The 72,089-nt window shown below is 37.6% G+C and overlaps 1 protein-coding gene and 1 pseudogene across 1 annotated transcript; one reads left to right on the top strand and one right to left on the bottom strand.

The window, feature by feature from the left end:
• Window positions 1–34,530: 34,530 nt before the first annotated feature.
• On the bottom strand, window positions 34,531–36,285 carry LOC101711154 (zinc finger protein Pegasus pseudogene; annotated as a pseudogene).
• A 21,344-nt stretch (window positions 36,286–57,629) lies between these two features.
• Window positions 57,630–65,219, top strand: LOC147825077 (uncharacterized). Its single transcript, XM_087187406.1, has 2 exons — window positions 57,630–57,984; window positions 63,871–65,219. Exon 2 carries the CDS (start codon window positions 63,912–63,914, stop codon window positions 65,121–65,123), a length of 1,212 nt encoding a protein of 403 aa, XP_087043532.1. The 5' UTR covers window positions 57,630–57,984; window positions 63,871–63,911; the 3' UTR covers window positions 65,124–65,219.
• Window positions 65,220–72,089: the final 6,870 nt, after the last annotated feature.

Below are 72,089 nucleotides of genomic sequence, written 5' to 3'. Positions count from 1 at the left end.
CAATAGCATCATGTACCTCTTAGAAAATGACAATTTGTGGTAGTTATTGATCTATCACCTTTAACTGTGTGAATTAAATCAAAATCAAGGACCAATCCCACATATGTTTATAGTGAATAACCTCTTCAATATAGCAACTCTACCCTTCAGAATGGGGAGTTAGAAGGAGTTGGGGAGGGAGGGATAGGTAGGTAGAAGGATGGGGAATGTTAGCAGTGAGGCCAGAGGACACAGGTGAGGGAAGGAAAGAGAAGAAAAGGAAAATAAAGAAGAAATACAAATTAGGGCCAGAACAGGCACACAAAGGGAGACGAATAACAATGTGGGACAGCAAGGGAGCAAGGGAGAGAGACAGAGAAAGAAAAGAGAAAAGAAAGAAAAAAGAGAAACATAAAAATTTTAAAAGATTAGAAAAAGAAGGGAAAAAATTAAAAATAAGAAGGAAAAACATTAAAAATAAGAGCAAAAAATAGTGGTAATTTTGAAAATAACCAATTAAAGATAAAAATGAAGGGCCTCTTTCAGGGTATGTCTCTGCTGTCACAATAGACCACGTGGGCAGCAGTGTGCAGTTTTAAGTCAATGAGTCTCAGCCAGCCAGTCACAGACCCATGAGATTCCATTCAGATTTCTGGCTGCAAGTCCCAAGTTGAGCTCCCTGTCCTCCTGCAGGGTTGAATTGTGCAAGGTTCTATTGCAGGTTCCAGATGCCTTTCCCCTGAAGATAGTCCAGGTTCTGATGGGAGGTGATGATCCCTCTAACTTACCAAGTACGGTGGTCTGGTGTGCCTTTATTGCAGAGATTCTCCTCACTTTTCCAGTGGGCTTCACTTATCATCAGGGAGCCTGAGAGAGGCCCACTCTCTCTCTTGTTCACTTCTGCAGCTCAGAACAATGGCCTTTATGTCCCCCTGTGCCTCTGTAGTGTGGAACTAGGTAGCTGCACAGCCAAGAGGCCAGAGGTGGCGGTGTGGGGTGGGGGGGCTCTGTTGTTGCAGGTGCCTGCACGCCTCCACCGGTGGCTGGTGGGCATGCCCGGAGGGTCCTTACCAGCTCTTGGTCGCAAGTAGGCATGGACAGTGGGACAGAGCTGGGCTCAGTCAGTCCTGGGCGCTCTGCCCCACAAGGGCTTTTATAGTGTCATGAATACCTTAATTTTAAGATGCAAGTGAATTTGAAATTTGAGGTCTTCTACTTCTTTATGTTAATAAGCAGGAAAGCATTAAACAGTATGAAGGCATGTAATCAGGTGGTTTTCACTGCGATTTGGTAATATGGAGAAACAAAGTTAGATATGGTGTATGTGTAGGCTGGTGGACAAAATTCCAAACATCCACAGATTATGATTTATGGTGCTCCATTTTGTGAAAAATCCACTGATGAAAATGCAAGATGTTATATTGGAAAAATAAAAATTGAGAGTTCATTTGGAAGCAGTAAGAATAATCATTGTTATGTCACTGGATGTCTTGTTGGTGTCTCTGTTTTGAAAAGATGATGGTCAGGGTATTAATGTTGACAAATTAATGACATCACAGAGTAATGGGCAGTTTGGGAACTTAGACTGACGAGGAAGTGACACCTGGAAGTTCAAAAGTCCACACAAATGCCTCAGACAAAACCATGCGTGGTGTAGGCACTGACTATCCATTTATCTCCAATGAAAACATATTTATTGTTGATGGTTTAAAATGATAAATATAAAATGCTCTTATAAAAATCAATAAAATATTTTTCGGAAGCTCTCATATTTTCCTGGTATATACAGCATACATAGATACACATTTTTATTTTTATTTTAGCAGGATATATATTTTCATTTAATATACCTTTTTAGGAAATAATGTGCCATTGACAGTTTCTTGTCAAGAAATATAAACATATCATTTGTAATAACCATATACTATATATAAATTTTTTTTCTTACATTTATTGGTACATTTTAGGTATACAATATAATAACATTCATCATTGGAAATTTGCACCTTTACATAGTCTCTCTTGGTTCCCATCTTTCACCCTTGCCCAGCCCTCCCTTCAACCCCTCCATTCCTCCCTATTTACAAGGATTTTGTTCCTGTTTTTCCATTTTCTCATATTAATTCCATTCCCTTCTTTCCTTTCCCCTACCCCTCCCAACTCCTTCCCCTTTGGCCCTTTTCTTCCTAGTTCACATTACCTATCATACATTTTAGTCCCCATTTACACTTGCAGTTTCTCACACCAGAGAAACTATTCAGTATTTATACATGTGTGTTCTATTTATTTCACTTAAGAGTATCACCTCAATGTGCATCCATTTAGCTATAAATGTCTCCAATTTCTCATTTTTTTTTGGCTGAGTAGTACTCCATTTTATAAAAAAAACACATTTTCTTTATCCAGTCTCCAGTTGATGGGCATTTGGGCCGTTTCCAAGTTTTAGCTATCACAAACCAGTGGAACAGATTAGAAGATGCAGAAACAATGCCAGACACACTCAGCCATCTTATCTTCGATAAAGGAGCCAAACACCCTCACTGGAGGAAAGATAGCCTCTTTAACAAATGGTGCCGGAAAAATTGGGTTTCAACTTGCCAAAGATTAAAACTGGACCTATATCTCTCGCCATGCACTAAACTAAAATCTATCTAAATATTAAAATAGAAACTCTGAACCAGTTGGAACAGAGGTTAGGTAGAACTCTTGAAGACATTGGTGTAGAAAAAGATTTTATGAACAAAACCTCAGTTGCCCGTGAACTAGCACAGACAATCAACAAGTGAGATCTCTTCTTATTAAAAAAGCTTCTGCACAGCAAGAGAAACCACCAGCAGTGTGAAGAGACAACCCACAATGTGGGAAAAAATCTTCACCTGCTCTTCCTCAGACAAAGGTCTACTATCTCGAATCTATAAAGAACTTAAAAAGATCAGACCTCCCAAATTTAAAGACCCAATCCAAAAATGGGCATCTGAAATGAACAGACATTTCTCAGACAAGGAAGTAGAAATAGCAAATAAATTCATGAAAAAATGTTCAACACCACTGGTCATTGGAGAGATGCAAATGAAAACAACACTGAGATTCCACCTCACTCCAGAAAGAATGGCTGCTATCATGAAATCAACCAATAACAAATGTTGATGGGGCTGTGGGGAAAGAGGAACCCTGCTCCACTACTGGTGGGAGGGTAGACCGGTGCAACCACTGTGGAAATCAGTATGGAGATACCTCAAAGAACTAGGACTGGAAGTCCCACTTGACCCTGCTATTCCACTGCTGGGGCTCTTCCCCAAAGAATTAAAAGAATCATACCACAGTGATATATGTGCACCCATGTTCATAGCAGCACAGTTTGTGATAGCTAAAACTTGGATACTATAAATAAATTTTAAGTAGCATACTGTTATGAACATCTAAAAATTTCAGTTTCTCAATTTTTACCTTGAAAGTGATAAAGCATTTTTGTTCATGAACATATGTTTCTGAATTCACTCAAGTCGGATATATTTCTAAAGGCTGAACCCCTATGTATTACATACAAACTTAAAATTTGAAGTTTTCGAATAAATCAGACATACAAGCTTCAATATCGTACATTTTCCAAAATATATGTAAAGAGCAAAAAAAAAAAAAAGAGATAGGTAACAGGTAGAAGGGAGAGTTTTTTCAAATGGAAATAGGTTGAAGAGATGGTGCTGAGGGAAAGGGAATGAAAAAAGTGAGACATGTTAGGTACATGTAGCAACCCCTTATAAGGAATGCAATCATTATGGACTGCAAATATGTACTAATACAAAGCAAAAATTGAAAAAAAACCCAGCTTTAGATAGTGTGAGATTCCTATGCTCTTCCTTTTAGAACACAGCCTTCATGTGCCAGATGATCACCAGCTCCACCATTTGCAGGTCAAAACCAGCTTCACTACCTTCTTCCTGGACCTTTGCAACTGATGTCTTAGCCCACAGTTGCCTCCCATCCTCACTCCTGTAGTCAATTCTCAATATGGAAGCAAGAGTGGCTCTTTAAAATTCCAGTCAGATTATGTAATTCCTCCATGTAAATTCTTCCAAAAGGTGGTTCACGTCTCCACTTCTAATTTACACAGTCCTAAAAGATTCAGCTCCTGTCCAGATACTTGAATTCAGTTTACTTTATTTTTTCCCTTTTGGACTTCTTCCTTTCTTCTGGAAGCCAAAGGCTATTTCTCATTTTGGTATTTCACCTGTTTTTTAGCTTTAAACGCATACATCCTTTTTTGAAGATGGCTCAATCGACCTAGCAATTCAGTTCTCAACATCAAAACTTTTAAGAGGATTCTTCTTAGTTTATTCATAGAAATAGTCATTTGGTTATTCCCTATCATGTTATGTACTCTGTGCAGTTGAACATTTATCATTGCATGAAGTTCTTGTTCTTTTTATCAATTTAATGCTTTGCTCTTCCCCATGTAAGCCTCACTTTGGCAAGAATAAAGAGTACATCTATTTTTTCCTTATGGTGCCTGGAGGTAGTAGGAGCACAAACAGTTTTTTGACTGAATCCATGTTGTTTCTGGAATGCTTCTGTTCAGTGTCAAAAAATTGATGGAGGCAAAGGATGGAATGTAAGTGTTCATTAAAAACAAGTCAGGTTATTGAAATAAGATTGTTTTAGTGAAAACACTAACCAGGAAGAATCATATGAGAAGCAAAGGAAATATTAATTATTTTACTTTCTGATCATATATCTGTATAGTCACATCTAGCATTTTTAAGCTTTTCTTCAAAATACAGAGCATTTAAGGGACATGAAAAATAAGCTATGGACTGAACTTTGGCACACTAATGACATCGTGGCTTGTTTCATAGTGCCTACATGCAGACATTGCAGTGCTTTGAATTTAATTATGGGACATAAGAGCTACTTCATTTGGTTGAAGGGACTTAGCCTGCTTTATATGCTCCAGTGGTATTCTTGGATTGGAGAAAGACTTGGGAGGCACCCTCTGAAATATCATGGACTTGCTTGTTAAGGAGATTGAGAAGCTGTTTAAGAAGAGTTTTCTAAATTGTAATTTTTTCTTTTCTAAAAGATAGTACATGTGCTCTTTCAAGGCTACAGACATGTCCTATATTTCAGGTACCAGGAAAGAATTCATCCAATTAAGTACATCTTTTATTCCTTGTCATTCATATTTTAATGATCAACCAAGCATGCTGTTTCCATATTGTGTGTTATTATCAATCATCACTCTCTGATACCATCAATAAAATAGTCTGAGAACTTCCCCACATATGGATCTCAGGAGCTTGGTTACTAACGTGTGACTGGCCTGTTTCTGTGAGCCCCCAAGTGAATGATATCAACCCTTGATATAGGAATTTAAAAACATCACTTATTTCTCCATCCATTTCCTCTGTACCAGTCGTGGATTCGCTTCTGTTGCCAGATTGAGTTCAGGGTGACTTTAAAGTCTAATAAAGCAAGGAAAATCTCTTTTCCTGACTGGAATTTTTTACATATTTGTTAATATGCAGCAATCAGGGGGAGAGATGAATTCTATGACTCATTTTCAAGGGAGGAATCCAATTTGGATTTTATGGATGTTGCTCTCAGTGGTCAGACATTGCTTTATTCTTTCACCAAGGATGCAGCGTCAGGGTTTACTGCTGTTGCTGCTAATGTAGATCTCACTGGCTGTTTAGGCTGAGAACATTTCTGTTTTAATGTATTGGAGTAATTAGCCCTCCTGACCATATCTCAGGAAGTGTCTGGATTGGAGGATTAGGATAAACATCTTCAGTCAGGTTTCTGAGTATGAGCAATGTGGGGTGTTAGCATCTCATTTGATGTGTTTCTATCAAGGCTATGGGGTTTCCTAGCACTTTCTTTGAAGGGGCTCTCTTTCATTTCTAGAATCACTAGGGCTAGACTTAAAGGACTGGGACAAAGTTAAATATACTTTTACAGACAGTTTATATGCCGGAGGCCCAGCCTAATGTAAGTTTCTGCCTGAGTCTGCCTCTAAGCATCCACATATGAGTGCAAGATCTGTTTTCCCTTTGTTTCCATAGAACCACTACTTAAGACTCTAAAATCCATTGCTTATCAAACAGATTTTGTCTACTTAAAAAATAGACCTCCTTTTACAGAAGTTTTAAGATCACAGAAAAATTCAGCATAAGATACAAAGGTTTCCCATATATCTCCTATATCCATACATATGTTGTTTCCCATATTATGAAAATCTCCCACAAAAAATAAATCAAGAAATATGGTGAATATTTAAATTCTTAAAAATTTGTTAAGATAAAAGACATATTGCATTTAATCCACCCTCAGAGTACTCACCCTTCCTCCATACACATTTATCCCGTTATTCTTGCCACTTTTTGAAGTAATTCTGGAAGTCCTCTTCACGACTGTTTTTAGTTGTGCTGTTTTGGCTGCCTCTATGTCCTGTATTGATGAAAAACTTTTACATTTCTTTCATGGTCATTTTGACTTTGGGGAAGATCCAGAGGTTGCATGGTGCCAGACATGCTAAATAAGATGGATAAGAATATTTTTATAGATTGACTTTCCATTGGATGACACTAGGCAGCAGCGTTTGCTATATTTTTTTTATCACATCTGGTAAAGACACTCATGAAAAATGACTTCCAGAACTGCTTCCAAAAATGGCAAGCAAGGGGCAGTATGTGGAGGGAAATTCATAGAAATGTGTCTTGTATTGTAATAATTTTTCATAATTTAAACATTCATTGTATATTTTGATCATTGTGCCTATATGTGTCAGATTAAAGAACCTGTATCAGTGATGGCAAACTTTTTGGAGCTTCCAATGATAACAGTTGACTACTGCACATGTACCATAGGTGTGCAAAAAATGACCTAAATACTTAATTATCACATAAAATCTACAGTTTACTTAGCATTCATTTTTGGTGTGTATATTTTATAGGATTGGACAAATGTATAACAATATGTCTTTACCATCATAGTATCATACAGTTTTGATTTACAGCCTCATCCTTTATGTACCACCTATTAATCTCTCCCTCCTGTTAATCTGGTAACCACTAGTATTTTACTGTCTCCATAGTTTTGTCTTTTCCAGAATTACATATAGTTGGAATTATACGGTATGTAGCCTTTGCAGATTGGTTTCTTTCACTTAGTAATAAGCACTATGCCTTAAAATTTAAAAATTTAATTACATTCAGATCATCATTATTTCTTTCATGGATCATGCCTTTGATATTGTATTTAAAATGTCATTGCCAAATGCTAGGTCTCCTAGCTTTAACAATATGTTATCTTCTAGGAATTTTATAGTTGACATTTTAAAATGGATATAAGGTCTCCGTCTAGATTTATTTATGTATGCATTCATGCTTTGCTGTCACCTATTGAAAAGCCTATTTTTTTCCCCATAGCATTGCTCTTATGTTTTAGATCCAGAAAGTCCCCCAAAAGGTTCATGTGTTCAAGGATGGGGCTTTAGAAAAGTGACTGAATCATAGAGGTGATTTGTTCATTAGTGGAGTGATCCATACATGAGTTCAGAGCTAAATGTGCTGTTGGAAAGTAAATCTGGTCAGAAGAGGCAGGTCACAGGGCATGTGACCTGGAAGGGTGCATCTCCCTCCTTAGCTCCCTCGCTTTCTATTCCTTTTTCCTGACTTCCACAATGTGAGCAGTTTTCTTCCACCCAGGTTCTTCCACTGTGCTGTTACTGCCTTGGAGCCATCTGACCAGGGACAGTAAACATGACCCAAAATAAATCTCTCTTCCTTTAACCTATAGGTCTCAGATATTGTGCTTCAGTGACAAGAAAGTGACTAAAATATTTGCCTGTGTTCCTTTGCCATAGATCATTTGCCTATATTTATGTGCATCATTTCCGAGCTCTTCATTCTATTGCAATAATATATTTGTCTCCTCTTTTGCTAACACTATCTTAATTATTGTAGCTTTATATTAGTTCTTGATGTCAAATGATAGTGTTCCAACTCTGTTCTTCTCCTTCAGTATTGTGTTGGATATCCTAGATCTTTTGCCTTTTTATATAAAATATAGTATCATTTTGTCAATATCCATGAATTAATTTACAATGATTTTTATAGGGGTGTTATTGTCCTGTTGATCAAATTGGAAAGAACTGACATCTTGTCAATATTGAGTCTTCCAGTACATGAATATGGAATAGCTCTAAAGTTAGATTTTCTTTGATTTCTTTCTCCAAAGCTTGAGTTTATCTCATATGGATCTTATACATGCTTGTATACTATACCGAAGTATTCTAGTTTTTTGGATACAAATGTAAATGTTATGATTTTAATTTCAAATTCCACTTGTTCATTGCTGGCACAAATAAAAATGCTTTACTTTTGGATACTTATTTGCCATCCTTCAATCTTGGTATCTTTGCTTATCTGGTGTAGGAATTTGTTAATTATTTTGGATTTTCTTCATAGTTGATGATGGCATCAGGAAGCAAAGATCATCTTATTTCTTCCTTCTTGATCTGTGTGCATTTTATTTCCTTCTTTTGTCTTATTAAGTTAACAAGGACTACAATGTAGAAAAGCAATGGCGAGAAAGGACATACTTGCCTTGTTCTTTCTAGGATAACTCTTCTAGTTTCTTGCCATTAAGTGTGACATTAGCTGTAGCTTTTTTGTAGATATTATCTACCATATTAAATGTGTTCTCCTTTATTTCATGTTTCCTGAGAGTTTTCACTAGGAATGTGTATTGGACTTTATCAAGTCCTATGTCTGCTTCTATAGGCATGATTGTGAGCTTTTCTACTTCAGCACATGAATACCATGGAGTACATTAATTCTTAAATGTTGTACTGGTCTCACACACCTAGGATAAATTCTACCTGATCATGGCAGGTAATTCTTTTACACATTGTTGAATGCAATTTGCTAGTATTTTATTGACATTCTTATTTCCATGTTGAAAGGCAGTGGTTTAACCATTGCCATTGTTAAAAGGCAAAGAGATTTAGCTTGGTGGTGTCACTGCCTGCCTTGAAGCACAAGGTCCTGAGTTCAATCCCCGGTACCAAAACAAACAAACAAACAAACAAACAAAACCAGGTAACTTATTTGAGTCTGAGGTTTTCTGTTTTGAAATATTGTTTTTAATTAAATATATTTAATAGACATAGGGCTATTTGGGTTGTTTATCTTTTCTTGTGTGAGTTTTGGCAGATTGCATCTTTTAAAGAATTGGTCCATTTTACATATATTGTCAAATGTGTGCACATAGGGTTATTCCTAATATTTATTTTTGTATTAATGTCCATGGGATATAAGTCCATGCTTTCATTTCTAGTATTAGCAGTTTCAATCCACTCACTTTTCTTCTTACATATTCTAATTAGAGGCCTCTATCAATTTTATCTTTCCAAAGAACTAGAATTTTTCTCAGATTTTTCTGATTTCCCATTTTCTATTTCATTGATATCTGCTATAATTCTTATTATCTCTTTTCTTCTTTTTACTCTGTATTTAATTTTCTGTTCTTTTTTTTTTTTTTACTTTCCTAAACTGGAAGGTTACAATATTGATTTAAAATTTTTCTTCTTTTAAAAAGGTATAAATTTCATCTATGCACTATTTTCTCTGCATCCCACAATGTTTTAATTTTCAATTAAATTTTCAATTTAAAATACTTTTTAAACCTTATCTTGAGATTTCCTCATTGACTAATGTGGTATTTTGAAGTGGTTGCTTAATCTGTAGAATATGGGAATTTTCCAGTGAAGTGATCTACCTTTTATTAATGTCTAGTTTAATTCTATTTTGGTCTGAAAACAGACATTTTAGGATTTTTATTATTTTGATTTTTATGGTGTTTTTTAAGATCCGAAATGTGATTTATCTTTGTGAATGTTCCATATGAGCTTGAGAAGATAGTATATTCTGTTATTGTTGGATGAACTAGTCTATAGAAGTCCACTGTATCCATTTAATTGTTGGTAGTGTTGAGTTCAATTATATGCTTATTGAATTTCTACCTGACAAATTTGTCCATTTTTGAAAGATATGTGTTGAAATCTGTAACTATAATAATGGATTCATCTTTTCCTGTTTGAAGTGTATTAATTTTTACCTTATTTATTTTTGTACCCTGTTGTTAGATACATAAACTTTAAGAAGTTTTAAGTCTTCCTGGAGAGTTGGCCCCATTATCATTATGTCTTGATCATTAAGACATTAAGCTATATAATATATAATGTTATTATAATATATAATGTATATTATAGTACTCTTATAATATATTATATAATATTCCTTACCCTTTTAATTTTTTTTCAGCACCATCTATTCTGTGTGAAAATAATGTAATTACTATCACTTTCTTTTGTCTAATGTAAATATCGTATACTAACTTTACCATTTATTTTGAATCTAAATATATCTCTGTATATAAAGTGAATTTCTTATATACAATATATGGTTGAATCTTGATTTTTATTCCCTTTAACAATCTGCTATTTAATTGGTACATTTATACTACAGGTATTCACAAGAATTACTGATATTGGTGGCTAATATGTTGAATATTTGTACCATTTTCATTTTATCATAGTTCCTTGCTTCTGTTTTTCTTTCCATTTCTCCCTTTTGTGGTTTCACTGGAGCATGTACTATTCTTCAGTTTTCTTTCCTTTATTACATATTGATAGTTCTTCCTTTCTCATTTTTAAGTGATTTCCTTAGAATTTTCAAAATAAGTTTAAAACAAATCAAACACTTTCAAATAATACTACATCTCTTCCTGGGTAGTGTGAATACCTTACCATTTTCTTTCTATCAAAAAACTTCTTTTAATATTTCTTGCTGGGCAAGTCTATAGAAAACAAACTCCTCCAACTTTTGTTTTTCTGAGAAAAATTTTATCCTTCATTTTAAAGGATAATTATTTCACAGGATAAAGAATTCTAGGTTGATTTTTTCTCTCTCTCTGTGCTTTTTAAAATAACTCTTTTCCTTCTTTCCTGGTATTTATGAAGAAGTTGGATACAAAGATCTCATCTTCTATGGGTCAGGTGCTTCCCACCTTGAGTTTTTCCTTTATCTTTGATTTTTCAGTAGCTTGAAAATCAAATGTCTAGAGGCTGTTTTCTGGCTTTTATTCTGATTGGTATTTCTGGAGGTTTGTGAATATGTGGTTTGGGGTCTCACATAAATTTTTTGCCAATTCTCAGTCATTATTTGTGGGGGGCCTTGCCCCCCCGCTAGAACTCTTGAGTGCCTTTTACGGACATATCCGGGCCTGCTGCAAATCTACCCGGCAACAAGGAAGTAGCCCCAGTACCCTCCTCTTGCTCCTCCCCTCTAGCCCTACGGTATATATGTTGTAACAGCTTCTGCAATAAACGAGACTTGATCAGAAACCTGTCTTGTCTCCATCTCTCGTGTCCCCTGTCCCCTCTCATCCTCGCTCCCCCTCTAGGGTCTCCGTTGACTTACCCGCGGGCCGGGACAAGTGGCGCCCAACGTGGGGCCAGAGAACGGGGGATCCAGTGAAGGACGCTGCTCAGGGGCCCTAAGATTAAGATTGAGGAACAAAGAGCACACTCGACATGGGAGAGGCTTGCAATTGACGTGGACCTGCCGTCTTTTTGCACCTCGGTAAGTTGAGCAGCGATTATGGGACAGGGCATTAGTCAGCACGAATTGTTTGTGCAAGGTCTCAAGAAGACATTACAGGCACGAGGGGTAAAGGTTACAGTCAAACAGTTGTTAAGATTTTTTGATTATATTAAAGATCTCTGTCCCTGGTTCCCTGCTGAGGGAACCATTGACGAACAGAGATGGAAAAAGGTGGGGGAAGCTCTCCAGGATTATTATGCCACTTGCGGACCCGGGAAGGTCCCTATTGCGGCGTTCTCATATTGGAATTTGATTAATGATATTATTTCTCATAAAGCGAGGGATCCACTGGTGGCGCAGGCTATACAGGCTGGGGAGGTAGCTCTCCGAGATGGTAAGGGGCTGACACCCGCCAGTGATTCTGACGCAGTCTCCCGGGCCAATATGGCGCCGGGGCCCAGGCCCGTTGAGACCACGACTTCTTTGTCAAAGAAGAGGACTTGATGTCCTTTGACAGTGACGACGATCCCGCCCCCGACGGACATGACGTCCCTTCGGACCAACCCCAAACGGCCACGAACCCTGCCAAGCCCTGTAGGGCAGGGCCTCGCCGAACCCCTGCTTCCTTGCTTTCCGCCACCGCCTCTAGGACAGCCCCACCCTCGCGGAAGGTTCCGCCCCTATATCCCTCCCTTCAAGCCTATCGTGGCCCGCCTCCGCCCCCAGATCCGCCCCAAGAGGGCTCCGGGTCGGAGGAGCCCGCGGGGGGAGCATTGTGGGGCGACTCCGGATATCCCCCTCCTTATATCTCTTCAGGCCCCGACACTCCCACTCTGGCATGTCCTGTTGTTGATCCCCAAAAGGAACTCCGGGACAAAATAGAATTTCTAAAAGAACAGATAAGGTTAGAAAAGGAACACCAAGAACTTATTACCCAGCTTGAAGGCTTAAGAACAGGCAAAGCCCATAAAAATGTCCGTAGAGAAGACAAACTTAAGCCACGACCCCCCGTTAGAGGGGCGGCCCCTAGGGTGCCATCCGGGTCGGGAGTATCCCTGAAACTTAAAAATGCGGAAGCCTTTCCCGTAACTAAAACTACTGACGCACAGAGACAGGCGTGAAGACACCACAGTGGTTTTGATTTTAAGGTCATTAAAAAATTTAAAACGGCTGCAGCTCAATATGGGGCCACTGCACCTTACACCATGGCTATTTTAGAATCGGTGGCAGAAAATTGGCTCACCCCAATTGATTGGCAGACTCTGGCCCGCGCCACCCTTACAGGAGGTGATTATTTATTATGGAAATCTAAATATGTTAAAAATTGCCGAGAAACTGCTAGGCGCAATGCTCAGGCGGGGAATGGATGGGTGCTTGACATGCTCCTTGGGGAGGGGGCCTACGCCGCCAACGACCAACAAATACAATTTGATGCGGGGTTATATGCCCAGATTCAGACCGCCGCCACTAGGGCCTGGAAAAAGCTCCCCTCCAAAGGAGACGTGAGTGCCTCCCTCACTAACATTCGGCAGGGCCCAGACGAGCCATTTGCGGACTTTGTCCACCGCCTTCTCACGGCGGCAGGCCGGATTTTTGGGAGCGTGGAGACAGGGACAGATTTTGTTAAACAGCTTGCTTTTGAGAACGCCAATGCCGCCTGTCAGGCCGCTATCCGCCCCTATAAAAAGAAAACTGACCTTTCCGGCTACATTCGCCTTTGTTCTGAGATTGGGGCCGCCTACCAACAGGGCCTTGCCATGGCGGCCGCCATGCAAGGCTTCACAGTCAAACAATTTTTGCAATGCCACGTCGGCAATAAGTGTTTCCGGTGTGGGGCCACCGGCCATTTTGCTAGAGAATGCCCGACCACTAAAATGCAGGGCCCCAATGCTCCGCCCCCCGGGCCCTGCCCCCGATGTAATCGGGGGAGGCATTGGGCGAGTGAGTGCCGATCCAAAACTGATGCCCAGGGCCGACCCCTTCCCCCTCTTAAGGATTCGAATTCGGGAAACGGGAAAGGGGGCCAGCCCCAGGCCCCCAACTCCAAACAAATTTACGGGGCGCTCAATTTTGCTCCAATAAACAGCAATCCATTTCAGACCTCATCAGAGCCACAAAAGGAAGTGCCGGATTGGACCTCAGTGCCACCACCCACACAGTATTGACCCCAGAAATGGGAGTCCAGGCCCTCGCCACAGGAGTCTTTGGACCCTTACCTAGAGAGACTTTTGGCCTCGTAATAGGCCGAAGCAGTAGTACCATAAATGGGCTGTTGGTTTACCCAGGAGTGATAGATAATGACTACTCTGGGGAAATTAAAGTTATGGTTTCTTCTCCCAAAGTTATTAATACCATTCAATCAGGCCAAAGATTTGCTCAATTGCTACTCCTTCCCCTTCTCTCTACCTCTAATAAGGCTCTAAACAACGCCCGAGGCAGCCAGGGATTCGGCTCATCTGATGTTTACTGGTCAGAGATACTTTCAGCACAAAAGCCTCTCGTGACCTTGTGGTTAGATGGGAGACAATTTTCTGGGCTGGTTGACACTGGTGCCGATGTAACTATCATAAAGGGAGAGGATTGGCCTCAGGCATGGCCATTAAAAGACACCCTCACCCATCTCGGGGGTATAGGTCAGAGTGAAAATCCTAAACAAAGTGCCAAAGATCTGACCTGGAGAGACCAAGATGGTAATCAGGGCACCATTCAACCTTATATCATTTCAGGGTTACCTATTAATCTATGGGGAAGAGACTTACTATCACAAATGGGGATAATTATTTCCAGCCCCAATGAAATTGTCACTATGCAGATGTTTAAAAATGGGTACATTCCAGGAACGGGACTGGGGAAACACCCTACAAACCTTACTCACCCCATTGAGCCTGTCCCTCGGCCCCCTCGGGCAGGGCTAGGCCATTTTCCATAGGGGCCATTGACACTCCTGCGGCCCATGCTGAAAAGATTACCTGGCTCTCAGATGATCCAGTGTGGGTCGATCAGTGGCCCCTCTCTAAGGAGAAATTGTCAGCAGCTCAACAGTTGGTGCAGGAACAGCTTCATGCTGGCCATATTATTCCTAGCCACTCCCCTTGGAATACTCCCATTTTTGTCATTAAAAAACGGTCGGAAAAATGGAGACTCTTACAAGATCTTAGAGCAGTTAATAAAACCATGGTACTCATGGGAGCTTTACAACCTGGTCTCCCTTCGCCGGTAGCCATTCCCCTTGGGTATTACAAGATTATTATTGATTTAAAGGATTGCTTTTTCACCATTCCCTTACATCCTGCTGATCAAAAACGCTTCGCATTTAGCCTTCCAGCGACCAATTTCTGTACCCCAATGCAGCGCTTTCAGTGGCTGGTTCTGCCCCAAGGCATGGCCAATAGTCCCACCCTGTGCCAGTCATTTGTAGCCGCGGCACTCCAATCCACCCGAGACAATTGGCCTCAAATGTATATTATCCATTACATGGATGATATCCTTGTAGCGGGGCAATTAGGAAGTGAGGTTTTAGCTTGTTATGCTGACCTTCGACGGGCACTTGAATCTCATGGCCTCCAGATTGCCCCTGATAAGGTTCAACTAAAAGACCCTTATAACTACCTTGGATTTCAGATGAAGGGACGTCACATTTCCTCCCAAAAGCTTACCTTGCGGCTGGACAGTCTTAAGACTTTAAATGACTTCCAAAAATTGCTAGGAGACATTAATTGACTTATGCCCTATTTAAAGCTCACTAAACATGACCTGAAGCCTCTCTATGATACCCTACAAGGTGATAACCACCCTACTTCACCTCGACAGCTCACTGCCGAGGGGCGCAAAGCCATCAGTACAGTGGAACAAGCCATTCAAAATCAAACAATTAATTTTATGGATTATAACTCTCCTTTACAGTATATCATCTGCAAAACCTCCCTCTCTCCCACTGCTGTCTTTTGGCAAACCGCTCCCCTTTTGTGGGTTCATCTCCCAGTTTCCCCTAAGCGGGTCTTTTACCCCTATTATGTTGCAGTTGCAGACCTAGTTATCTTGGGCAGAGACCATGGAAAGATGTACTTTGGAAAAGAACCTGATGTCATTATCCAACCCTACCCTAAGGACCAGGTCGATTGGCTTATACAAACCACCGATTCCTGCCCAATTGCTCTTGCTTCTTATTCAGGGTTATTGGACAACCACTATCCTCCCAGCAAACTTATTGACTTTGCCAACAGACATGACTTCATTTTCCCGAAGATCACTTCTTGCTTTCCTCTGCCAGAGGCTCTACCCGTTTTTACAGACGGTTCTTCCACTGGAATGGCTGCCTATGTGTGGGATGATAACATTGTCCAGTTCCAAACCGCCCACTCTTCGGCCCAGTTAACCGAGCTCCAGGCAGTCATAGCGGTCTTTACCGCATTTCCTGCCCGAGCTTTTAATCTCTTTACTGACAGTGCTTACATTGCCCAATCTGTTCCCTTATTAGAAACATGTGGACTGATCAAACTTGCCTCTCAGACTGGTGGTCTTTTCCTCCAATTACAAGATCTAATCAGAAAACGATCCAAATCCTTTTTCATTGGGCACCTTCGCGCCCACTCTAACCTACCCGGCCCACTTGCAGAGGGCAACCGCTTAGCAGACCTAGCCACAAGACCTCAGGCTTTTGCCTATTCAATAAATACTGATGCCCCCAGTCCGATTGACCAAGCACAGAAGGCACACCAATTCCATCATCTTAATGCTCACACGCTTCGCCTTATGTATAAGCTTACTAGAGAACAAGCTAGACAAATTGTTAAGGCCTGCCCTACGTGCACTCTGCACCTTCCTACACCTCATCTGGGAGTTAATCCTCGTGGCTTGATTCCAAATGCCCTATGGCAAATGGACATCACACATTACCCTAAATTTGGAAATCTTAAATATATACATGTCAACATTAATACATATAGTGGATTCATATTTGCCACCCTGCAATCTGGGGAAGCTACTAAACACGTCATTGCTCATCTCCTCACTGCCTTCTCAGTGCTTGGCTGCCCACAACAAATTAAAACAGATAATGGTCCTGGCTATATCAGCTCTGGCTTCTCCAAATTTTACAAACAATTTACAATAACACATATAACGGGAATCCCATATAATCCACAGGGACAAGGCATTATAGAAAGGGCTAATCTCACACTTAAAATTACTTTAGACAAAATAAAAAAGGGGGAATGGTATCCTACTAAGGGGTCTCCTAGAAATCTGATATCACATGCACTATTTATTCTTAACTTCTTAAATTTGGATGCCAAAGGTTTATCTGCAGCCAATCGTTTCTGGCAACCAGAGACGCAACGACAATTTGCCTCGGTGATGTGGAAAGACCCCCTGGACCACTCATGGCACGGGCCGGATCCTGTACTTATCTGGGGCTGAGGATCGGTGTGTATTTACTCCAAGGAAATGAAGTCAGCCAGGTGGCTCCCAGAACGCCTAGTAAAACAAGTTGATAGGTGTGCTGATGATGCCGATGACCTGACGTTGTCCAATCTTAACCAGTTAACAATGGCACCTACAATTACAATCTAATAATCATCAAGAGTATAGTATAATTCAATTTGGCTAGTTATATTTGGGTGCACCCTAATTTTACACACTGTCTTATATGTTTGTCTATTGTCTGTTGTTTGTGTTTGTACAGTTGAGCTCAATATGTTCCTTCCTCTTCAAAGGATATTCGCCTATTGTTAAATTGACTTATAGATAATATTATTAAACTAAAGACATGCTTTTCTTCCCAGGTTGTTAATTGATCAAAGTACCACTGAAATTTATTTTATGAAAGTGACGTGCATTGTTACCCACACGCAACAATCAAATTACAATTAACAGTTATAAAATAAAAAGATATATATTCTTAATTGTTTGTCAAAACGATTATAGATGGGAACTCCCTTTGATGAATATAGAAGTGGCCACCCAGAAAATGATTATTCTGGTCTTAATTCATTAAAGGGACCCCCTAGTAAATTTTATATTATATAATCTTATGGGAGACATATCACAATGAATATTATCTAAATATGTTATAAATTGATTGTATTGGTTGTCCTTGATATTTAAGCACTAAATATGTTGTTACAAAACGTTCATATTGGTTAAGTTCTGAATATGTTATTGTAGCATGTCCACATTGGTTATCTTCAAAAGCTTAATCAGGGTAGCTTAACTCTCTTATTCACAGTCTAGCCTTAAATGAACATTGCTGTTTTTATGCCAACAAATCTGGGATCGTCAGGGGAAAAATTCGCGAACTTCAGGAAGATTTAAACAGATGACGACAAAAATTCACTCAAAATCCCCTCTGGACTGGCCTCAATGGTTTCCTCCCTTATCTCCTCCCTTTGCTGGGACCCTTATTGGGTCTACTCTTGCTCATTTCTTTAGGGCCCGTACTTTATAACAAAATCATGGCCTTTCTTAGAGCCCAGATAGAGGCAATAAAAACAGCGCCCATACAGGTCTACTATAATAGATTGGCAATGGCTGACCAGGACGAATGTCGGACCATCGATTAGGTCCTTGCCGTGGCGAAGTGTTCTCGCCCCACCTGGTGAGTGGGCTGGCAAGCCAATGACGGGCAACTGAGCAAGCGTGCCATGCAATGAGAGAGCCCTCGTGTGCCGCCTAAGACAGGTGCCAGAGCCTTGATTCTCTGGTTAACCGATGACGGGTAAGGTGCACGGTGCAGACACGTGTGTTGCTCTGACCCAAGACAGGCTCAGCCCCCGCAGGCTTGGCTCTCCTGACGCCTTTCTAAAATTATAATTTTAAAGGGAGGACCTGTGGGGGGCCTTGCCCCCCCGCTAGAACTCTTGAGTGCCTTTTACGGACATATCTGGGCCTGCTGCAAATCTACCCGGCAACAAGGAAGTAGCCCCAGTACCCTCCTCTTGCTCCTCCCCTCTAGCCCTACGGTATATATGTTGTAACAGCTTCTGCAATAAACGAGACTTGATCAGAAACCTGTCTTGTCTCCATCTCTCGTGTCCCCTGTCCCCTCTCATCCTCGCTCCCCCTCTAGGGTCTCCGTTGACTTACCCGCGGGCCGGGACAATTATTGTTTCCAATATTTGTGGTGTTTCTTTCTTCTTTCCTCTTCTCATGCTATTCTCATCATATACATGTTATGTCTGTTGTAATTGTACCACAATCCTTGTATATTTTATTCTGTTTCTTTTCCATCATTTTGTTTTTCATTTTTGGATATTTCTATTGATTTATCCTTTAGCTCAGAATGCTGTCCTCAGTTGTGTCCAATCTATAATAAGAGTATAAAAACATCCTTTATTTGTTAATTTTTGGTCTGCCAATAATTTTATCCTTTCTTAGAATTGCCATCGTTCTCTTTATACTATCTACCTATTCTTATATCTTGTCTATATTATCCATCAGAATTTTATCGTATTCATCATTGTTGTTTTAAATAATCATCCTGATAATTCCAACCTCACTGCCGTATCTGAATCTGGTTTTGATGGTTGCTATCTTTCTTACAACTAGATTTTTGGCTTATTAGCATAATTTGTAATATTTTCTTGATTATGGGCCATGCGTTACCAGGTTAAAAGCAACTCATGTAATTAGCCTTTAGCAATGAATTAGTAAGTTGTTTGTGTGTGGGGTTGTAAAGTAGTTATGATTAGGTCTTACATTAGGTCTCAGTGTTTGAGTAAACCTGTATTTCTGGACTATGATTTTCACATGTTTCTTAGATGTCCTATAGGTAGGACAGGGTTGATTAGTGTCACATGCAGAAGTTGGATATTTTTCTTCCCTACATCATTTTGACTCCGATGAACTGAAACAGTTTCATTTGAGAGCAAAATGTAGTACAAAGACCAGAAATTCTGGATTATTTCAAAATGGCTCTTTTCTTCCCCTCTCTGCTGGACCCATTAGGCAAGTCGTCTGTTAACAGTCATTGTGAAAACCTAGCAGAAGTGTAGGAGGTAAAACTAATAAAAGTGTGTGGCTCTTTCCTGATGACTAAGTCTTCCTAGAGATTTATTTTCCTCTGAGATTTATCTTCACTGAGCCTCTAACAATTGTTCAGTTTCACTTTAGGTTTTTCTACCTTGGCACTCATTCCTGGGAAGGTTGCTGCTTATAGGATGCTGCTATGGTAAATTGTAATTCTCTGCATTTGCCTTTAAATCTCTCCAATTTGGGGGGCAGTGGTTTGTCAAGTGACCTTACTTCTATTTTAGATCTAAGGAGAGTTGCTGATTTACAGCCCTTTCTATGTTGTTAGGTTGGAATAGCAACTCTCAAACTTCCTACAACCTGACCCAGAAGAGAATGCCTGTGTGCCTCTTAGAATTGACTAGTCTGTCAGTACTTTGAGGGCAGAAACAATGCCTCTTAGTCTTATATTCTTTTTTCAACGTGATCACCAGCTCGTTACTACATATTGTTATAGGTGAAGATACTGAGATAATCATAATGGATAAGATCCTTCATGCCTTCGTGAAGGTTACACTTAAGTAATGCAAATAACCAATATAAACTTGCAAATTAGAGGAAAAATAAGATCATTAAATGGTAAGTTTTTTGAAGAAAATAAACCAAGGTCTTATAATAAATGGTATCTACAATGGTGAGGGGTGACATTTGATGTGAAACTTGGAAAACAAGAGATAGGCAAAAGAAAATGTGATTGGAGATTATTCCACAATCCTACATCCTCACCTGTGTGACATTATGCAACTTACTCATTCTCTCTGACTCTCAGTTTTTATTTTATCTGAAGACAAGAATAGTAGGTTCTAAGAGGTAAATAAATCCAGGTATACAAAATACAATGCCTAAATCATAAAAGCCCTCAATAAACTATGCTACATCACTGCCTCTATTGAGATATTTGGATTTTATTTTAATTTTGAAATAAAATCATTAACATGCTTTCAGCATGGGGGCACTTTAATCCTTAATGATGCTTAGCATAGTGGCTGCTAAGGAGTCCTTTCATATCAAATCACTTTCTTTCTGAAATTTTCAAAGTAAACCATAGTTAATTAACTAATTCGTCTCTACATACATAAAAACCAGGTAGCTCCATGTACTCCATGGCTACCAGATTTCTAATTTCTTTTCTGGAAAATACAAAATAATGGACCTTGATTTCAAATATGCTGCCATTTATGAAGTTTGTTTGTAGCATTTTCTCAACGATGTATCTAACTAACTCTTCTTTCTTGATACCCAGTACTATTTCAATCTGCTTCATCAAAGGTGATATTGGGGTGAAAAATTAGACAACCAACAAAATTGGCTAAATAAATTATAAGCACAAATACTCCTACCAGAAAAAAAAGCAGTATGACAAATAATAATAATGGGAGAAATCCCCAAAACATATTTGTGAAAATAAAGCAGGTTATGAAAAAATTCTGGAAGAAAATGCTTTTAAATATTAATAGTGATTAATTCTGGGCAGGGGGATGAGAGGATTGTATGTGATTTAAAATTCCTTTGTGTTAGTTCACTTTGTGCTACCATAATAGTGTACATGAGATTGGGTAATTTATATAAAAAAATCAATGCTCACAATTCAGAAGCTAGGAATCCTAAGATCAAGGTACTACCAGGGTTAATGTCCAAGAAGGCCTGGTTTCTAATTCCACGGGGAGACCTCCAATGCCACTTTTTTTTCTTTCGGGCTGGGTGTGCTACTCCTCACATGGGAAAAGAGCAGAAGGGGGTAAACCTGCTGCCCACAGCCAGTTACTGCAGCATTAGTCTACTTATGAGACTTTAGCCATTGGGACCTCTCTGTTCACCCTTAAGCTCCACAGCCCGACACTGCTGCATGGCAATCAAATTTCTAACACCAGAGTTTTGGAGGGGACAAACACTCAAATCATCACACCTCTCTTTCAGGTTTGATGAATTCTCTGAGAAAAATAAACTTTTCTTTATTTCTTAAAATATTTCAAGAAATGCATATATTAGATTGTAACCCACTAAACTCATTTGACTACAAGTAAGACTAAAGGAATAAGAAGATTCACAATTGCTATGAAAATATTTTAAGGAAAATTATGACAGATAATTTAGCAAAATATATTCATAAGGCTAAAGTATAATCCATGATTTTAGTAAAATTTTGGCATCTTCTATGGTTTTAGGTCAGTAGCCTTTATTTTGAAGAGATACAGAAAATTTTCTCTGGTTATTGTCTAAGAATTTCTTGATTCAAGATCATCCAGACTGGAAATGATTTGGCTGCACATTTATTCCAAAAGTCCATGGTTATTTCTCTACACTGCCCTGTCTATATTTATGTCATTAAAACAGGCTTAGTTTGAATATTATGTGATATGAAAAGACTATTCCTGCACTACACTCCAATCCCTTGTAAATATACTGAGCCTGTACTTCTGTTACAACTATTGTTCTAATACATAAATTGTTCTCTGCAGTGTCTGGGCTCTTTGCAGCCTGAGATGTGATCTAATTCAGTCTCGTATCTCTGGTGCCTAGTATAGTGTCCAACCTACGAGAACTACAAACATGTCTGTAGAATTTATTGAGTTGCTGTCATTTTCTCCCACAGTCTTTCCTGATGAAAAAGTTTTGCTGCTGCTAAATTCTTATACTCTACATTCCAAGAGACCCAGAAAGCCAAGTTACTCATTTCCTTATGGGCATCTTTGCACTAATGTTTTAAAGATTACCTTGTTTTCTGGCTTTTCTTTTGTGTTTAGAAAATGCTGCCAATGAGATACATTAGAGAGCAACCCAATGTCTGAAAAGTCTTTGTTTTCTGACCTGTAACAGGAATTAAACTCTCAACAAAAGAACAATTTTCTACCTGCAGGCCTAAGCACAGAACTTTAGTGTAAATGACAATTGCAGAGCCTTAGAAAGGAGATGGGGAGGAGGGTGAGGTTGTGCAACATGATTTCTGCTCTGCATCTGCCCCTTTCTTTGGCATTTAGAAGAATTGAATGACAGGTAAAGCATAGAGCTTAAGCTGGCAGGAAAAAGAATTGTCAGTAAATTTAATCATTTGCTCAAATCTTTAAATATCCTGTATAGCTTTCAGGCACAAAGCAATCTTCCTATACAGAAACAAACCCAGGATGTGGTTACAAGGTACAGTTCTAGCCCTTTGTGTTAAAGTGCCTTAATGATCAGGAAAAAATAGATTTGCACGAATGCTTCTTATGGAAAGCACTTAACACAATTGTTACTCAAGACAAACTTCAGCGGAAGTGGATATAACTAATATAATGAGTCATGCTGTGTGGTTTATAGCCACCACAAGTGAATGTCTTTTAATTCAGTCTTCATGTGCCCAGAACATCTTTTATAAAACTTTGAGAGTATCCAGAACATTACCAAAATATGTCTAGCTATTTTGCTATTTGATTGTATCATAACATTGAAGGACAGTCTGATTTTAAAAATTATTTTGGGGAGCAGTATACGAATGCTAAAGCTTTTACTGAAATTAGCCTTGACGCATTCTTTTTCTCTCTCGGCATCATGTTATAAGATGCATCAAGACATGCAGTGCATCCCCACCCACACAAACACAATGACATCACCTGAAAATCTGAGTAATACAGTTAGGATAGGCCACAATATCATTTCATGTGAGCACATTAGTGATGCTGACTTAATCTTATGGCATCAAGCCATTCTCCGGGGTAAGAATTATGGCTTTCTGTTTTAATTTCATGACTCAAATTTGGAAGAAACTTGGATCTTTGAAGAAGGTATAATCCCAGAGGTTTCTTACTATATTGATTATATCCTTGATGATTTTTGTAAACTATTTGGTGATACCCTGGGGTATTTAAATGATGTGTGAGAAAATTCAGCATCATTATCACTACTATGCCATGACAGTCTTTATTCATTGATTATAGCATTCCTCTTGACATGAAACAAGACTTTAGCATCCTTCTCAACAAAATGCTCTGGAGCGACATGCTAAATCAACTAGAATGATCAAGTGAAATGAATCTTGTTTTTTATTCACAGTGAATATCAGCCAATCAAAAAATCAATTTTTTTATTTTCAGATAAACTCCCTTATCCAAGCAAAAATTTGATAACACGAGGCTCTACAATAGCAATTATCAATACAGGATCTCACTTTAAATTGCTATTACTTCATTTCCAATTATATTAATGAGATGTCTCCACATCCCGTATCCTTTTCTGTTTGTCTTCCTTCCTTGTTGAGCCCAACATTCTATGGGGCCCATTGTAGTATGATCAATACAAATTATTGATCCATCAATTGTTGTCTTAGTGATTTGTCTAAAATATGCCTTGATGTGAAGAAGAAAAAAAAACCTCACATACCAAGAGTCAAAACATTTGAATTCTATTCTTCTTTTTCCTGCAAATATCTATGGTTGTAGACAACTGCTTTAACTTCTATGGATCTCAGTTTTCTTCTTCTGAAAATTGGATGAGGATCCAAATATTTCCCAAGTCTTCTTGAATTAGAAAAATACATTAATTCTTCAGAGACACCAGGATAAATGTGTACTGTTCAGGCATTTTAACAAGGAATAAAGTACAGTAAATATCTATTTTCAAATGTCAGACTAACACATTTGTTTTTTCGATTTTCTTAAACTACAAAGGTCAATCTTCAAGTTGGGTGTGGCTCTAAGAAACTGTGAAAACATCCGTTCACAAGCACACATACACACAGAAATAATGATGAAAAGACCAATGAGGAAAAGCCGTTGAGTTACTAAATTATTAGAATTTTATCCAGTTTTATTCATTGCCAAAAGGAGCTCTTGGAGACCCAGCAATCTCCCTGACTCCTCTCCAGGTTAAGCCTCACTTTTCTCCATACCATTTTTGCACATACTAGTCTCTTTCCCAGACAATTCCTTCACCAAGAAAATGCCTATGTGTCCTGGTAGAATAAGACCATAATGCCAGCTTCTTCTACTTGGCAATGGTAGATGGATGATGCTCTGTCTAACTGCTTTCCTATAACCTTAACTGTGCCTCTGTGAAAGAAATTATATAATTTCAAAATACCCACACATCTCTCTATCTCTTCCCATTACTTAGAAACAGTAATAATGTAAGTATTAGACATGTTCTTCCAAGATTCAGGAGCCCACCTAATCTCCATTCCAAGGTAAGTCCCAGGATTCTCTTCAGCACTATTCTTGACCTCTTTCTATGGCTGCAAACCCAGAATTCCCTTACAGAATGTACCTAAAGTTTTCAACCTTTTTAAAAATGAAACTTATCAGAGAAGAAGGTGGATAAGAAGTCTGTAGATCCTGTGATGTTAATTATTTTTGAGTAAGAATAGATTATCATATTTTAAAACTAAAATCATAATTGTCCTTCATGTTTCCTCCTTGATTATTGGCATATATTATGAAGGAACCTGTAGTCACAGTTCTTAAAGCCTTCTTCCTGGCCTTCTGGTCTTTACAAGAAAGCTGACATATACAAGTACTTGATTGGCATTTGACAATTACTAAAGGAATTATTTTCAAACTGAAGTTTTTCACATTAATTTTTCTCTTCCTTAACATTACCTCTGGCATCCACCTTCACAAGTGTGTGAAGCTGTGTTTCTGTGTGTACAGATTTCATATTTAACAGTATATAGGATCATGAGTTCGAAGCATCAATTAGCAACTACCAAACAATGGCAAATGTGTTTGTTGAATAGACAGAAAATGACTTTTTGTGTCTATTTCCACCAACACTTATTTCTAGAACAAGTTATTGTTATTGGTGATCTCTAATAGCAGACTTTCCAGGTCTGATTCTGCCATTTACTTGGCAGACATGTTGCCTGCAACAAACAATCCCCTGTCATCAAGTTTTCCAGATGTTTGCACAGTGAGTTCAGTGTTTCTAAACTATCTAAGTGACGGTCCCAGATGACAAATGTTCATTTTCAAAATTAAAGCTTATTACGAATTACCTGCCAAGTACAATGTGTCAGGAGAGACTGAATAAGAAATTTTGTCCATTGAGAATGAATGAATAAGGAAAAACACAAATGAGGCAAGCTATTACACCCCCTGGAGGGACATAGGAAGAATTTTAAATAACAGTAATTTACTAAAAGCTGTTACATTAACACTTAAGACTTATGTTAAAGAGGCCTGTCCTTACTTTTAGACATGAATTAGACTTCATTTTTTAATGAAAAGAATAATGCTAAGAAAGACAAGGATAATCCCTAATATAAGTATATTTTTCTCTTTTAATCATCATCCAAAGAGGCTTGAGTTTGACATAAAGAATATGACTTGATATAGTCATCTAATGGTTGAACTCAGTTCTATCTTTGCTAATCTATAGTTGTGTGGTCTATTGCTTGTAACTAATCTTAGAAGGCCAATCTCTTTGTCTATAATGTAAGAATAATAAAATTTGAACCTCAAATTTTTCATCTACAATTTGTGAACGATGAGGTTGTGGTGAAGATTAACTAAATGCAAACAAGGACTTGAATATGTTTTGTAGTTTATAAAGTACCATGAGTACATATTGATAACGTAACAATGTAACTGTATGCAGACAATTCACTAACATATTAACTACTGAACTATATACCATATGTTAACCAGCTCCATAGATTAACTACTGTTGGATGTGTAATACCTCCCACATTATCTTCCACAGTGCATACAACTATTGAAGGTAGGGGACAACATTCCTATTTTGTACATTGCAAAAGTGAATCCTATTGTGGTATTAAGGGACTGACCTAAATAATTGCTAGCTTGGGGTGGATAGGAAAGGAATCAAAGTAAGTCCTCAACTTTTATATTGTGTTGCTCTTCATTTGCTCCGAGAGCCTACTTCTCAGTGATGTCACTTTGATGTAAATGTCTTGGAGCTTCTGTTTAACACTAACTTCAGACGCTGACTAATTGAGGCATTTGAAGCAAACATATGAAGCCTTAGAAGCTCATCTTTTTGGCCCCAAAGAACAGCATTGACTGTGATCATCTTGCCGGGCAAGAAGGCAATGAATATCCACACCCAGGAGTTCTAACTCTTAGAAGAGTCCAATGGATGATTTTTCAAAGATGGATATAGAGCTTTTTTCTGCACATCCTCATATCGGTGGTTATCACCCTAACTACTACTACACTCCAGACTTCATGGTAGTTTAACTGTTTACATTTCCAACTTCCAACTGTCCAGAATGTTTAAGTTGCTATAACCCAGAACTAAGAAGAGAAGGTGTATGTTAATATTTGAAAAAATAAACAATGTAAATTTTCTCGTTTTTTCCTAGAAAATTTTTGGGTCCTAGATAAACATGAAACCATACTGACCGTGGAGTCAGTTTGCTTCCCAGGGAAAAATAAAAATATCTAGATTTTCCATCTTTAAAATTATAATCAGCAGCAGGAAGTAAAGCAATACCACTCACCCTGTTATAGAAATCTAAAGGCTTTTTTATAGAAAGCACAGCAGCAAATGTTATCATGATGCTTGAAGAAACCATTTTCATTATCAGTTGCTTTTTCCCCCCAATTGATTATGACTTCTCCCTTAAAAAATGCATTTAGGCAAAAATTTTCTATGCTTGATTTAGCCCAATGGAAATTTTTTTTTAGTGTGGATGGGGAGAGTCCTCCAAACTGAATCCTTTCTGCTGCTTTTCAGCTATGGATATATGGACAAAATACAGGCCATTTTACTGAAAATGTGTTTTTAGCTCCTACAACTTAGAAGAACTGAACAATGAACAATCCAGCTTTATGATATTACTATCTTAATCAAGTTAATGAACATCACAAGGTTATGGTTGATGTGTTTTGTTCAAAGTTATGAAGGTTTGAGGGGCAAGAGAAATGATGGTCTAGAAATCATTTCTTCTTTGTTTGAAAGATTTGAACTGCTCCAAAGCCTCTGCAGAGCACTGAGGATACACTGATTCCCATTAGCAACTTCCCAGGTGAACAGTGTGAGACACTGGAGTTAAGGCTAATAACAGTTAAGAGAAACTCAGTTAATGGAGCCACTCAAGGTGGAGTGTGAATGTATTTTTATGCCTGGTTTAGCCAACAATTTTTCTTTCAATGAAGGGGAGGCAAGAGATAAGGATTTTTAAAGCTGAACAAAGCTCTAAGATTCTTCAGTATAGAATCACATAGAGAAATCTGAGGCTATACCCATTATGCTGAACAGAGAGGTAATATTCCTTGAGAACAAAGACTAAGAATTGCTGCAGGAAATCTGGGGATTTAGCAGTCTAGGACACAACAAGCTTTCCATTTCATAGAGAAGAAAAGATAAATAACTTTAGAACAACATTTTGATTTAGCAGATGTAAGGGAACTTGAATTTAGATTTCAATATATAAATCCCAATTTTGCCATGTAAAATTAATAATAGATTTCTCTAAAGCCAAACCCTCTTCAACCTCTGCTGTAATTCTCTTAAGAAAGCATTAAATGAAAGCATTTCACTTTAGTTGAAAATCAATGGCACTTCAGTGAAGCATGCCTCTCCCAAGTATTATAGAGTTGAGAATCATACAGTCCCTCTAGTAAGACATGGGGCCCTGGCTTTGGTGGTAATAACTTTGTACAACATAGTCTATGAAAAAAATCATGCAGAATAAAAAATTGAAAATCCAGTATAAACATGCCCAAATTCACTTTGAAATGCCATCCCAAATATATCATACTATAAGCAATGGTGATGATATGGTAATTACAGGAATGAAGAGAGCAATAAGTAGAAAGAACATTTACTGCTTACTATATACCAGACACTTGCTAAATACATTATGTGCATCATCTCATTTGAGTCTCTTCAGAACCCAACTCAGTCTTATTAGCTACATTTCTAGACTATTGTTGAAGAAGAAAGAACTACAGGTGGAGATATACAATAAATCTGAAGTTTATTTTATTATATGGTAATCTATGACCACTTCCACAATGAATTATTATCAATCCCATTTACTTAGAAAGTTCACTCTCCCTCTGCATCTCGATAACATTGCATACTTCATTCTGTTGATTGTAAAGATGAATAGGATATAGCCCCTGCCCTCCAGGATCTCACAATTTGAAAATGGAGATGAAGCATGTATTGAAAATCGAATTCATGGTGGTTCATGACAAAGTCTGTAATACTCCTCAAAGCTATGAGTAGTCAGAGGACAGAAAATAATTCTCTGAGATGAGGATAGAGGAGAGCAAGATAAGGAATGTTTCTTTAGAGGAAGAAGTACTAGTTCAGTTGGGATTCACAGGTAGTTACAGGTGAGGCCCAGGGGAATTTTGATCTGTGATGCCTTTGAAACTAGGAGTACTCAGAAAGCCAGTGTTACTGCAATGTTTGACATATGAATGATCAATAATGTGGGAAAAGGCTAGATTGTAGAAGACTGTCACTGTCACTGTAAGAAGTTTAGACTTTATTTGGCATGCAGTAGCAAGTTTTGAAGTGGAGAGATAATATAGTCAGAGCTCTACTTTGGGAAGATTAGCGATACATTAAACTCATTTATGCAATTTTAACTTGACTCATAAATAAAATCATCCTGTTACCATGTGCCAGGATGTACACTAGTGAATAGGGATATATTAGTGAACATGGTTCATTCTGCGCTTTCATAGATAGTATAATGAAACAACTACAATCAAAACAGTCCCATCAATGAAACAACTGAGAAAGATCAGAGCAGCAACTATGATTAGTAATGAGATAATAAAAAAACTTTCCTGGAAAAATTTATTTCAAATTATGTGTGTGGAAATTTATGTAGATAAGTGTGTATAGGCTTACGGGGTAGGAGGGTCAATCTAAGAAAGGGTGAGTGGAGAAAACGTGTTTTGGGAACTTGATGTGGAATTATTTGCTTTTCAGTCACATAGGTTCCTCACAACCTCAGTTATGTGAACAGGTTCCTAGTGTTTTATCCTGCAGGCTGGCCTCACTATCCATCGACTCCCAGGAAAATCTATCAAGCATTATGCAGAAGGACCTTATGAAAGCAAATTCTGCTGAATTGAAGTGGGCCTCTCACAGATCTGGAAATCATCTGGCCTGAGATTATTTTTTAAAAAATACCAAATTTGGATGATTCATCTAAGCCTGAAATAAACATTCTGAGTATGGCTTTTAGCATTAATTGATTCACTCAATTGTTCAGCAAATATTTATTGTTTGTCAGCGCCATGGAACCCATGGTGCTAGATGCTCACCTTATCTAGTCCTTTAGTCATAATTAATCATTTATTCTGAACACTTGCCCTCATTTTTCTGTACCTTCTTATAATGTTTTGCATTTGTGATTCTCTTCCTGGGAGTTGTATTTTTAACAGTGTCCTCAATCAGACCATAACACTTTAAAGGGAGGAATTTTATCCTCGTCTTTGTGTCCCTTTTAACTGCTGACATAGACATAATAGGGGTTCTGTAGATGTTTGTTGGTTAGATGGATGGATGGGTAGATGGATGAACAAAAGCTGAAAAAGGAGTGTTTTCCATCCTCATGAATCTGGCAGTCTAATAATACAGATAAAGCACATATGATTAATTACAATTACTTTCCACTGTTCAAACCATGACGGTTTATCTTTTCAACTGTTTACTATTATAATATGACAGTATTCTCATGATCCTAAAGAGTTCTCACAGCATCTTTAGAGTTTGAAACGTTTTTTTAATTTGATCCTAGCTGAATTGTTTTTTAAGTCTCTAAAAGTACCAGTTGCTGAGTTTCTCTTGAATTTTATTTTTAAATATACCAGCTCCAAACTCCACTTTGAACCATTTTAATATGTTGGTATTTTCCCTCAAGTTACATGGAATTGAGGGGCATAAACACAGAATAGGAATCCTAGAAATTGTTGGTAGTCTTCATTAGCCCAGGAACAAAACAGAAGTATGCCATTGCCTTTGAAAATAAAATAATTAACTTCATTTCTAGTTCTTCTATTCAGTGGGCCCCTTTGACTGTCCTTTATACTAGTGTATACTCATAACTTTTTGTTTCCATTCAATAGTTAAGCATAATTTTGTAGACTGCTTTATACCGTACACGTTGGTCTGGGCAAACGGGCAAACAGTCTTTAAAATGTCAAAAGGATTGTCTATACAGATGTGTTGCTCAATGATTTATTTTAAGAAAAATAAGTAAGACTTCAGTTTGTATGTATTATTGGTGACATATATCTTTACATTTCATTGCAATGAAAATGATTCAATAATACAAAAGGGTTTTTTCTCTAAAATCAGAGATGTTAATTTCATAACACACTAGAAATTAGGGAATTGCATAATGTCACATAAAGGAGATGGAAATTATAGTCAGAGAAACTAGTTTTTAAATCCTAGTGAACTTCAGGCTCCTCGTCTGTTAAAATGATGATAATAACACATTTGAAGTATTATTATAATGCCACCATGAGAATCTTTAAAGATAATAGGCATCAAAATACCAGGCATTATTATAGTATGTGACAGACTATCACTTATTGGGAGATGGTATGTTAAACCCTATCTGCATTTTCTCATTTGGTATTTTCCCAAACTCTATGAGCAAGCTCTCATTTTTATTTTTTATTATTACTGTAAATAAGGAAAATCATACAAAAAGAAGTTAAAATTTGGCATAGATGACATGGCAGACCAGAATTCAAATACATTCATTGACAGAGTATGGATAAGAGGTAATACTGCAATATCTGAGATGCCTCCTTCTGTCAAAACAACAACAAAACAAATTTTGACCTAGTAAGTAGGTCCATTTGAAATGGAGATGGGTAGAGTTGGGAATGACTATTGTCTGAGGGACAATGTCTTGAGGGAAAGATCAGCAATATCTCAGAGGTTAGTCCAATGAAATCCTGGACCAAGGCAAAAAGAACTCAAATACAATATAAGGGTGTGTGGTACCATAGCAGATTATAGGCATTTGATTCTGAGGCCAACATCCTCAGGAAGGTATATGAAGTAGCATAGTTTTTTTCTGGCTCAGGTGAGGGTCGATAAAATTCAGGAGTCTCCTAAGGACAGAATTTTAACCCAGGTTTAGTTACCAAATATTTTGCTTCAACTGATTAGGGCAAGAAATTCAGCTAATTTTTTCTGAGTTAAGGATTTAGAAATTTGAATTTAGGTCTAGCCTTATCATAGGTAAACAGGAGATAATCTGTGAGTCTTATCTAATTCATATAGAAGAAAGGTCATTCTTTGTGTCTCAGAACACAAAGGAACTGAGAGATTTCCTAACCTTCACTGTTTTGCAAAATCACAAGGTTCAAGCAAAGATCAATATCACTGCTTCCCACTGGCTAGATACAATGCAGATGAGATAGGATTTAGAAGCCATGCCTATGGATGACAGAGTACTTGGGTAACACTGTGTCCTCTGAACTCTAGAATGTTTATTGAGTCATTCTGTTTTGGGAATTCTTTGTTATAACACCTTACGCAGTAACCAAATGATGAACTGCTCAGTTTTATAACTCATAACCATTGTGATTTGAGCCAAGCCACTTCATTTCATAGAAGTTAGTTTTCTTATCTGCTAAATTATGGAGTCAGAATTGACAAACACTTATAGTTTCCTAACTCTGACCTTTAGAAATTTATGAAGGCATAAAGATTTTCCCAAGTGCCCTGTGGCTTGATGTATGGAACTAGACGCTGAACGGAGCTCTTTAGTGTTCTTCCCAATACTCAGGCAGAATCGCACAGGGAAACACTCAAATTCCTTGAGTTTTGATGCCACTGACTGTATATAGCTTTTTACTGCAATTCCGAACAAGGCTATCAGGGTTGCTTTTGTCTTGTATTCAACCAATCAATCATTTTTCCTTCCTAACCATAAAGTACTTCCTCTGAATTACCTTGCATAAATGGGATGATTCTTTGGTATCCTCTTTCCTGTTCTTTCTGATTTTCTACACTTTCCTTCCATAGCTTTTCTCTAAAATTATTTCTGTGTCATGCAAATTCAGTTTTGGGTGTTTTTTCATGCCTTCCCAAACACTAGAGCCAGTTTCCTACTTAATATTCAACAAGCATTCTTGAAGCTCATCTCTTTCAGGAAAAGCCCACAAAACTCACCAGTGCTCAGCTGATGACTTATTTCAGGCTCTGTTGTTTCTCTGCATTCAGATTCTTTAGTGCAAGCTAGTTGAAGCAAGACTCTATGGGTCTTATATATCACCCAGTGCCTTGAGCACAGTACTGCAATAGATATAAAAATACCCAATTACCAAACCTGTTGGGATATTTATTCTTAAAAAAAAAAGTATAATAGTACTAATAGATGGATTTTTCATTTTAAATATGGGTGACAGTTTGAAGGTTTTGCAATGAAATAAAGAATAAATTAAAAGTTCGAGTAGAACATCCAAACCTGACTATAATCTTTATTCAGATAGGAAAGCATTGACTACAAACTGGGTGAACAGAAAAGGAGGACAGTAGAAGTGGCAGAGCAACAATTCTCCAGATTTTAGATGGAGCTGGGTGGATAAGACTGAAGTATAAAGACCTATTGTGATTCATTTCTTTGCAATTTTGAAAATATTTTATTTCTCTAAGTCTTAGTTTCCTTGACTGTAAGAATGGGGGCACAATAGTGACCATAAGGATTACAGAGTGAAGTGCATAAAATAATATGTGCAAAAATATCTTTAGCTCTGTAAACATAAGGTGGACATTTATTAATGGTAGATTTGTTAAGACTATAATTAACATCAATTTACCCAACTGGGTTTACTAAACTCCATTAATCAGAAATGTTGATTAAAAACTGAGGAAGTACAGAGTAAAATCTCTGAGTTCTGAATATGAAACACAATGTGGACTCATCAGAGAACTGTTTTCTGTAAGCAAAAAACTAACGAAAATATATTTTTTTAAAATTGGAAACTTTTTTATTTGAAAGACTGCATCTTAATAATATAGATGACTTCCATAGTAACTCTTTGGTCATCAAAAGACTAGGAAGAATAACAGTTTCTCACTATAGTTATCAACCTCACCTGACACTAGTAACATCAAAATGAATTTAAATGAAAAGTTTAAAATGAAAAAAGGCATCTAGCACTCTACTATATTTACCTATGGTTTTTAAAAATAAGTGAAGTATAAAAAATTTAATGGAAAACTGAGAAGTGTTTAGACATTGACTAAACATATTTTAAGTATGAAACTCAATTTCAATTTAGAATCTTGAGTTTCCTTTCTTTTCAGAACTTTCACCTATTTTGTAACTTTAATTTTAAAAGAATTGTTTTACATTTCCCTGTATAGAAAAATTCAAGATTTACTACTCTTGAAATAGCTTTACTATTATCAGGTGAAATGAAACTACTGATTCAACTTAAGGTGTATAAACTAATATTTCAATTAAGAGCAACTTAAAGGCAATTTCTCTATAAATACTGAAGTAGGTCGTAACAGATCTGGAAAAGAATTTATCCTACCATTTTAAAATATGGCAGAAACAGAATCCAGCAGTAATGTATATATTGAAATATCAAGAGTATGGATAAGCCTTACTTTATGGACCATATATGCGGGAAATTTAAAGAATACCTGTTAAGATTGACTGTATTCCTATTCTTATCTAATGAAAAGAAAAAAATACACATAAATGTGTCTATTCTAATAGATAAAAGCCTGTGGCCAGATTTTTATGGGGGAAAAAAGGCAAGAAAAATTTTCCCCACTATCAAATTTAAATTTTATAAATATAATGAATATAAACTTTAAATTAGCAGATACCTTATGAAGGATGATCGAAAACAAAAATCAAACTACAGAGTCCAAAAAAGCCAAACCAAGTCAAACATAATCTGATTGTTTTCAGTGTTATGTTGCCCTCTTGCAAAATGACAGGCAAAATCATACTTGTTTTTACATTTGCATCCACATATATTACACTGAAAAGGATTTTCATACCCATGACATCCCACATGAATAGTGTAAAGGAAATTGTCTGCAAAGTACATGTCACAGTGCTGGCAGTGGTGCAGAAGCTGAGGGTCCTGGATTGGCAGGGTTGGGGGTGGAGTGCTTGGCTGGCTGTTTCCTATGCAGGGAGTACTGGCGTGGGCACTTGGTTCACCGCTTGGACTTGCCACTGGACTGTAGTTCCTCTGACTGTGATGGCCGAGGCTCAGGGCTTGTGGGAGAGGAGCGCAGAGGAATATTTGCTGACACAGCAGAAACTACTGCTTGGGCAGAGGGCTGCTGAATCATGAAAGGCTTTTCATCAGGGCAGGGGACTACATCAGGGGATGCAGGGTTTTGGTTTTCAGGTGGCAAAGTGGACAACTGTCCTGCTAGAGTGGAGAGCTGATTTAAAGGGTTGTCAACCATGAGTTCTTGCGGGTCCCTTGGTAGGCAACCAGCTGGTGTCGTTTTCGCCATACTTTCATAGGAGTCAGTCTGGATATTTGAGATTTCGTGGGTAAAATCGTTAAGGTAGTCTGGTTCCTGAACCACCATGGAAGGTGGACTTAAATTGAGTAGTGCTCTTCTGCTGTACCCCAGATTGCCTGTTTTCTTTTGTAAACCCCTCACATTTTTCTTGCTGTTCAAGGAAGACCTAGTACCTTCAACTGGCACCATTTTATGCTTGCGCCTTCGATGATGGGACAGGTTACTTGGATCGCTGCAGCGGAAGGAACACAATTCACATTTGTATGGTTTTTCTCCAGTATGTGAACAAATATGGGCTTCCAGATGATGCTCATAAGCAGATGCAAATGAACACAAGTGACATCTATGAGATTTCTCACCTGTGTGGATTCTAATGTGCTCGATAAGCCGTGCCGTTCCTTTGCTGGCATAGTTGCAGTACCGACACTTGAGCTTCCCATCAAAAGTCCTTTCAAACCCGTCTACTAACATTCCTGAGTTTTCCTCCAGAGAAACTTCAACAGATGGATGATCAAGTCCATGTTGATCACCAACTGTTCCAGCTCCCTGAAGAGCCTCTGTTTCCTTGTCCCCACTATCTGATCCAGAAATCAGGTTCACATGATGGGTCTGCTGAGTCAGGCATTCTTGAAAATCTTTCACGAAGTCCAAAGGTTCTGGTTTCTTTTCACCCATCTTTGCCTTTTTTTAAATTTAAAATTTGTTAGGCCTTTTCAACCCAAATCAGTTCCACCTTTTCCTGGCCACTCCAACATTGAGTGAGAGAAATTTATTCTGGAGACACAGCAGGGGACTCCAAAGGGCCATGGAGGGAATTTCAACTAAAATTCAAAAGCCATAGAGAAGTCTCCAGACAACTGCACCGAGTATTCCCCACCACCTTGTTCAACGCCGCTCCAGTTGCTGCCACTCCCGCCGTCTTGTCACCACTGCAGCCGCCACTGCCATGTTTGTTGTGTCTCCCGCTTTCTTCCCGCCCCTCTGCCCTACCCAAATCTCGCGTGAGCAAGACCTAAGGAAAATATTAAGAGTAATGTTTACAAACAGCTTTCTTGTTGGGGTGGGTCAATGTGTCTCTTGTTCTCTCATCACAGTCTATGTCTATTTTCTTTTTCATATCTTAGTACCGTCCTACTCATATCATTGAGCTCTTGTCTATGCCATCTTCGTATTTGTCACTTATTACATTCTTCAAAAACTGCTATATTTTGCTCATGTTCTCAATTATAAACTCTTTTCATTTATCTTGCTATAGTCCTGTCAGGAGAGAACAACAACAGCTGAACAAATCAACAAAGGAAACTCAAAGTCCAAAAGACAGAAGAATATAAAACATGTTTTAAAACATTTCCAATGATGAATGTCATTATATTGTATACCTAAAATGTACCAATAAAATAAAAAAAAAATTAAAAACCATGTTTTAAAAGAAAAGGCAAGGCTGTAGTCTGCACAGATGGGCTAGTTTCATTGTGACAAAGACAAAGAGAAAATGACTTTGGCTGGTTCATTTACAGAGAAGGTAATTTGGATGACTGAGTTACATGGTGTGGAGTTATAAAGTACATATATTTACTAGATACTTGAAATCTCCCCCACTAACTTTGAGCCAATATATCCAGACCTTAAACTCAATGCTACAAAATTCTGGAGTAATATGATCAAAAGGAAAAACAATAATCTTGGGGATAAGTGATTCATTAAACAAATAAAAGCTTTGTCCTTAGAAAGTTCATAAATATATTCGGCTGGCCTTTGCTCTTTGGGAACTTTTGGAATGTTGATGGTAGTGATGGGATAGAAATTAATCATTTGGGGCCAGTTTTAAGAAATGGCTTCAGCCCCTTAGTTGTCTGTCAAGTTTCTGTTAAATATCTCCTATTATTGAAGATACAAGTCAAAATCACTTATCAGCAGTTCTTCAAAATAGCAAGGAACATGTATTAAAGAGGTCATAAAGGAATTTCTAATGAGAAAAAATGCTCTTACTTTTTGAGAAATTAACTGCTCCAATAAATTGCAAAGATAAAGTAGGAAAAGTTATCACAATAATGTCTGTTGTAATAAAACTAAACTGTACAGCTGATAACAGTTAAAATGCCAGAAGGTGAGTTAATGACATACTATTCTTCTAAAAGCCCCTTTGGTCCTTACCCTACAATATAATTCTGAGACTCACATATAAAGGATATGTTGGAGCTACATGAAAATACTATATATATGCACATGTTTTACAGATTTATTGTCTATGAATAGATATAGATATAGATATGAAACTTTCAGAAAGGTGAAATAAAATAATCCTAAAATCTTAAAGTGATTCTTGAAATGTAAAAAAGAAGAAAGTCTCTGGAGAGAGAAATCAGTATAAATTGCTGGCTAGCACTGGAAAACTTCTTGGTAGGGTCATGGGAACCGAGGTATAGATGGAGTCATTGAGGTCTTCCTAAGACTGTCTCTGGATTCATGAATGCAGGAGAGGCCTGAAGCTTCTTTAATGATTCTCTATAGTCAAATCCCTCAGAAACCTAAGGATTGCAGCAACACAGAGGCATTCATAAGGATAATGAGACACAGAAGAAGAAGAAAAAAGAGTACTACCACAAAGAGAAATTGAAACAATTTGAGCTAGGCGAGCATGGGGCTATTAGTTTTATGATGCATTATTGAACTTCTCTCATACATAATAGTGATCAAAGTCACCACAAATGGTGAAAATGAGTGTATGTAGAATTCAGAGAGAGAGAGAGAGAGAGCGAGAGAGAGAGCGATAGCGCCAGGAGAAAAGATCAACATTGAGAAGCAATTCAAAGGCCAAGGATTCTATTTGTATATGTGTTCAGACATCAAGGCTGAAATACTCAGGGTCTGCTACTTCTTGCCTCATAGGGAATGCTATATTGTTCAGAGTATTTTTCAAACAAACAGCAGAAGAGAAATAAACAGAGCTGTCTTCAGTTACTATGAGTTCATAAGGATCCTGACTAGTGCCCTATACCCATAACCATACTGTAATTAAGGAAAAGCAACAAAGTAGGAAAATATTATCCAATAAATAACAGAAACTAAAATCTGTCAAAACTCTCTTTTTTAGAAAAACATGGAGAAATAGTGCAAATCAAAACAGAAAGAAATCTCTCTGCTCTAAGCCATCTGCGATACCCATCAGCTGGTAATAATGTGGCTAAGTATGTAATAGAAATAATCAAAAGAAGAACATTAGGAAGGAACAGCAGCAGGAGATTCTTTTCTGGATTCTGGTCTTTGTTTATGGATAATTACAACATGGCAGTGCGTTCAGAGGTCCGTCATATGATATATCCTTTGCTTTTTATTTAAGCAACAGTTCACAAAAGACTTGCTTCAGTTTACCAGCATGCCAACTAAATACCTGCCAAATGAGAATGCCTCTAAGTTATGGCTGAATTTAACATGATGAGTTCATTTAATGAATTTCAGAAAACTCTCTAAACATGTAAATAGGCAAGGATATTAAACAGATTTATCTGTCCAGTGAAGGCCAGTTTGATGGTCTTATTTAAAATATATCTTTCTTTCAAATTATGCCCATTTCATCTTAAGGCTTACTTTAATGTAGTCTTAATATGTCTTTATATATACTTTATGATAGACTATGAAAAATAGTAAGTTGGATAACTCAGTTCATTCATATCCAGTTAGACCTATGTTCAAATATGGCTCAGCCTTTTGTTAGAAATGAATATTCAAAATATCAATATATCAATCGTGATTGCTTGGTTGCATGCAACCTGAAAAATTCTGGTTAATTTGAGATAAAATAGAAACTTATTAGGAAGAAGACAGAAATGCTCTGAGAGTCAAAGGAATCATTTAACAAATATATATTAGCAAGGTCAGATGAAGCAGCACCAGGAATCCAGGCAACAAAAATTAATGGGCAAATTCTTCGAAGTGATATCTTTTGGATGTGTAAAAGCCAACCATTTTCAATCTATCTGTTGCTCGGCTCAGTGTTAAAAGTATCTGGAAAATCAAGAGGCTGAGTTAGGAAGATTGCATTGAGTTTGAAACCAGCCTGGGCTACATAGTGAGTTGAAGGACAATCCGAACTACATAGCAAGACTTTGTCTAAAACACATTTCCCACTGGTGCAACCACTGTGGAAATCAGTATGGAGATACTTCAAAGAACTAGGGCTAGAGGTCCCATTTGACCCAGCTACTCCCCTGTTGGGGATCTTCCCCAAAGAATTAAAAGAATCATACCACAACGATATATGTGCACCCATGTTTGTAGTGGCACAATTTGTAATAGCTAAAGCTTGGAAACAGCCCAAGTGCCCATCAACTGGAGACTGGATAAAGAAGATGTGATATATATATATATATATATATATATATATATATATATATATATATATATATATATAATGGAGTACTACTCAGCCATAAATAATGAAAAACTAGAGACATTTATTGCTAAATGGATGCATATTGAGGACATACTCTTAAGTGAAATAAATAGGACACACATGTGTAAACACCAAATACTTTCTCTAGTGTGAGAAACTGAAAGTGTAAATAAGGATTAAATGATTAAAATGAATAATTGATAATTTGAAATAGGAAGAAAAGGTCCAAAGGGGTAGGGGAAGTGGGAGGGGAAAGGGAAAGGAAAGAAGGTAAAGGAAAAATTATGAGAAAAGGAGAAAATGGAAATGAAGTCTTTGTAAATAGGGAAGGGTGGAGGGGGTGAAGGGAGCACAGGGAATGGGGAAAAAATAAGAACCACGATACATCATGTAAGGTATAAGCACGCATGATAAATGTAAACATATTGTATACCAAAAATGTACCAATAAAGGAATTTAAGCAAAAAATAAATAAAATAAATAAAATACACTTCCCACTAGGAATGTAATCATTATGTACTGCAAACATGTACCAGTAAATAATGCTAACCAGAAAATAGCTAAATAAATAAATAAAAATAAAATACAGTATATAGAATAAAAGCTAAATGGCTTGGCTTAAATCATTTATCTGCCTTTACCAATGGGAAGGCTGACATATTATTGGTCAGTTTATTAAGAATAAAGCCAATGAAGAAAATTGAATATCTGTTACCAAAAGAAAAGGAAACAAATCTCGTAAGACAAAAAATAAGTCCATAATTAAAGACAAGATTAGTATACGATAGACTATGAAAACCTCAACCTCATGAATAATTACTGTATATTTTATGATTTATAAAACTTAATTTCTCACTACACCATTAAAAATAATTAAGAAAGTTATACTTAGGTTCATACTGAGCCAATATTTATTAGGAATATACTATAAGTACTGTAATAAAAGTTTCTCATATATAGCTCATTAAATTATCAACTGAAATTCATGCAAGAATTGATATTTCTATTTTGTCTTTATGGAAACTGACGATCAGAAATTTAGGTTGAACTGCTTATTTTCACCTCATTAATCAAGTATGTAATAAGCACTGACCTTCAGATCTATGGAACTGAAGCTTAATCCATTTTTGGCTATCATACTGAGAGAATTCATTGAACTAATGTTTATAGGAGGACACTAAACTTGAGTCACTAAAGGAAAGAAACAAAACTTGGAAAATGGTGCAAAAGAAACACCACCTCAGTCTTTAGGCAGATGCCAGTGTTGAAGCTGTATCTACAGACACAGAAGCTTACATATGAAATAATGAACTCAGCTATACATGGCAGATTGAGCACATGTTTACCAGGGGTCCTTACAAAACTGTCACTAAAATGAGAATAAAAGAAGGGCGGGAGGAATCTCCAGGGGAATCACTGGTAGGACAGAGAGAATAGAACATTTACGGAGGATAGAAAGCAGAAGGATGGACAGTAGGTCAGAGAAAGCAAAATCCTAAAATATCTCAATCAAAGGTATCATTTATCATAAGATCCACCACTAATTTGTTTCATCAAGGAAAAAATATTTACCAATTACAATTGTTAAATGTATGATGGCAAATGTCCATTTGTTTATTGCTATATAAAACCATGCTAAATTGACTATTGTAAATCAACAATAATATTTTAAAGGTATTTCTCAGACTCCTGGAAGGTGAATGGGCCCAGCTGGCAGAGGGTCTTTCATTTAGCTGTCACTAGATGCTGTCTGGGGCTGCTATTGTCTCAGGTTGTTTTATTCATATGGATGATAGTTAATACTATTTGTCCTTTGGAACTTCAACTAGGCCTACTGGCCAGGATACATACACATGGCCTATAGATGTAGCCTGGGCTTCCTCATAGCCTGATAGCTTAGTTGTAAGAGCAAGCATCCCAACACATACATCTGGGCAGCAGTCATATTGTTCTTTGCTATCTATCTTCTGGACATGTAGTCTCATTTGTGCTCTCACTACTTGTTGAGGAAGTCACAAAGGATCGACCAGGTGTAGGGGAAGAAGACACATTCCATGTTCTAGTGAAAGAATGGCAATGTTACAATGCAAAAAGGTCATGTGGGATAGAAGATATCCATCGAATCACTTGAAAAATTCAGTCTGTCACAAGATCATTGACTATATGATTCTCCATATTCAAAAATATTAAAATTAAAAATATATGTCTGAGAATTAATCAACATTTGAGGAGCTACCAAATAAGACATAAGAAAGTCCATGTTTCAGAACATTAGAAACCTCAAGAATTTGAAGCAATCCTCAGAAAGACCAGGAATTGATTGAAAGTTTGGCAAAGGAGAAGTTAGATTCATGAGACTCTTTCTTCATCCTTGGTATCTGTATAACTATATCTCTTACTCTTTTCAGGAGAACCTTGATATATGGTTATATTAAAGTTAAGATTCTCCATAATCTGCAGATAAGAAGAACAGTATTACTTCTTTGCATGGTTTATTCTTAATTTTCTTAATTTTTTTTTTCATTCTCTCTTTTTTTCTTTGGTACTGGGGATTGAACTCAGGACCTTGTGCTTGCAAGGCAGGTGGTGGAACCACTGAGCTAAATCCCCATTCCAGCCCTCCATTCTCTTTTGTACACAGTGGATTGGAAGATTCTTCTGTAGAAATAATGAGGATGACAACTAAGCAAGTAATGGGCCTACAAAGCACACAGAAAGATCTACAGAGATGTATATTTGGCCAACTGGGGGGAAAGAGGGCTATGAGTCTGTCTCAGTCATTCTACACTACAGTTTTAGTAACCCAGTGCTTCCAATAATTTCTGTAGTATTTTATTTGAAAAATAGGTGGGTGATTAGGAATCATCAGGCATATATAGGAACCTTCAGCATTAAAAAAGGAGATAGGAATAAATAATTACTAGAGGGAAGTTGCACAGCAGAATTAAACAAAACAGCAAGAAAACTCTAAAAACAAATAACAAATCACCTTAAGTTTTTAACTTTGGAAAGTTAAGACAATACAATCTTGAAAGAAAAACAGTATGAAATAAAAACGTAATTATACAAAAATAAATATTAACTGATGTCTTTAATTAAAAATTCAACTCCTAGCATGCTCAGTTCCCTGGATTCTGTCCTTGGCACTGCAAAATAGACAAGTAAACAAATACCAGAAATATGTAAAAAAAATCAAAGGAGGATTGAAAGATTTGAGAAAGTAAGAAAAAATAATTTTTACATAATAAATTATTCAGGAGGTCCATCATATGTCTAGTATAAGTTTAAGGAAAAATAAAGAAGAAAAAATATTAGAAAGAAGATTATCAGACAAGTAATGGGAAAGAATTTCCCAGAATTGCAGACCCTCTATTGTGTAGAACAATGAGGAGAAAAAGAAGTAAGGCAGATCAAGGTTAAAGCATATTATAAAATGGTTAAAGCATATTATAAAATGCCTAAAGCAGGAATAGGTTAAGATTCAAATCCTTACATGAAGGCAGTAACTGTTCGTACATAGGGTGAGTAGAAGAACAACTTACATGCAAACAAAACTGAAACTACAATGGATTATTATGTTTAAAATTCTGGCAAAAAGCAACACAGGGTTCACAGTGCAGTCAAACTGTCAGTCAAATATTGAGAAGAAAGGCATTTTGGACAATAAGCTTTCCTACTACTCATCATCAGGAAGCTTTTCTTAAGCACCTATACCAGCATCTTGGAAAGTGTGCCATCCAAACAAGGAGATGACCATGAAAGAAGACCAGGAACACAGAAAGAAGGGGTCACCATGAAGGGGGCAGACAGGCAGCCCCACCAAGGGAGCAGCACTGCACCCCTGAGACATGAGATGAGAACGGAACAGGGAATAGAGACTTTCAGGAGCAAAGTCTCCAGCAGGAATGGAGAAACAAATAGACTATCTAATGGTTTGACCACATAAAAATCGGATCTGAAAGTGATTTTATATCTGTTAGAGAGTTATAAAAATTTTACAGTAGGGACATAGAACGTTTACAAAAATTACCTCAAGAAAAATATTTATATTAAAAAAATAAACTATTGAACAGGTAATGTACCTGTGCTAGAATGTTTCACTTGGCTCAGAAGATGTGAAGACATACTTCATAGTTACATTGAAAACATTGAAAATTGCTGTCTTTGAACAATTTTGATATAATTATATTGAGTGAATGAAAAAAGTAAAGTAGATAGTGGGGACATTTGGATGATAAGTCTCATATTTCATAGTAAAAGGCAATAGAAAATTTCTACAATTGATAAATCACAAAACAGAAATATGAGTATACTACCTGAATCAGGAATAAAGAAGAAAAGTGTGATATTTAAGATTGATTGTCAACTTGATTGGCTTGGGAGCCATCCAAGAGATTGGCAAAGCATGCTCCTGAGTGTGTGTGGGTGGGTTGAGGAGGTGTGGCCTTAGGTCCTCTATATGGACCTTCACTCCTTCTGCTCTGCTGCTCTTCCCCTACTCTACTTGCCCAGCTGGCATGAACTAAACCTCTTTGCTCCACCATGCCCTTACATCAGTCAACCATGGACTGGAACCTCTGTATGAGCCAAATAAACTTCATCTGTTTAAAATTATCAGTGTCAGTTATTTTTTCCCAGCAACAAGAAAACAGATCAATACAAAAGAGGTTCTCTGTCATTTGAAATAAGTCTTGTAGTAGTATTTGCTTTTTAAAAATGGTTTATAAGTATTATGCTGATAAAAGTAGGAACAATTTTTTAAAAGTGAGAATGAATAGACTTTCAATTTACAGAAATAAGGTTTGAATCCCCAATTGCTTCCCTACTATTACCCATGTACCCACAAGTGTTATGGTTTGGCTCCAGATGTACCGCCAAAGCCTCATGTGGTCATAGGTGGGGATTTTTCAGAGGTGACTGAATCTAGAGTGTATGAGCCTGGAACCAAAGGTGTGTGATTACTAAATCAGTTCACTGATTGGTTTGGCACTGTCATAATCCCAGTAGCCTAGATAAAATACAAGGGACAGAAAGAGGCTTGTCTTGTCCCTTGCTTGCTTTGCTACCTTCTGCCTGTCAAGAACTGTTTCTCCTCTGTGATGCCTGTCTGCCATCCACTCTGCCTTGGAGCCAGCTGATGATGGACTGACACCTCTACAGACTGTGAGCTAAATAGACCTTTTCTCCCTTAACTTGTGGGTGTTGGGTATTTTGTCCCAGTAATGAGCAAAGTAAATAAGACAATATACATGGTCTTTAGCTTCTCTAATCTCAGTTTGCGGTATGTAAAATAAAGAAAAAATAGTTACTAAGTATAGTGCCTATAATTTGCCATGGTAAACACTTAAATCCATTATTTCATTTAGCCATCACAAAGTTCCCATGATTTCTCATGGTATTTTACAGATAGGATAAATATGTCATAGAAAGATAACACAATTTGTCCAAATTCATGCAGCAAGTAAACAGTGGTATTTGAGCACAGGCAAAAAAATACCAGAAATAGGTCCAACTCTTAATCACTGCAAAGTTAATAAGGAGTTTAAATGAAACCACCTCTACTTGACAAAGAGTAAGTGCTTAATGAATACTCATAAATAAATAACTGAATGTTCACTTAACAACTTTTAATGCATAAAAGTATATCTTGTATAATGCTGATGTGTTGAATATGCACAGTTGTTAACTAGGCATTACAGGGATGTTATCACATGATTTGGACCTGTAGAAAAATATGCAGACATAACCACCAAATTATCTTCAATTTAATAAATCATATAATTGCAGTTTACTCTGTTAATTTATGTTGCTGCCTACTGAGTGAAAGTTTACAGACAGTGAAGGATATTTTTCATTATGAAAGTCTGAGCAAGTAATTTCAATTGTTGAGTAATAGCTAGGCATTATGTTTTTCAAATCTGTACTTCAAGAAGGAAATCCTCTGACAGCTCTTTCTCTCATCTTCATATCAGATCAATTTCTCTATTGATTATGTTAATGTGCATCACATCAGATATGCCACCCAGATGCTGGAACATCTAGAATTGAAAGGGTTTTGTTTTGGGGTTTTTTTTTTATTTTTTTGCTTTTTGGACAGGTTCTTGCTATATAGTTCAGGGTGGACTTGAACTCAATATGTAGCCCAAGGTGGCCTTGAAATTGGGGCAATCCTCCTGCCTCAGCCTCCTGAGTACTGGGATCACAGGCATGCACCACTATGCCCATCTAGAATTGGAAGTATTTTGGGGTATGAATGGGTTTCTTATTGCCCTGCTTAGAATGACTTTTCTAGAGTATTTTCATCAGGTAGAAAGGGAATGGTAGCAGAGCAGTTTAGGTTTCATTTCAGTCAGTGGATAATTATCGCAAATCAAAAAAGATCTGCCATTAGCTGTTTAACTTCTCAAATGATTCTAAGAAATCTTTCTCAATGGTCAAATATTTTTCTTTGTGGTTTTTAAAGATATAAAAGTCTATAAGAAATATTTTGTTAGCTGCATGTAGAATTAGATCTCAAAAATGGCTTTTAAAAGATTTAAACAAACAAAAAACTACAAGGATTTTATTTCCCTCTAAGAAAGATTCATTTGTTGGGTCAAATTCAAGAAGCTTTAGTTGAAAGACAGGAGTTTTAATTATAACCAATTTATTCTACTCTATTACCTGCTATTTTTAAAAGTCTCACTGGATAGTGTAAGTTATAGAATCAAATTACTAAAAATGGCTAAATATGAATATTAAATAATGAACACAGAGGATATCATAAAATTCATCATCATGATGTGTTGTTCAAAAATTCCTTCTTAAAAACATCTGATTTTTTCACAAGGTTGTAGTTTCCAGACCTGCAAACTAATTTCTCCTTGCTATACATGATGACAAAATCTAAAAATTGATTTTGTTTTCCTCTGGGTTTTAGGATTACTTTTTGTTTTGTTTTTGTTTGTTTGTTGCAATTTTAGGGATTGAAATCCAGGGCCTTTGCCTTGAGCTACACACTCAGACTTCTTTTTTTCTCTTTGTTTTTATTAGCGCATGTTTGCAGTACCTAATGTTTATATTCCTTGTGGGGAGTTGCTACACGTTCTTGACACATCTAAATTCATTTTTATTTTGAGCCAGAATCTCGCCAAGTCACTAAGTCACTCAAGTTGGACTTGTATTCTGATCCTCCTACCTCACTGTCCAAGAGTGGCAGAATTAGTTTTGAATGAAGAAAACAAAAACAAAAGCAAAAAACCCAAAAAATCCAGAAGCATGAAGTAATCATACTTTAAAAAAGAGATGGATATAAGGACAGCTTACTTTCATTTTTATGGGTCTATCCATACTGCCTGAAGTATTCTTGGAAATCATGTTGGTATTTTTTATTAGATGCATATTTTAGTGTAAAATCATTCTTCCTTCTCTTAGACCTAAAAAATTTATGTATGGTAACATCAGTATAATGTTCAGTTTTGGTCATACTAAACTTGAAATGAGTTTTGTTTTGTTTAGTGCTGGTTATAAATGTTTTCTAGATCTAATTTTTAAAAAATGCTTTATTTATTAATCTAACAGTCTATTAGTTACCAACCGTGAAAATTGTATCATGGGTCAGTTTCTAATCATATTGAACCTTACCCCAACCTCAAAAAAGAAAAACATTACTAATTATTCTCATCAGCTATCATTTAGCAAGTATGCTACTCAAAATTTAGAAGGAAAATGCCATCCTTAAAACAAAAACTAAATCATGTGGCTCATTCAGGTCAAAATTCATTGTAAAATTATGTAACCATGACTATACTTCTTAAGAAATTTTTAAAAAGTAAATTCTGCAATTGTTTTCAAGATGTACCTATTTTAAAAGTAAACCCTGTGTGGCAGGGGATTTAGCTCAGTGGTTTCGCTGCCTGCTGCGTAAGCGCAAGGACCAGAGTTCGATCCCCAGTACCAAAAAAAAAGAAAGAAACAAACCACAAAAAAAGTAAACCATGTAGGTAGAGTGGCCACCTCATGAAATCTTGTAATTTGAACATAGTTGACAATCTTGGATGCCTTCAAAGAAATGAACACTGGTATTTAATCATATGTTCCTTTATTTCAAATAATTATAAAGTTAAAGTGAGAATCCAGAAAAAGTAAGATTGGTATTTGAATTTGGTTCTGAACCCAGCCAAATATTACCATTGCTACTTTGCGGGAACATCTTGTATCTAGAGAATTGATTGACCTAAGTAATGACAGGTTTAAAACACTCCTAAAATGAAGCAGGTTGCTTGGGACTTTGACTATAGATTGGTTTTTTACTTGAAACTGTTTGTATGGGAGAGATGAAAGAATAGTCCAGAAAGCAGGAAGATTGTATCATGACGCTCCACGATATGCCTTGTGTAATTTGTACACAAGGTGGTGGGAGAGCACTGAATCAAGAAAACTTAATTTTGACAGGTCTGATATATAGTCTATTTCGGTTAACCAAAAGGAACACATACATTTACCACATTAGAGAAATTTCCATTATTTTTCTCTCAGCCATGAAAATCGATTTTGATGTGATTATACTCTGAGGCTGCTTGATGTGCCTCTGACAGGACAAAAATGGAGAGAGACAGTGGGTGGTGGAGCCTGTGGGATACTGTGGTTAAGCTGGACTCCATGACAAACTGAAAAAAACAGGATTCTGATACCGATTAGTACAATTTGTGTGAAAATAGACCTAAGATAAAATAATGACTGCATTACATTTAAACAGTATGGAAAATATTTCCATATGTCAGAAAACTAGGTTTTCCCACCATTTTATTTTTACTGTAAATAACATTTAGAAACTTGCAAGGATGCCATCAGTAGTAACCAATAAATATTTTATCTCTTTAATAGAAATATTAAGCTATTATTATATATAAGGAATTTATTTAAGAAATCTTTATGAAACCTTAGATTTGATAAAGAATAACAAAAAATTACAGACTGCATGATACCAGGCAATTTCATTTCTCTTTCTGCTCAGAGTTCTCTATTTATAGAACTATCTTTACATTCACTCATTCGCTCAATAAATGTTTATTGAGCCTCCAAATGCAAGACACTTGCCTGATTATCTGGGTACAATAAAGAATGAAATAAACAATATCTGTTGTCATAGAGTGTAGAGTGTAGTTGAGAATGCAAAGAAGTAGAGAACAATTACAGTAAAGTACAGTAAGTTCTGTAATGAAAGCATGGCAGAGCTCCATGGGAGCAATGGGGATGGATGCTTGATCAAAAGGGAGTTCAGAGATTTAGTGAAAGAAATTATATCAAATTGTAGCTCAGGGGTAGTGAATGGATTCCATTTAGTAAAGGTTAGCCAACAAAGCATGCTCAGATGGGGATAAGGATATGTGAGGAGTGAGAATATCAGGAGGAGGAAACAGCATGCTCGTAGAGACAACATCAAAGTGGAAACAATGATCATTTTATTGAGGTCAAGAGAAAAACACTGGAAAAACATGGCGGGCAGCTTGGAGTTTTATGTGAAGGAAACAAGGTGTTGGAAGTTTTTAAGAGATACATGTATATATATTTAGACTTGGTCTTTAGTAAGGTAAGTGAATCTAACTACATAGAAGAAATGGGTTGAATGTAAACCAGACTGAAAGCAGAAAGACAATTAGGGATTATTCTAGTGCAGGCAGGGCACAGGATTATTGTAATCTTAACAGGAATATTGGTAGTGGGGATGGAGAAAAGTAGTTTGTAAACATTTCTGATATTTTGTTTATTTGGCTTTTTGGAAGATGAATTGATTTGGATATGCAGATGACTGGAGATTGAGGTAGGGGCAAAGTGATGGCAGTAAAACAACTAAAGTCTACAATGAACACACTGTTTGAGGCATTGTTAATTTTATAAGAGGTAGCCATAGTGCTCAAGTCCTGAGAGAGAGAGAGAGAGAGAGAGAGAGAGAGAGAGAGAGAGAGAGAGAGGAAGAGGAGGAGGAGGAGGAGGAAGAGAAGGGAAACGGAGAGGGGGAAGGACAGGGGAGAAGAGGAGGGAGAGGGGGAAGAAAAGAAGGAAAGGAGAAAGGAAAAGGAGGAAGAGAGGAGGTAGGAAGAAAAGAAAAGCATATATGAACTGGAACTGAAGACACAAAGCTAATGCTAAAAAGACAGACAGAAATCAGAGTTGCTGGAGATCTGCTGGGGAAAGACCAGAACAATGCCTTTGGGACTCTGCAGGGATGGGAAGGGAGTCTGGGTGTCCAGTGCTGAGCCCGTATTCTCAGAAATGGCTGAAAGGCTTTTGGATTTCTGGCTTGCATTTGCTATTAGAACAAAGATGGAGACACTCTTAATTTATGTTCATATATGTTCAGACTTTTCTGTTTAAGCAACAAACGCATAATTCTAGATTCCCAACAGAATAAAGCAAACTTTTATAGTTGATGTTCAACAGAAAGGGGAGCCAAGAAATTATACCAAAAATCTTTGTAGTTGATGGGAATATCAGGTACAGAAAGCAGAGCAAAACTACACACGTCAGGTGAAATTAAATAGAAAATGCAGTATTAAAGTTTTTCAAAACTCTATTTGAAATAAACAGCTACATTTTACACTAAATAATTTCTAAAATTAAAGATATAGTGGTTGAAATAAGAAATATAATTGGTTATATAAGCAGCAGAATAGATACAGCTAAAGACAGAATTGGTGAACTAGAATGTATAGTATATAAAAACAGTTGAAATAAAAAGAGATGTAAAATATTAATGAGCTGATACAAGATATAGAAAGCAATGGAAGTAGTAACAACACACATGTAATGAAATCTCATGGAAAAAGACAATATAAAGAGACAATAGATTTTATATTGAGGAAAATATATATACACACAAATCCAAAAACTATCATGTTCCTCAAGTAGGGTAAAAGAAATAAAAGCTAGAGGAACCAATACAAAGAGAAAACTTTAAAAGAAGTCTGAAAGACACAATGAATGTAAACAACATTAGCTCTTTTGGCTACTAACTTTTCAAATCATCAATCTACTTCTTGATAACGCTAGCAGATCCTGAACAGTCTGTAACTGTTGACCCATATGAAGGGTTACATGAATCTGCTTTGCCTGACTTAGAGTAGTCTATTGGGCACAAGTCTTGAAGGAAATTCTAGGAAGGTTGCTTCTAAACACTGTTTCCTTATCTCCTCTCATAGGCAGCCCTATGAGCTTCATGTTGCTATTCTCATTTGATTAAAACAATGGGATACTTGAACTTGAGGTTTTGCAATTTACTTGTGGAAACACAACTAGGAAATGACATTGTTAAGTCATCAATGCTTGACTTCTAACCTCAGACTCATTTTTAAAACATACTTCCTTATAGTAGTTTGCCTTTTATTGCTTAAACTCATGAGCCTTACATTTGAATGTCTTTAATTTCAAAAGTAACATGATTTTCAACTTCTAATAATAAAAATTATATAAATAGCTAAAAAGAAAAAATAACAAATGAGAATAAATGAATAAACTTAATATCCCTGAAGTAACGAAGAATAATAAGACATCATCAAAGTCTGGAGGAAAATAACTTCTCATTTAGAATGGCATCACCAGCAAAATCAGTCTCAAAGTGGGAAATAAAGTTGTGAAAATAAACAAACTTGAGAAGTTATCATAAAGAAAACTGAACTAAAAAAATTCTAAAGAATTTAAAGAACAAAACTCAAGCTAAACCATGCTTGTATAATTTATGCAAGTCAAGAAAAGAGTTAGTTAATAAGTTCTATGGTTTATAAATATTATGAAAGAGAAATAAGACAAAGTTTAATTTGGAAATTATCAAAACTAAATAATCATAGTAAACTTTCAAGAGTATATAAATTCAAAAGCTGAAGAAAGAACGTAATGAAATAAGAAAAAATTTAAAATATTCTAAACCAAGAAGCACAGTAAAAGGGAGACAATAAATTTTTAAACAATAAGATGGTAGAAACAGATTTAATATATTATAAAACCAAATTTAATAAAGTTGTTATGATCATTAAATAAAAGACATTGATTATTCAATTTTAGCTTTAACATACCACTAGATATGATTTTCAGGGACAAGGATAACAAAAAAATGGAAAGTCTTAAATTTTGGAAAAGTTATACATAACAAATGCTAACTGAAGAAATACTGACATAAGTATCTTAATAGTAGAAAAATACATCATAAAACTAAAAGCATGTGTAAGGAAATAAATAATTGTCATAATGATGAACAGCTACATTTTCTAGGATTTTCTAACATTATAATTTCTATGTCACTAATAAAATTATCTCTCTCTATATATATACCTAAAATGTTGATATGGTTACTGAAAGAATTAAGTCTTTCATCCTTGTGGAAAATTTAACGTTTTTCAACTCTTGACATCAACTTGGGAAGATAATCACGGAAAAATAAAACATCTAAAGAAAGTTATGAATTTCTAGTTACTAGACATATATAAAGCCACACAGCCCCATATAAGCAACTACAAAGACTTAAACCACAGGAAAAATAAAATATGGATTAGGTCATATATTAGTACTTAAACTCAGAAACGCCTACAAAACCATGTATTGAGTCAATAAATGCATCAGGTCAATATTGAAGGTTTTGATGTTTAAATTACAGTTAATAGAAGGTCATATTCTCTGCCCACAAGGCTATTAGTAGCAAAAATAATGTTATACGTATACTCATACATGCTCCTAAATAACTCATATATTATTCTGAAATGGTTTAAATTGTAGCAAACTTCCTATTAAAATCTTCATTTAGAAGGAAATTTGCCATATATATAATTATGTATAATTTACCAAATATATATATGTATATACACATATATATGTAGATAAAACAAAAGCTGGATATGAATACACTAGTGAACAACTAAAGAAGGTAGGACAAAATCTTCAGCATATAAAAGGATATAATAAAACTAAGAGCAGCCTCGATAAAATGTAATGTAGTTATTTTTTAATACACACAATTGTTGGTTCTTTGACAATATTAAAAACATAGACAATCTCTGGGAAGATTGAGCAAAGAAAAAGGAATAAATGTAATTAAATAATATTATAAATTGGAAGAGTGACATAAATGAAATGCACAAAAATTGAAAAGATATTAAATAGTAGGAAAGAGTTGAGAATGAAGTTCTCATGAGATAACCACATCACTCAGTGAGTTTAGAAAATATACTAAAAGAAAGAGCCCTGGGAAAGTATATTCAGACAGTGAATTTGTAGACCTTTTGAGATGATAAAATGGTGTGACATCACATAGGCTGTAGATAAATTAAAAATAAAGAGCTATAGGTAGGACAATCAGAAATAGATTAGGATTTTTTAACCTATAACCCATTCTCTTAAGTAATGAAGCTTAGATAAGTTAAATAATTTTTCTATCAGATACCTGCCCATTAAGGGGCAGGAGAATTCAAATCGTGAGCACTGATCCCCTGCCTTCAGAATTCATGTTCTTAAACACTGTCCTCATCTGAGCTCAAGACTTACAGTGTGGCACCCATCAGGTAAAGGCTGGGAATTGATGCCCTGGGAAAAGCAAATATTAGGAAAAAGTATTTAAAATAAGAATTTAAAATGGTATAAAGCAGAGTTCTGAAGGTTGCCAATAATTAAAAGATAGTCCAAGGAGAAAAGTTCACAAAAGAGACAAAAATGAAACGGTCAGAGAAGCGTTAAGTAAGGTAAGTAAGGAGAGTGCTGCAGTAGATAAGTCATGGGGAACGGACATTGCAAGAAAGAAGGAGCAGTCAATATTGTCAAACCCTGCCAACTGTTCAGGTAGATAAGGACTGCAAATTATTTATTGGATTTAACTACAAGGCCATCATCGCTGACATTGACAAGAGCAGCTTCAGCAGAGTTGAGGAAACAGAATCCAGGTTTGGGAAGGTTATAGAGCAAAAAGGAGAAACAGAAGCAGGGAGAGAATGCAGACTTTTCTGATATGTTTGGCCATGAATAGGACAAGGAAAATATGTTGGCTACTGGGAATATTTTTTTCCCAAAGGATATGTGTAATCTTGATCAAAAGTAAACATAGTAGTAGATTTGAAATATATAGGAGGAGGAATGACTTACTTGTCAAACAATTTCACCATGCTTCTTCTTTCAAAGTCTTTATGAACACTATTTAAAAAAATTCTTATTACAATTCTTTAAAATAGGAATGTTTATTATCTCCATTTTCCAGCTGAGATTTGAGCACAAAGAAAGTAAGTTCCCTGTGAATGTTCACTGAGTCAGTTTGTTCAAATTCAGGGCTGTGACTGCTTCCCTGAGAACAATTGTCTATGGATAGGCAACAAAGCAAAGCCTTTGAGGAAGAGGAGATGGATTCAGCAAACCGGTCTGGAGGTGGGGAGGAAGAGGAACTTTTTTTTACATTGTAATGGAATGAGGCCATACTGTGCAGATGTGAGTGGATGTCAGCCAGGAGGAAGTACAGAATGACTTTGACAGATGGCATGTGCTTCAATGAAAGAGATTTTAGTTTTGTTTTGTTTTTCTTTATGGAGTTGAGGGCCCAAGGGTCAGAAGAAGCATAATAGAGGTAGTAGGTCTCAGAATCCATACCTTGAAATGTTTTGCAGCTGCCACTTAAGAGGGAAGGTGAAATCCTTTAGGACAGACCAAGTTGTAGATAAAATCAGATGGGAAGAATAAGACCAGGCAAAAAGGCTGGGTTGTAAAACAACTTTGTAACAAATATGGTAGATTAATGGGGAAAGGAAGGAAACAGGCTAAGTATTACCTCAACATTGAAGGGATAAGAATTTTTTGGGAAGGTAATTGGAAAATTTTAAATATTGATTATGTAGTATTCTTGTTAAAATCATAAATGCATGCCCCTTATCATTCAAGTCTTCTAAAACTTTTAAAAATGTTTCTGTTTTTACAGTTATATTTTATGTCATGTATCGCCTGTCCAGAGAAATGATCATATCTATATACAATGATTATTTTGTTTCTTGTCAGTCTTTATGCTTCCACTCTCTTACGTTGTTTATCTATTAAATATGTTTTCATGCAAATGTAATATAAGAAAGTCATCTCTATTAAAAATGTTTATGATAATACAGTGCTTAATTATATCAAATATCCTTAGTTAACTCTTAAGATGCTCATACGGTTTCTTCTTTGAATATTTATACATAAACATAAACTATATGTAATATCAATACATCTACTCATATAACTAATATATAGTCAGACACCCTGGAAGTTTCTGGAATCAGTCCATTTCATCTTCTTATATTGCTTTTTAAAAATAATACTAGGTACACATTGGTAGTATTTTCTTGGGGATGTTCAAATCTATAATACTAAACACAGTTGCTATGTGATGTACTCTTGTATGCTATTTTTGAAGTTTTGGGATCAATCTTTTGTCAGCCTCATAAAGTATGGTCTATGTTCTCAGAGATTTTTAATAACAAAAAATGATTTTTTACTTAAACTTTCCATAAAAACATCTAAATCATCTTTCCTTGGCACCATTTTGAGGAAATATATATATTTATTTTAGTTTCAAAATTATTTGTTGTACTACTCAAGCTTCTCCACGAAACAGAATCAATAACATATAGATACAGATATGAGAGAAGATTTATTAGGAGAACTGGCTCCTATGATTATGAACGCTGAGAAGTCCCACAACAAGCTGCCTGCAAGCTGGAGGCCCTGGGATGCTGGCAGCGTGTATCTATCTGTCCATGACCAAAACCTCAGAACCAAGAAAGCTGAAAGTGTAAGTCTCAATTTAATGCTAAATGTCTGAGTACCCAAGAGGTCTCTGGGTAAGTCTTAAAGGCCAAGTGCTGGGGCCACAGGCATGCACTACTTGTCCAGCTGAATATTCTCTTTCTAAACAATCTTTTACATTTATTTCTCTATGTGTTACCTTTTTTCTTTATTACTCATTCCCTTATTACATATTCTTACATATTAATTCTTTTATTCTGCTTTACTCATTTACTTTCTTCTTTATGATAAATTCTTTAGTTGAATATTTATTTTAATTTATAGTATTTTTTGCTTAAAATATGTGCATTTAGGTTTATAAATGTTTCTCTAGATGGAGATTTGGGTACACTGCATTACTGTATTGCTCAGACACTCACTGACATTGTATTCTGTGGTGTCGTTGTGACAAATTTCATTTCTACATTGACCTCTGTTACTTATGCCATCTTAATTTATTTTCAAGCATTTTTAACATATGTTTTCATTACTACCTGTTTTCATTGCATGGTAATTACACAATATAACATATAGGTTTCTTTCTAAACTTATTCTGATTTTTGTTGGTGGCCTACTGCATGGTCAGTTTTTGTAAAAGATCTGTGATACTTGGAATATTTTTTCCTTTTAGTATTTACTGCTTAGTATAAGTATATATTGTTACATATATATAATAAAATTTCATAATATAAATAAATATATAAAAATAATACAATATAGTTAATATCACAACTAAATAATATATAGCATATACAAAATGTAGTAAATTTACATATACACTATATATCAAAAATCTTCCTCATATCTTCAAGAGGAAAATTATTCAATATTTTTTTTCCTATAACATTCCCTTTAATCCTTTTATTTTTTTACATAAGTCAAAAAATACTTCTTTTTAAAAAAATATCAAGGCCTGGGGATTTAGCTCAGTAGTAGAGCTCTTGCCTAGCATGTGCCAGGCCTTAAATTTAAGTACTAGTATTGAAAATAAATCAAGTTATGAACACATCTTATGCTATGATTTTCTAAACTGTTCATGAAATCAACTCAGGTGTAGAGAAGGAAAGTACATTCTTATGTACATTCTTATGCCAACTTGTTTAATTTAACTTTGTCTTCTGAATTTTGTGTGGTGCTAGTGGATGCCAGTAGCTATACTCCCTACTCAGTTTATAGGTTCTCATTAAGGTCTCCAAATAGAGTAAATGAAGAAATATGCCAATAAAATATTGTACTCCTGTAAATGTCAAACGTGAGTGAAATGTTTTAATAACCAATAAATATTGATTTTATATTGTACAGCTATACTTCTCTTCTAAATAAAATTACTATTGAGTCCCTCTGTGATACTCATGGGTATATTTTCCCTTGACAGGCACATATTAACATCAATATGAATTATATTTGGATTTAAAAGGAACAATATTATGTCTTCAAGTTTACACTTTTTGTGCTGTACGAAAATCACATTATATTTGAGTAAGAATTTGTTCACCAAAATTTTCCTGTGTTCACTCTAAATGAGCCACTTTTTATATTAACTGACTACTTTGATTTTTTTTTCATCTACTTCATTCTGAGCACTTTGGAATATACAAGTATAGCGGACAGCACTATAATGTTTACTTCTGGCTTAATAGTAACCATCATTAGTGGATTAATACAACCTAGGTAGATCTTGTATGGCTCAAATGATGGTGTACATTATTTCAAGTCTTAAAGCAAAGAGTACTAAAAATCGAAGACTTTGTAAGGTGGTGGAAAGAATGCTCTGTATTCTAACCCCAGTGCATCACCAATTGTTTAAATTTACCTCTGACTCTGAATTTCCACAGATAAAATGGAAATTAAATAATTAGTTAATAACACAACCAAATGATATATGGCATAGTATATAGCAAATATAGTAATGTATATATATATATAAAATCTTCCTCAAAAATTTTCTAAATAAATTTGTATTTCAATAGGTTTTTCAAAGATCAATAAATTAGTAAACTAGGGGATAGACATGGAGATGTTCTAGATAGAGGGAAGGAAAGAGACAAGTACGACAAAATACAAATTCATTGTGGGTATTGTCTAGTTCAGTAATGGAAAATGAAGTGGATTCTGGTAATTTGAGCCAATTATGAATCTGTAAAATGCCACATATCTTTTAACCTGCCTAATTTATACATCATGCTATTCTTTCATGTATTTTGACTTTGGCTTAATTTGCCTCTCACTTTTACTTTCATCTTCTTTGACTTCAGTCATTTTTATTTTCTTCTGGTATACCCAGTTTTTGTTCACTTCTGTTGCTTTTCTGCTTTCTCACTGTTCCATCTCCATATCTGTGATATCTGTATTTCCTTGGACACAAGAGAAAGAACAAGTTACAGGTTGTAGGGGGCCCTGCCCCCCCCCCCCCGCTGGAAATCTTGAGTGCCTTTTACGGACATATCCGGGCCTGCTACAAATCTACCCGGCAACAAGGAAGTAGCCCCAGTACCCTCCTCTTGCTCCTCCCCTCTAGCCCTACGGTATATATGTTGTAACAGCTTCTGCAATAAACGAGACTTGATCAGAAACCTGTCTTGTCTCCATCTCTCGTGTCCCCTGTCCCCTCTCATCCTCGCTCCCCCTCTAGGGTCTCCGTTGACTTACCCGCGGGCCGGGACAAGTGGCGCCCAACGTGGGGCCAGAGAACGGGGGATCCAGTGAAGGACGCTGCTCAGGGGCCCTAAGATTAAGATTGAGGAACAAAGAGCATACTCGACATAGAAGAGGCTTGCGATTGACGTGGACCTGCCGTCTTTTTGCACCTCGGTAAGTTGAGCAGCGATTATGGGACAGGGCATTAGTCAGCACGAACTGTTTGTGCAAGGTCTCAAGAAGACATTACAGGCACGAGGGGTAAAGGTTACAGTCAAACAATTGCTGAAATTTTTTGATTTTATTAAACATCTCTGTCCCTGGTTCCCTGCTGAGGGAACCATTGACGAAGAGAGATGGAAAAAGGTGGGGGAGGCTCTCCAGGATTATTATGCCACTTGCAGACCCGGGAAGGTCCCGATTGCGGCGTTCTCATATTGGAATTTGATTAATGATATTATTTCCCAAAAAGCAAGGGATCCACTGGTAGCTCAGGCTATACAGGTTGGGGAGGTAGCCCTCCGTAGTGGTGAGGAGCTGACACCCGCTGGTGACACTGACGCAGTTCCCCGGGACGCCAATATGGCACCGGGACCCAGGCCAGTTAAGGCCACGCCTTCCTCGCCAGACGAGGAAGAGGACTTGATGTCCTTTGACAGTGATGATGATCCCGCCCCCGACGGACATAACGTTCCCTCGGACCAATCCCAAACGGCCGCGATCCCTGCCAAGCCCTATAAGGCAAAGCCTTGCCGGACCCCCGCTTCCTCTTCCTCCATCACTGCCTCTAAGGCAACCCCACCCTCGCGGGAGGTTCCGCCCCTATATCCCTCCCTTCAAGCCTATCGCTGCTTGCCTCCGCCCCCAGATCCACCCCAAAAGGACTCCGGAACTGACGAGTCTGTGGGGGAAGCATTGCGGGGCGGCTCTGGGTGCCCCCCTCCTTATATCCGTCCAGGCCCCAGCACTCCCGCTTTGGCCTATCCTGTTGTTGATCCCCAAAAGGAACTCCGGGACAAAATAGACTTTCTAAAAGAACAGATAAGGTTAGAAAAGGAACATCAAGAACTTATTACCCAGCTTGAGGGCTTAAGAACAGGCAAGGCTCATGGAAATGTCCCTAGAGAGGACACCCATAAGCCACGACCCCCCATTAGAGGGGCGACCCCCAGGGTGCCGTCCGGGTCAAGGGTACCCCTAGAACTTGAGCCCGTGGAAGCCTTCCCTGTCACTGAGACTGTTGACGCACAGGGTCAGGCATGGAGACACCATGGCGGCTTTGATTTTAAGGTTATTAAAGAGCTTAAAACGGCTGCGGCTCAGTACGGGGCCACTGCACCTTACACCATGGCTATTCTAGAATCGGTGGCAGAAAATTGGCTCACCCCAATTGATTGGCAGACTCTGGCCCGTGCCACCCTTGCAGGAGGTGACTACTTATTATGGAAATCTGAGTATGTTGAGAATTGTCGAGAGACCGCTAGACGCAATGCTCAGGCGGGGAATGGTTGGGTGCTTGACATGCTTCTTGGGGAGGGGGCCTACGCCGCTAACGACCAGCAAATGCAATTTGACGTGGGGTTGTATGCCCAGATTCAGACCGCAGCCACTAGAGCCTGGAGGAAACTCCCTTCCAAAGGAGACGTGAGTGCCTCCCTCACTAATATCCGGCAGGGGCCGGACGAGCCGTTTGCGGACTTTGTCCACCGCCTTCTCACGGCGGCAGGCCGGATTTTTGGGAGCGTGGAGACAGGGACAGATTTTGTTAAACAGCTTGCTTTTGAGAACGCCAATGCCGCCTGTCAGGCCGCTATCCGCCCCTATAAAAAGAAAACTGACCTTTCCGGCTACATTCGCCTTTGTTCTGAGATTGGGGCCGCCTACCAACAGGGCCTTGCCATGGCGGCCGCCATGCAAGGCTTCACAGTCAAACAATTCTTACAACGCCACGTCGGCAATAAATGCTTCCGGTGTGGGGCCATTGGCCATTTTGCTAGAGAATGCCCGACCGCTAAAATGCAGGGCCCCGACGCTCCGCCCCCAGGGCCCTGCCCCCGATGCAATCGGGGGAGGCATTGGGCGAGTGAGTGCCGATCCAAGACTGATGCCCAGGGTCGACCCCTCCCCCCTCTCCAGGGTTTGAATTCGGGAAACGGGAAAGGGGGCCAGCCCCGGGCCCCCAATTCCAAACAAATTTACGGGGCGCTCAATTTTGCTCCAATAAACAGCAATCCATTTCAGACCTCGTCAGAGCCACAAAAGGAAGTGCCGGATTGGACCTCAGTGCCACCACCCACACAGTATTAACCCCAGAAATGGGAGTTCAGGCCCTTGCTACGGGAGTCTTTGGACCCTTACCTAAGGAGACCTTTGGCCTCGTAATAGGCCGAAGCAGCAGTACCATGAATGGACTGCTGGTTTACCCAGGAGTGATTGATAGTGACTACTCTGGGGAAATTAAAGTTATGGTTTCTTCCCCCAAAGTTATTAATACCATTCAATCAGACCAAAGGTTTGCCCAATTGTTACTCCTTCCCCTTCTCTCCACCTCTAATAAGGCTCTTAAAAACGCCCGAGGCAGCCAGGGTTTCGGCTCATCTGATGTCTACTGGTCGGAGGTACTTTCAGCACAAAAGCCTCTCATGACCTTGTGGTTAGATGGGAGACAGTTTTCTGGGTTGGTCGACACTGGTGCCGATGTAACTATCATAAAGGGAGAGGATTGGCCTCAGGCGTGGCCATTGAAGGACACCCTCACCCATCTCAAGGGTATAGGGCAGAGTCAAAATCCTAAACAAAGTGCCAAAGATCTGACCTGGAGGGACCAAGATGGTAATCAGGGCACCATTCAACCTTATATCATTTCAGGGTTACCCATTAATTTATGGGGGAGAGACCTATTATCACAAATGGGGATAATTATTTCCAGCCCCAATGAAATTGTCACTATGCAGATGTTTAAAAATGGGTACATTCCAGGAACGGGGCTGGGAAAACACCCTACTAGCCTTACTCACCCCATTGAGCCTGTCCCTCGGCCCCCTCGAGCAGGGTTGGGCCATTTTCCATAGGGGTCGCTGACACTCCTGCGGTCCATGCTGAAAAGATCACCTGGCTCTCGGATGATCCAGTGTGGGTCGATCAGTGGCCCCTCTCCAAGGAGAAGTTGTTAGCAGCTCAACAGCTGGTGCAGGAGCAGCTTCATGCTGGCCATATCATTCCTAGCCACTCCCCTTGGAATACTCCCATTTTTGTCATTAAAAAACGGTCGGGAAAATGGAGGCTCTTGCAAGATCTCAGAGCAGTTAATAAAACTATGGTACTCATGGGAGCTTTACAACCCGGTCTTCCCTCACCGGTAGCCATCCCCCTTGGATATTATAAGGTTATTATTGATTTAAAGGATTGTTTTTTCACCATTCCCTTACATCCTGCAGATCAAAAACGCTTCGCTTTTAGCCTCCCGGCGACCAATTTCTGCGCCCCAATGCAGCGCTTTCAATGGCTAGTGCTACCCCAAGGCATGGCCAATAGTCCCACCCTGTGCCAGTCATTTGTAGCCACAGCACTTCAATCCACCCGAGACAATTGGCCTCAAATGTATATTATCCATTACATGGATGATATTCTCATGGCGGGACAATTGGGAAGTGAGGTTTTGGCTTGTTATGCTGACCTTCGGCGGGCCCTTGAATCTTGTGGCCTCCAGATTGCCCCTGATAAGGTTCAACTAAAAGACCCTTACAGTTACCTCGGATTTCAGATGAAGGGACGTCATATTTCCTCCCAGAAGCTCACCTTGCGGCTGGACGGTCTTAAAACTCTGAATGACTTCCAAAAACTGCTCGGAGATATTAATTGGCTTATGCCCTATTTAAAGCTCACTAAACATGACCTGAAGCCTCTCTATGATACCCTGCAAGGTGATAGCCACCCCACTTCGCCTCGGGAGCTCACTGCTGAGGGGCGCAAAGCCATTAGCACGGTAGAACAAGCCATTCAAAATCAGACAATTACCTTTGTAGATTATAACTCTCCTTTACAATATATCGTTTGCAGAACCTCTCTCTCCCCCACCGCTGTCTTTTGGCAAACCGCTCCCCTTTTATGGGTTCATCTCCCAGTTTCCCCTAAGCGGGCCTTTTACCCTTATTATGTTGCAGTTGCAGACCTGATTGTTCTAGGTAGAGACCATGGAAAGATGTACTTTGGAAAGGAACCTGATGTCATTATCCAACCCTACCTTAAAGATCAAATCGATTGGCTTATGCAGACTACCGATTCCTGGCCAATTGCTCTCGCTTCTTATTCAGGATCATTGGACAATCACTATCCTCCCAACAAACTCATTGACTTTGCTAACAGACATGACTTCATTTTCCCAAAGGTCACTTCTTGTTCTCCTCTGCCAGAAGCCCTATCCGTTTTTACAGATGGTTCTTCCACTGGGATGGCTGCCTATGTGTGGGACGATAACATTGCCCAGTTCCAAACCGCCCACTCTTCGGCCCAATTAACCGAGCTGCAGGCGGTTATAGCGGTCTTTTCTACATTCCCTGCCCGAGCTTTTAATCTTTTTACTGACAGTGCTTATATTGCTCAATCTGTCCCCTTATTGGAAACATGTGGATTGATCAAACTTGCTTCTCAGACTGGTGGTCTCTTCCTCCAATTACAAGATTTAATCAGAAAGAGATCCGAATCCTTTTTCATTGGACACCTTCGTGCCCACTCTAACTTACCTGGCCCACTCACACAGGGCAACCGCTTAGCAGACCTAGCTACAAGACCTCAAGTTTTGGCCTGTTCAATAAATACTGATGCCCCCATTCCAATTGACCAGGCACAAAAGGCACACCAACTGCATCATCTTAATGCTCACACGCTTCGCCTTATGTATAAGCTTACTAGAGAACAAGCTAGACAAATTGTTAAGGCCTGCCCTACGTGCACTCTACACCTTCCTACACCTCATCTGGGAGTTAATCCTCGTGGCTTGATTCCAAATGCCCTCTGGCAAATGGACATCACGCATTACCCTGAATTTGGAAATCTTAAATATATACATGTCAACATTGATACCTATAGTGGATTCATATTTGCCACGCTGCAGTCCGGGGAAGCTACTAAACATGTCATCGCTCATCTCCTCATTGCCTTCTCAGTACTTGGATGTCCACAACAAATTAAAACAGACAATGGTCCCGGCTATACCAGCTCTGGCTTCTCCAACTTTTGCAAACAATTTGAAATAACACATATAACGGGAATCCCATATAATCCTCAAGGACAAGGCATTATAGAAAGGGCTAATCTCACACTCAAAATTACTTTAGACAAAATAAAAAAGGGGGAATGGTACCCTACCAAGGGGTCTCCTAGAAACCTGATATCACATGCACTATTTATTCTTAACTTCTTAAATTTGGATGCCAAAGGTTCATCTGCAGCCAATCGTTTCTGGCAACCAGAGACGCAACGACAATTTGCCTCGGTGATGTGGAAAGACCCCCTGGACCACTCATGGCACGGGCCCGATCCTGTACTTATCTGGGGCCGAGGATCGGTGTGTATTTATTCCAAGGAAATGAAGTCAGCCAGATGGCTCCCAGAACGCCTAGTAAAACAAGTTGATGGGCGTGCTGATGATGCCGATGACCTGACGTTGTCCAATCCTGATCAGTTAACAATGGCGCCCACAATTTCAATTTAAAATGAGCAAGGATATAATTCAGCTTATCTAGTAATGTTTGGGTGCACCCTGATGTTCTACACTGTCTTACATGTTTGTCTAGTGTTTGTTGTTTGTGGTCATGTAATTGAGCTCAAAATGTTCGTTTCTCTTTAAGGGATATTCACCCATTGTTACATTGATGATGTTATTTTGTTAAAGATATGCTTTTCTCTTGGATCAAGGTATCACTGGAATTTATTAGATTAAAGTGATTTTTAGATGGGAACTCCCTTTGATGAATATAGAAGTGGCCACCCAGAAAATATTGTTCTGGTCTTAATTCCTCAAAGGGACTCCTTAGTGAAATTTATATCATGTGATCTTAGGGAACATCGTCATCATTTAAAGTTTGGACCTCCGGCGCACAATGAAGAGGGAACTCATGAAGGACATCTGGCTGAATGAACGATCCGAAAACAAGAATAGGATGAGCTGGAAATGCCTAGTTCCCCTGATGTTGCTGACCAGGGTATGGGTGGTGTCGCCTTCAGAAGGGTTAGACCACATGAAAAATATATGGATTCAGTTGGCAGGCTCGCTCAACTTGTCTGAGTTTTGTCTAAGTGCTGATGTAAACTTTCATTATATGTTGGGAAGTTGCCTCGTTCCTGTATGTACCCCATTGGAATCATTGCGGCCTTATACTCTGTTTAAAGATATCCCAGGAAAAAATCTCACATATGCAGATAGTTACAATTGGGGATCTGCTACTTGTCGCAGGCCCAAGAATGCTGTCAAATTATATTCACCTAAGGTAATTATGTCTAATAAGACCGAATGTGCTGTATACAGAAATTGTACAACTAAATGTCTGCAAGTTAAACGTTTGGAAAACATGTCCTGCCGTGTTGAACAAGAAATTATGTATAGTAATTGCCATGTCTCTTTGCCAATGGGTTGGTTTTACACTTGTGAAAGGGAAACTTTTAATTACATTCCGGCCAACTTGAGTGACACTCGTTGTTGCTTGAGTCGGTTGGCTGTGATATTACCAGACAGAACTGATTTGATTGTACCTAATCGAATTAGACGGTGGTCACCGTATACCGCCCCGGGATGTAATGATGATGTGGGTCTATTGACTGATGCAGAAGTGTTAGTCATGATAGGGTCTTTTGTTGCGCTGCCGTCCATCGGGGTGCACGCGGAAGCGGCAGTACGAAGATTAGCCTGTAAAGTGGTAAAAGGATTGAATGCCACCTCCACCGCCCTGGCGTTGATTAATCAAGAATTACAGGAACAAAGACAAGCTATTTTGGATAATCGAGCAGCAATAGATTATTTGTTGCTTTTTCATCACCAGGGCTGTGAAAAAATAAAAAATATGTGTTGTTTTAATTTGACTGACAATGGAGAAAAAATCGATGATACAATAAAACAATTGAAAGACCTGGCTAATAAGGTGCACAATGAGGATGGCGGAGACCTATTTAAATGGTTGACCTCATGGCTACCCAACCTACAATGGGTAAAACAATTGTTTCTTGCCATTGCAATTGTATGTGTTTGTCTGTTATTGTCATGCTGCTGCATACAATGGATACCAATGCTTATACGTAGAAATCGCTTTGATTTTTAGATAAAAGGTTCAGGCTGATATGATTTAAAAGCCTTGTATTCCCCTTTGTATTTTAACCTATGTTAATCTTAGTAACTAAAATGTCCTCGGATAGTTCTGATTTTGTAAGGTTGTGATTTCCCCTGGAGCTATAGTGGAGACAAAGATGTACGTCAAAATCAGCGGTAAATTACTGTCAGGATGTTGGCTGGACATACGCTACATGGGCCGATTCCATCTCTGCCACGGCGTAAAATTCTCGCCCCACCTGGTGAGCGGGCTGGCAAGCCAATGACGGGCAACTGAGCAAGCGTGCCATGCAATGAAAGAGCCCTCGTGTGCCGCCTAAGACAGGTGCCAGAGCCTTGATTCTCTGGTTAACCGATGACGGGTAAGGTGCACGGTGCAGACACGTATGTTGCTCTGACCCAAGACAGGCTCAGCCCCCGCAGGCTTGATTCTCCTGACGCTTTTCTAAAAAATAATTTTAAAAGGGAGGACCTGTAGGGGGCCCTGCCCCCCCCCGCTGGAAATCTTGAGTGCCTTTTACGGACATATCCGGGCCTGCTACAAATCTACCCGGCAACAAGGAAGTAGCCCCAGTACCCTCCTCTTGCTCCTCCCCTCTAGCCCTACGGTATATATGTTGTAACAGCTTCTGCAATAAACGAGACTTGATCAGAAACCTGTCTTGTCTCCATCTCTCGTGTCCCCTGTCCCCTCTCATCCTCGCTCCCCCTCTAGGGTCTCCGTTGACTTACCCGCGGGCCGGGACACAGGTACACTTGATGTTCAAAGTGTATTGTTGTTGGAACTATTTTAAAATATTATGCCAAAATATTTCATGGGTTTATCTAACACCTCCATTTAAGGGACATGTAAATAAGTGTATGATTTACCATGTTGTATTTGTTGAAAAGAAATCTGTCAAATGAGAATATTTGGAGAGAAGGATAATGCTTTTATTCATCCATAAACTTATCAATACACATTCATTAAACTGATATTTATTGAAACTTGGCTGTGTCCCAGTCACTGGGCTAAGGGGTGAGTCCCTGTTTTCTAGGTATTTAAGACCTAGTCTAGAAAACAAATATCAAACAAGTAAATGTAGACTTAAATGTGCAATTTGTACACTGTAGTACATATTATAAAGGAAAGAGCTAGCTGCTGCGGTAGCCTATCAGTGGTGGACGTAATTTTAACTGAAGAGTCAGCATAGGACTTGCTGGAAAGTAGATTCTTAATTACAGACTCCCTCAAGACAAGTAATTTTTGGGGGTACACTAATTTCTCTTTGACTATTACAATGACTATTATCTTTCAGGTCAATTAGTACACATTTTTTTCTTCTTGTTTGGTGATTCTTGAACTATTTATATCAGTAATGGGTTTTATTTCATTTAACTTGCTGTAGAAGTATATCAGGACTCATCTTAATTTAGAGTTCTAAATTGGTATAGAAAAATGCATCCATTTTTTAAATGACTATTTTTAGTCAGGACATCTATTTGATCCTAAGAACAGTTTTTTAAAACCCCTCTGTTTATGCTAGTATTTCAATTTTAGATATCAAAAAATTAATATTATTTTTTTCCCCATTACCTGTGTGCCCTTCACCCCCTCCACCCTTCCCTATTTACGCAGACTTTGTTTCCATTTTTTTCTTTTCTCATAATTTTTCCTTTCCCTTCTTTCCTTTCCCCTTCCCCTCCCACTTCCCCTACCCCTTTGGGCATTTTCTTCCTATTTCAAATTATCAATTATTCATTTTAATCATTTTAAACCTTATTTACACTTTCAGTTTATCATATACAGGTATAAGCACCCAATGATAAAAGTAAATGTATTGTATACCTAAAATGAACCAATAAAATAATTTAAGCAAAAAAAAAAAAGAAACCAAAAGCTCAAAATCTTTGGAGGCAAAATAATAAATTTTAGCAATTACAAAATAAAGCAAAAGCAGCCTCAAAAAAATAATAATATTTGTAAAGGAATTTGAATTTTCATGTACATCAATTTCCTTAGTTTTTTTCTATATTTACAAGAGTTCTCAAATTAAGATGATTCCACAATTTTATGGCTGAGAACATGTAATAAGATATGTTAGCAACATTCCTAAGATCAACAGTGCACAAAATGGTAAAGCAAAAATTTAAAGAATTAGCAATCTAAATTCCCAGTCTACACCCTGCTTCTCTGTTCACCTGCTAAGCACTTTACATTTTCATATGAACTTATAGAAATGATGTGACTTGAGTTCCTCCAAAATATATGTTGAATTCCTAACCATTAGTACCTCAGAATGTGACATTATTTGGAAATGGGCTCACTGCAAATGCAATTAGTTAAGATGAGGTCATACTGAAAACTAGGCTAGGTTCTTCATCCAGTATGACTACTGCTTTTCTAATACAAAAAGGCATAAACACATAAGGGGAACATCACAGGACAACAGAGGCAGAAATTGAGGTGCTTCAGTTGCAGGCCAAGGAATGACAAAGACTGCCAACACTTTGCCGAAAGCTAGAAGAATCAAGAAAGCTTCTTCTCTATAGGTTTCAGAGAGATCATGGTCTCTATCCTCTTATGTAAGAAGTGACATTTTAGAACAAAAGTATCAAGGAGGAAAAGAGTACTAAATAGGATTAGTTTAGGTCCCTAGAACATAGCTGAAGCCATGGAGAGACATGTTCATGTCAAGTGTTTCTGCAAGCCTGACCAGTTCTCCAGATGCCTCCAAACATAACAGAGTAGGGCAGCCTTTTCTTAGTTTTGCCAGTTCTGATTCTGCAGTAGGTGACTTTGATTCTGCCTGCATTGGGCGTGCCAGACATAAGGAACTCCTTCCTTCTGGTTGAGGGTAAATCATTTCCTTGTGAACATGAACTTGCTATGTGCAAGCAAATGTGGTTTTGTTCTTCCTCAACAATACATTATTTTAAGGGTCATATATTAATTAATGTCTCCATTCAAATGCCATTTCCTTGATGAGACCATTCCCCTATTACTTTCATTTTACTTAATAATGCTTTAATATTTTATTTCTTTCCCTTCCCTCTTTTCTTCTCTCCTTTTTTCTTTCCTTCTTCCTTTTCTTTACTTCTGTATTATTTGGGACAAAATACCTACTATCATGAATATTGCCTAGGCCCATAGTAATATGTTCAAGAAGCACTGAATAAATAAATGCAAAAGTGCATATCTTTATGGAAAGTATAAAAACAATTATGTTTCATGTAAATTGTGAACAACCAAAATATTATTGTCGCTCAGATTAATAATACCATAAAGAAATTCAATCTCATAGTTATTTGTTTATACTAGTCATGAGATATTTACAACTGAAATATTTTTGTGCTACTTTATTAACACCACAGATGAAATAAAATATTAGTAGCTCACGGTAAGTTACGAATATAATAATGCTATTCTCATTGAAATAAATGCCAAATAAGACATGTGACTAGGCTAGAAAAAGTGCAATTTATTTTAATATAGTTCTTACCTTGTGTTTCTCAGAACATAAAACTATTATTCTCAAGCTCCAAGAGACAGTCACATGGTCTAGGGCACAACACAAGTTAAAACCCCTAACCTGGAATGACCTCAGATGGGGGTGACTGCTGGTCCTGACAAGGTACAGCTGTGCCCCAAGTTAGGCATAATATAGAAGTAAAGCACTGCAGAGTGTTTTCATAATTTTAAATGAAAGATGTAAAGCAAATGGATAATGTGCTAATATTGTCAGTTTGAAGGGTATGGTTTCAGAAATTACAGCATTTTCCCCAAGTAGTCTTGGCTGAGATAGAGGTCCTTTCTGTCCTCTTTTGTCAAGTTAGACTTGATAGATATTTCCTACTATTCATTAAATAATATCTAAATCATAAAGCAATAACCATCATATGACTCTCACATAACTATCTGTTTCTAAAAGAATTATAGCCCTGATGGCTTTTAATGGCCATTTACAATGCCAGAATACTCTTAGGTGATCTCCAGTGAAATCAGTCCAAATTGGTTACCCAGTGGAATTGATCTTTAGTTAAAGGTCAAATCCAATTTTTACCTTCAAAATTGAGAAGATTTGGATGCGAAGGTTGCCTCTTAATAATAATCTTCAGGGGAAAATCCACTTATATTCATTTTAAAACTCTTTATTTTGAAGAAGAGAAATAATACCATTCTTCCATCACCCCAAGTTTCAAAAGGATTGACAGATTGACATGGGGAATATCAGCAGGAGATTCAAATCATCAGTTTATTCTGTATAAAGCTCTTTAAAGTATATATCTTTGGAACTGCTGCAAACAAGACTTGCTAACACTTCCCCAAATATTTAAGTTTGCTCATATAGTCAAATAAAATCGCTGAACAGACACGGACATTCCAGTGGGCGTTTGACTGTTTAAAACTTACATTCCAAAAAATTAGAGAATACATTTCTTTCCTGCATATAGAATTTACCCCAATAAGGGTGACAAAAAAGGACTGGCTAAGCTGAACATGTCCAGAAGCCTTTTCCAAACTCATCTGTCACATAACATGGTGCTGTGGAATGACAGAGCCTCCCACACAGAGAAAAACTGGATCTTGAGTTCTTATAGTGTTTCCAATCTTAATAAATTCAATGCTGAAATCATAGTCGCCTGCCCACCCTGGAATCTCCTTTCCTCTGGTCTATGCATATGTGTGAAGGGCTCTCTCATCGGGAACGCCTATGTTTTTCACACCCTGCATCTCACAGCAAGTGTGTTTGCTTCCAACGTTACCCCTGAACCTACTCTCAATTCTGTAACTTGAGTCATTCCATTGAAGCAATGCTCAGAGCTCACTACTCCTTTGTGCAAAGCTCTGCAGTGGCTTTCATTGTACTTAGTATGAGCCCAAGGCCTTCCAGTGGCTTCAAAGGCCTTTCTGCCCTAGAATCCACTACATTTCTCATGTCCTGTCTTAATACCTGTCCCTTACTTATTTCTGCTCCAACTTCTCCAGCATTCTTATGGCTACTTAAACAGCTAGGTACGTGGCTACTCTGTGGCCTTTGAAGCAATTGTTCTCTCTGCTTAGAGACCTCTTCCCCCAAATATTTCCATGGCTGATTTCATTTTTTCCCAAATTGTTTGTTCTAATGTCATTGTCATCAACTCAAGGAGGCACTCAATGAAGCAACTCAACTCAACAGAGATTTATTGCTCTTGTTTACTCCAGACCTTTATTAAATTTTTTTTCATAGCATGTAACAACTGGTAACATATTCTGTAACTTACCAATTTGTTTTTAGTTTTCCATGTTTATTGCCTTTACACCATGATATTTAAGTGTATAGGTCAAAGACCTTTGTTTGGTTCACTATTACATCACAAATACCTAGCATAATGCCTGGGTTATAGTAGCTACTTAATAAATGTTATGAATAAGTAAACCTATCAGAAAACCATGTTGACTCTACCTTCAAAGTATAACTTTAATCTATTTCACACCACACTATCATCAACTCCTTTGTCAATAACTTGGTCTTAGCCATCATTTTAAATGGTCTGATTATTGCTATTAACTTCGTCAATGAGTCTTATCTCTATATACCACTGTTTGTCCACCTTTATTCTAAAATATACTCATAAAGCACACAAACCTCAACAGAAACACAAAAACAAAATTAAGATGTAAGTTAGATTGTGGCACAGCCTCCAATTCTCCAATGTCCTGTTTCCTCCACTCTCAGTAAAATCCATGGTCTTTCAAGTCTTAAGGCATTACTCTTCTCATCCTTTCTGCCTGACTCACTCTACTCCATTTTTCTGCCCTCCTCACTGCTCCTTTTTTATTGGGCCACTTGCATTTGTGACTCTTTCTGTCTGATATGCTTTTTGTCCAGAAATATTCATAACTGGCTTCTTGCACCCTTAATGTCTTTATTTAAATGTCACTTTCTCAACGGAGTCTTCCCTGATTACCCCACTCTATGTTCTAACCCCTCCACCAATATTAATAGTCCTCTGCTCTGCTTTTTCTTCATAATACTTACAGCTTTGCCTCATATGATATTGCATATTTGTTATTTGTTGTTTTCCTCAGCTAGCATCTAAGCTTCGTAAGGGCAATGATTTTCATCTACTTTGTTCACTGCATTGCCACCACGGTCTATCACAGTGCTTGACACACGTAGATGCTCAATTAATAACTGTAGGGGAAACAAAATGAAGTATGTACTCTTGGCATTTGGAAATGCTCAGAGGAAATGCATGTGTATTAGTCAGTGTCCAGTGTGAAACAAATGGCACATTCTAACTAATTTGAACAGAGTTTAATAATAGGACTATTTACAAAGGTAAGGCCAGGGTGTAAGGAGAGCACACAGGAGAGAGTTTTATCCCCAGGATAGCATCAATGCCAGTCTCTCCTTCTCTTCCAAATGAAACCCAGAAAATAAGAGAGCCCTTTGACACGGTCAGCTTTCAAGGCATCAAGCAGTTGGGGGAAAGATCCTAGTAGGGCAAATGATATTCAGGATGATACTGTTGGTGACTTCTAATGTAACTGAAAGAGGCAAAAACCTCTACTTTCCATATTCTCTCTTTATGCATATTTTATCTATCAACTCTCTCTCTCTCTCTCTCTATATATATATATACACACATTTAAATTCTCTAGAAACACATGCATTAATTACCATGATTTATTGAATTTAAAATCTAAACTTTCCTTATCTTCTAAGACAAAATTTAAATACCAATGAGTGTAGGACTTCCTGCATTTCTGGGGCCAGTGTCTGGATTCTTGTAGTATCTATAAAAATAGAAGGTGGGGTCTTCATTTAAGAGGTCATTGTGATGCAGAATGGATGATTTTGTGTGTAATTTTTATAAATAAATACTATAAAGTAATTGAGATATTGGGAAAGAAATAGTTAAGACAAAGTGATGAAGTGCAACAGTGGATCACTTCAGATAATGTAGGAAGAACATTCCCAAGGAGGTGGTC

Source organism: Heterocephalus glaber, unplaced genomic scaffold, assembly GCF_053883595.1.
Source record: "Heterocephalus glaber isolate CG9 unplaced genomic scaffold, H.glaber_assembly_v1.0 deba00001509, whole genome shotgun sequence".
Lineage (NCBI taxonomy): Eukaryota > Metazoa > Chordata > Mammalia > Rodentia > Bathyergidae > Heterocephalus > Heterocephalus glaber.
Note: the sequence above shows the minus strand (reverse complement) of the source record. Positions and strands in the feature narration are given on the sequence as shown.

Bases quoted from the DNA above. Each gene is read 5' to 3' on its own strand.
- LOC147825077 (XM_087187406.1), top strand. From the start codon at position 63,912: ATGAAGAGGGAACTCATGAAGGACATCTGGCTGAATGAACGATCCGAA.